General features: G+C 42.9%; 3 protein-coding genes across 6 annotated transcripts; 1 reads left to right on the forward strand and 2 right to left on the reverse strand.

Annotated features, from left to right (window-relative positions):
- The first annotated feature begins 1,769 nt into the window (after positions 1-1,769).
- LOC106572596 (nck-associated protein 5-like) lies at positions 1,770-19,500 on the forward strand. 4 transcript variants are annotated; one of them, XM_014146919.2, is made up of 13 exons: positions 1,770-2,095; positions 4,785-4,900; positions 9,840-9,996; positions 10,162-10,269; positions 10,403-10,522; positions 10,733-10,831; positions 11,146-13,815; positions 13,977-14,389; positions 14,763-14,877; positions 15,008-15,083; positions 15,254-15,547; positions 18,332-18,480; positions 18,635-19,500. In XM_014146919.2, the coding sequence occupies exons 3-13, from the start codon at positions 9,859-9,861 to the stop codon at positions 18,896-18,898; spliced, it is 4,446 nt and encodes a 1,481-aa protein (XP_014002394.2). In that variant the 5' UTR covers positions 1,770-2,095; positions 4,785-4,900; positions 9,840-9,858; the 3' UTR covers positions 18,899-19,500. The 4 variants fall into 4 exon arrangements, with proteins under 4 accessions (XP_014002394.2, XP_014002396.2, XP_014002397.2 ...); XM_014146921.2 differs by having other exon boundaries at positions 9,867-9,996; XM_014146922.2 differs by having other exon boundaries at positions 9,887-9,996.
- Positions 19,501-21,041: 1,541 nt separating this feature from the next.
- bi1 (Probable Bax inhibitor 1) lies at positions 21,042-25,947 on the reverse strand. The gene is given in 10 exon segments (NM_001140663.1): positions 21,042-21,324; positions 21,434-21,509; positions 21,628-21,728; positions 21,874-21,953; positions 22,169-22,266; positions 22,395-22,443; positions 22,723-22,843; positions 24,851-24,959; positions 25,560-25,646; positions 25,820-25,947. Coding segments are annotated over 9 exon segments (714 nt in total). The 5' UTR covers positions 25,616-25,646; positions 25,820-25,947; the 3' UTR covers positions 21,042-21,300.
- A 366-nt stretch (positions 25,948-26,313) lies between these two features.
- On the reverse strand, positions 26,314-43,164 carry LOC106572594 (carboxy-terminal domain RNA polymerase II polypeptide A small phosphatase 2). Its single transcript, XM_014146916.2, has 7 exons — positions 42,588-43,164; positions 31,923-32,077; positions 30,012-30,116; positions 29,692-29,748; positions 28,938-29,030; positions 28,384-28,569; positions 26,314-28,150 (listed from the first exon to the last, which is right to left on the reverse strand). The coding sequence occupies exons 1-7, from the start codon at positions 42,646-42,648 to the stop codon at positions 28,025-28,027; spliced, it is 783 nt and encodes a 260-aa protein (XP_014002391.1). The 5' UTR covers positions 42,649-43,164; the 3' UTR covers positions 26,314-28,024.
- Positions 43,165-50,958: the final 7,794 nt, after the last annotated feature.

Below are 50,958 nucleotides of genomic sequence, written 5' to 3' on the forward strand. Positions count from 1 at the left end.
TGATTTGAACGTTGGATGCAGTGTATTTTTGGGGCTTTTTAGTCATACAGGTGCAGGGCAGATAGAACCTTGAGGATTTAGTATTTTTATGGAGAAAGACAGTCTTATAGAATGGACTTGGTTTTCATACTGTTTGTATTGTGCTTAATAAGTCAAATGTCCTGCTATGTCTTCGCACATCTGTAAGCTGCCATGTTGAACAGTGCTCTGTGGTGGTCGGGTCTGTCAGCATGTCACTAGTGACTCAATCTGAACGTCACAATGTACTGTTACTGCAGTTTACGAGTAAGCACTGATAAATAAAACTATGTTTGAAATGTGAGATTTTTAGGTACTCTGATTTTACTCTACCTCGATCATAAATCCATTACCTATAGCTTACAGTCGCTAACTCCTATCAGTAACATAACATTAGTATTGTGGGTCATGATCCTTGAAAAAGGGGATATTTTAAGGGTGACTATGGGCCTTTTTATGTGGAAGATGTTGTCATTCCCTCCCAGGGTACCATGTGACCTGCTCTCAGTCATTCAGGCCATGGCAGCCTATCTGACCTTCTTTGAGGGGACTGGTTCTGTGAATGTTCCATTCATTACATCCATCCCATAGAGATAGATGCCCATGTGGATTAATGACTGACAGAGCAGAGGCATTGACTGAGTCCCAAATGGCATCCTATTCCCTATATAAGGAACTAAAGTAGTTCACAATATAGGGAATAGGGTGCCATTTGGGATGCATAAATGGTCTCCAGCCAGATTCATCCACAATTTAAATGACTTTGGATGGAGATGGAAACAGTTTATTCTCACTTCCAACCACTAGGTGGACAGACAGCAGTGTCTCTATTGTTGCCCTGCATTGATTCTGTCTCTTTGATAGCAGGAAGGATGATACACCTCAACCTAGTGCCATTTCAGATGTAGGTATGGCTGAATTGTTCTCAATACAATATGTGGCAATACAATGATTTTTATCCAATGCCACGGTTGAATCGGCATAGGTTTAAAAGCTTTTGTCGGAATGTGGCACCACTGGCAAGCTGCTTAGGTTAAATCTAAATTCCAAGAGTGAGAGAGCCTACAAACACTGACATTCAGGAAAGAACCAAAAGGCTTTTTATTTTGCGTTCTGGAAGTCTGAAGTACAGTACATTCAGCTCAGGCCTCTATGTCAAGTCAATTAGGGTCAATGAAGAAAGGATACACCCAACTTTCTATTAGTAATAATATGGGATATTTACTAGAAATACTAAACAATTAGGCCTACTGGTGTAAGGCATTTATTAAAGCTGTTATTCGAAAGAATCATTAGCTGCTTAATCAATTCACAAATGAATAATGCTATTACAAATCAAACAGAATATTCTAGCTATTAGCTTATGTATTGGTTGTTCATGTATGGTTATTAATTCACTCTTTGTCTTTCCCTCTGTTGCATATTAATAATAGTCATTAATGGTCTGATTCAGGATAAAGTCCTCTTAGCACAGAACTCATGTTCTTTATACAAGCAGTTGAATAGCCCTGGCTGGATAACTCCATTACTAAACAAACCAACTAGCCAGACTGTTGGATATCCTCTCTGGGTCCACGCTTTTGTCTGTTACATAGTGGGGTTTCTTTGGAAACATAACACCCTTTCTTTTCCTTCTTTCTCGCTCCTTTATGGCCTTGCCTGACCAGCAGCTGCAGGGTTAATGTTCAGCAGAAGCAGTAGTTGGAGGAGGGGAGAGGAGGAGGAGAGAAGTGGGGGCAAGTCTACAGTTATTGTAGTAGGCAGGGTCTATTGGGGCAGGAAGCCTGCCTCCTCACTCGCCCTGGAACAATGGGAGATATGGCAGCCACTGCAGGCAGACGGCACAGCACAGGGCAGCCAGAGAGAGATGCACACAATTCACATGCTCGAGGACGGGCCTTTTTCTATCAGTAGTTTAGAGGAAACAGTTCCTTATTAGAGGAGAGGGCATCACCTTGTGGATAAATCCTTTCGTCAACTGGAAAAGATTTACATTGTGGGGCTTTTTTAACGACTGATTTTCTTTAGACTGGGGCTCTCTTGGATGCTTTGAGCGGATGCTAGGATATGAAGCAAGGTGAGACTGGGTGTGCATTTTAGGACAAGCAGATCTGAACATATAGTGAACCGTTTTTATTGTTAGGACTGACAATGTAGTCTAGACTATTTGTCCCTTTTGTGCCGTTATGGCTGTGTTTAGATTTCATTGATTGTGTAGATATGAGATGTAGAGTTGATGTGACAGGTGAGGTGACAGAACCACACCATATGACGTATTAGCTGTGGAGACTGAGAGGACAGATGAACCTGGGAAGCAGAGATCAGATGCCCACAGGCATATGTAACCTCTATGTTATTATGAAACACATTTGACACTGTTGTTGTAGCATCAGTGGACAATTTTTGGAGCAACGCTAAGCACTCAGAACCATGTTTAGTAATTTCATTGTTCAACCCAACATGGATGCATTTGATTGGGGTTGATTTAGTTTGTTTTATAGATCATAGGAGAGGGGCATGTGCACGTTTGCTGTTTAATGTGCCCAATTATGACAAAGCCTCCCCAGTCTCGCTGTATCGGGACTGGCAGTCTGATAATGCAGTTCCTGTAGGGAGGACGGAGGGTGGGGTTGCCTGGCAAATATTTGGAAATATCCCCGCGAGGCCTGCACCACTCAGGTTGATTAGTCTCAGACATGGCATTGATCCAACCTCTGGGTTCTTTTGGGAATCGACCCTCCGCCCCTCCCCCGATCAGTTATTCCCTCTCTCTCCCCTGTACTTTCGGTCAAAATCTTGTTATTGGATGATTAGTCTCACTGTTATTTTGTCTGAACATCAGAAGCCACAGTAACAAATGAATCCAATAGTCTGAATATGTGACATACTGTAGTTTAGGCTACTGACGGTGTTGATAGTCATGTTTATTCTGATTTATTCCTACTGGTCGTGATTTCTCTTTTTAAGATCCTGTTCAATTTGTCTGTCTGAGTCTTCAATGTTGTTTACATCACCTGTTGACACACTTTGATTGTTCACACCGAGAGAACTTCAATCTGTGCCATCCCAGATTGGCAGATGGGGAAGGGTACTGTTTGATATAACCTGAGACAGCCTCCGCCCGGCAGCAGCCAAATCCCCAAGTGTGTGACTGACTGACAAGATTTAAGGAGCTTGAAGGATTTGGCTCTGCTGAGTTGTCTTTGATTTATACTGTAGCCTTGCCCTCATTCCATAAATATAGAGTGTAGTCTGCAAGTCAGCTCATTCCTTGTGGCATCACACCAGATCGAGCCACTTTGAACTCTGAGCTCCATTCAGATTACCTCACACACACAGCATGATATAAATATCAATGTTACCAACCTCCACAGGGAAAACACATTCTCAAGAAAATCATTGCTCAAGAAGTGCCATTTTTCACAGTTTCTTGGATGTGATCAGGTGTGTGTGCACCCAATAACACTATTTGTCTACGGCATGTGGATCGTAAGAATAATCTCTAACACCAGTTGTTGTTTTTGTCGCACAACAACAGATCACAGGTCAGGAGTTTCACAAATGGAGCAGGTGTGTTCTGACTGAGACAGGTATGCAGAATGCTCTGCTCTGTTTGATCTGCAGCTGGAAACCCAAAGTGAGAAAGGCTGATGCTAATCACATTGGAAGTTGACAAGATCTAAAGGATCAGCTCTGGTTTCCCTGTGGGCTGCTTGAGAGTGAAGAGCTAATACTGTAGCTCTTTATCTAAACTCATCTTGTCTGAAGGAACACAGCCAGACTAGACTGACACTGAATCTGAAGCCTATGGCAGTGACTAAGCATGCTCCTATTTAGCTAGCTACAGTATGAGGACAAGGTAACCTCCCAAATGACACCCTCTTCCCTATATAATGCCTATGGGCCCTGGTCAAAAGTAGTGCACTACATAGGGTGCCACATGGGACTCAACCTATGAATAGGGAATAGGATGCCACATGGGACTCAACCTATGACAGAGAGCATCGGAGTGTGTTCCCATTTAGCTATGAGGGTAAGTCTTGTGGAAACGGAACATAACTACCGATGACAGTACAGTGATGGGGAATCCCAGATTGCAGACTGGTTACATGGAGGTTCAATACAGTGATTTTAATACTGCATGTCTGCAGCCTGCATGACATGGCATTATCACTGGAACATGAAAGGGGATTTCTTAAAGGCTACTGGGTCTCTCTGCTAAATTACTCATCCATCTTTTTTTCATCACACTTTACAATGACTCAGATGAAAAGAAGGAAAAATGAGAGCGAGAGGCAGATTGTGGTCTTGGACTGTCTGGGAGGACAGGAAGTCCATACCAGGCCCAGTCCTGATGGTGACATGACATTGCTCTGGGTCCGTATTCACAAAGCGCCTTGAAGTGCTGATCTAGGATCTCGCTGACCATATAATCTTATTTTAATCCAAAAGGCTAAACTGATCCTAGATCAACAGTCTGAGACACTTTATGAATAATGACAGACATGCTATTTCTCTAAGGTCCACACATGCTAAAACCACTTTGAAGCCCCTCTCTGGAGATGTTTTTTCTGAGTGTGCATCTGGGAAATCAAGATGGAGCAAGATGGCCTTGATGTCATAGACTATATAAAAATAATGTTTGATGTCAGCAAATCTGACTGAATACTGTGAGTGGTGGAAAAGGAGGGATGAGAGAACAGTTGAGAGGATGACAGAAAGGAAGAATAGAGAGGATGATAACATGTAATTTTGTTTTTCCTCAGCTTTTTGGCTCTGACATTGGGAGAAGACTAGAGCGAGCGAGCGAGAGAGAGAGAGGTGGTTTACACACCAAGGAGTAGGACTGAGTGCTCTGCTCTAAGGAGAGCTGACATCACAGGTGACTGTCTGTTCCAGAAGACTCTATTCTAGTCGACAGTTCTTTTCTATGTTCTTTGTCTTGTATGTTTCACCCATGAAAACTGACCCCCCTTGCAATAGCTTCTGGCTGGATAATACCTTTGGGGAGACCCCCTGCTTGGCTATTTATTTCTGGTACATGACTCATTTGTTTTCTTATGGTGTAATGTTACAGATTTTTGTCTCCTTATAAAAGCACATCACATGTCCTCAAGCATACTTTTTTTTTATAGCAGGTATCCATTTTACAACCGTTTTAGAGAAAACAGGTGTTGTGTTCCAGCCCAGAGATTACGTGATATATCTTGTTCTCTACATTTAAACTGGGAAACTGTGTGTCATTGCACTTCATGACCTCTTTGTTTTCTGTGGAAGTATTATGGGGAAAGCGCAGTGGAGGTGGGAACATCATTGAAAACGAGCAGTGCTGCTGAAATAGCAATGTCTACCTTATGGTGTTCAGGGTTACCCTTTTGTTATCTGTGTATTTCACTCTCTGGGGGAAGGATGGGGGGAAGGGGATGAGGGTGGGGGGAATGTGGATGAGGGTGGGGGTGGATGAGGATGGAGGGTGGAGGAAAGAGGAGGGTGGGGTGATGGGTGGGGAAAGAGGAGGGTGGGGGGAGGGGATAAGGGTGGAGGTTGGGGAAAGAGGGAGGTGGGAGCGGATGAGGGTGGGGGTGGGGTGGAGGGTGGGGGTAGAGGATGAGGATGAGGGTGGGGTTGGAGGATGAGGGTGAGGGGAGAAGATGAGGGTGGGGAAAGAGGGTGTGGGTGGAGGATAGAGGGTGGGGGAATGAGGATGAGGGTGGGGGAATGAGGATGAGGGTGGAGGAATGAGGATGAGGGTGGAGGAGAGGATGGGGGAAAGAGGAGGGTGGGGAAAGAGGATGAGGGTGGAGGAGAGAGTGGGGAAAGAGGATGAGGGTGGGGAAAGATGAGGGTGGGGGGACAGGATGATAGAGGTGGGGGGAGTGGATGAGTGTGGGGGGATAGAGGATGAGGGTGGGGGATGCGGATGAGGATGGGGGAGAGGATGAGGGTGGGGGAGTGGTGGGGAAGGGAGGTTGAGAGGTGGGGGAGGGAGGATAAGGGTGGGGTGGGAGGTGTAAGGGAGGATGAGGTGAGAGGTGGGGTGAGAGGTGGGGAAGGGAGGATGAGAGAAGATGAGGGTGGAGAAGTGAGGTTGAGGGTGAGAGGATGAGGGTAGGGAGGGGAGGATGAGGGTGGAGGAGAGAGGTGGGGGAGGGGGAGGGTGGGGTGAGAGGATGAGGGTGGGGGAGGGTGGGGTGAGAGGATGCAGGTGGGGAAGGGGAAGGGAGGATGAGAGAGGATGAGGGTGGAGGAAAGAGGTGGGGGAGGGGTGAGAGGATGAGGGTGGGGAAGGGAAGGGAGGATGAGGGTGGAGGAGAAAGGATGAGGGTGGAGGATAGAGGATGAGGGTGGAAGAGAGAGGTGGGGAAGGGAGGATCAGGGTGAGGTGGAGGAGAGAGAATGAGGGTGGGGAGAGAGGGTGGAGGAAGGGAGGGAGGATGGAGGGTGGTGGGGTGAGAGGTGGGGTGGGGAAGGGAAGGGAGGATGAGGGTGGAAGAGAGAGGTGAGGGAGGGAGGGAGGGTGGGGTGAGAGGTGGGGGGTGAGAGGATGAGGGTGGGGAAGGGAGGATGAGGATGGAGGAGAGGGGTTGGGGGAGGGTGGGGTGAGAGGTTGAGGGTGGGGATGGGAGAATGATACAGGATGAGGGTGGAGGAGAGAGGTGGGGTGAAAGGATGAGGGTGGAGAAGGGAGAATGAGGGTGGAGGAGAGAGGTGGGGGGAGGGTGGGGAATATAGGTAGGTGGAGGAGAGGTGTGGAGGATGGGGTGAGAGCATGAGGGTGGGGAAAGAAGAATGAGAGAGGTTGAGGGTGGAGGACAGAGGTGGAGGAGGGAGGGAGGGTGGGGTGAGAGGATGAGGTTGGGGAAGGGAGAATGAGAGAGGATGAGGGTGGAGGAGAGAGGTGGGTGGGGGAGGGTGGGGTGAGAGTTGGGGGAAGGGAGGGGGATGGTGGGGTGAGAGGTGGGGGAAGGGAGGGTGAGAGGTGGGGGAAGGGAGGATGAGGGTGGGGTGAGAGGATGAGTGTGGGGAAGGGAGAATGAGGGTGGAGGAGAGAGGTGGGTGGGGAGGGAAAGTGGGGTGAGAGGATGAGGTTGGGGAAGGGAGAATGAGAGAGGATGAGGGTGGAGGAAAGAGGTTGTGGGTGGAGGAGAGAGGTGGGGGAGGGAGGGCGGGGTGAGAGGTGGGGGAAGGGAGGGTGAGAGGTGGCGGAAGGGAGGATGAGGGTGGGGTGAGAGGTGGGGGAAGGGTGAGAGGTGGGGAAGGGAGGATGAGGGTTGGGGAGGGCGGGTGAGAGGTGGGGAGGTAGGGTGAGAGGTGCGGGGGAGGATGAGGAAGGGAGGTTGAGAGGGGATGAGGGTGAGGAAGGGAGGATGAGAGAAGATGAGGGTGGAGAAGTGAGGTTGAGGGTGAGAGGATGATGGTGGGGAAGGGAGGATGAGGGTGGAGGAAAGAGGTGGGGGAGGGAGGGGGAGGGTGGGGTGAGGATGAGGGTGGGGAGGGTGGGGTGAGAGGATGCGGGTGGGGGAGGGAGGATAAGAGAGGATGAGGGTGAAGGAAAGAGGTGGGGGAGGGGTGAGAGGATGAGGGTGGGGAAGGGAGGATGAGGGTGGAGGAGAAAGGATGAGGGTGGAGGATAGAGGATGAGGGTGGAGGGAAGAGGTGGGGAAGGGAGGATCAGGGTGAGGTGGAGGAGAGAGGATGAGGGTGGGGCGAGAGGTGGGGGAGGGAGGGAGGGAGGGGGAAGGGAGGATGAGGATGGGGTGAGAGGTGGGGGAGGGTGGGGTGAGAGGTGGGGGAAGGGAGGATGAGGGTTGGGGAGGTGGGGTGAGAGGTGGGGGAGGATGAGGGTGAGAGGATGAGGAAGGGAGGATGAGGGTGGAGGATGAGGGTGGAGGAGAGAGGTGGGGAAGGGAGGATCAGGGTGAAGTGGAGGAGAGAGGATGAGGGTGAGGTGAGAGGTGGGGAAGGGAGGATGAGAGAAAGAATCTAGAATAGACTCATCCCGACAGCAGGTTCTAGAATGGACTCTTCCTGTGACAGCATGTTTGTTGTAGAATGGACTCATCCTGACAGTATGTTTGTAGTACAATGGACTCATCCCGACAGTATGTTCTAGAATGGAATAATTCCGACAGTATGTTTGTGTTTGTTACCTACTGTATGGTTTACTTTACGTGACCTGTCTAGCAGGTCTGTTTAGGTCTCGTTGGAGGGGGTGATTTCAGTACCTTCCCTCTACTTACAGCTGTCCCTGAACCCTAACACTAGCAGTGGCCATATGTTCTGCTCCTATAGGCTTTGACAAAAGAATCGCAGTGTGCTATAGATTACTATAGATTCCTCAGTTATCTAGCTAAAGCCAGCAAACAGATGGATACACCAGTTAAACATTTATCTGATCCAACACATCCAGTCTAACATGGCAGAATAGTGTTACATCTATATGCCTTTTTAAAGCTTGGTCGCAAATGGGTCTTCCAAATGGACAAGCATACTTCCAAAGTTGTGGCAAAATGGCTTAAGGACAACAAAGTCAAGGTATTGGAGTGGCCATCACAAAGCCCTGACCTCAATCCTATAGAATATTTGTGGGCAGAACTGAAAAAGCGTTGTCCATTTGGAAGACCCATTTGCGACCAAGCTTTAACTTCCTGACTGATGCATTGTCCATTTGGAAGACCCATTTGCGACCAAGCTTTAACTTCCTGACTGATGTCTTGAGATGTTGCTTCAATATATCCACATAATTTTCCTTCTCATGATGCCATCTATTTTGTGAAGTGCACCAGTCCCTGCTGCAGCAAACCACCCCCACAACATGATGCTGCCACCCCCGTGCTTCACGTGTGGGATGGTGTTCTTCGGCTTGCAAGCCTCCCCCTTTTTCCTCCAAACATAACGATGGTCATTATGGCCAAAGAGTTCTATTTTTGTTTCATCAGACCAGAGGACATTTCTCCAAAATGTACAATCTTTGTCCCCATGTGCAGTTGCAAACCGTAGTCTGGCTTTTTTTATGGCGGTTTTGGAGCAGTGGCTTCTTCCTTGCTGAGCGGCCTTTCAGGTTATGTCGATATAAGACTCATTTTACTGTGGATATAGATACTTTTATACCCATTTACTCCAGCATTTTCACAAGGTCCTTTGCTGCTGTTCTGGGATTGATTTGCACTTCTAGACCATTTCAACTGGGGGGCCAAGCTGGGGCCAGTTGTACTGTTAGAGGGGCCAGTTACATTAGACGTTATTGTTGTCATATAGTTTCCTTCACTGCATTGCAGGCATTAGCAGGCAAAAGACCATGTTCATAATCATCATCGTTGCGACTGTCTAATAACGGATGTAAAAAAAGAACGATAGCAAAAATTAGTTATGTAAAAATTATTTCATCCACATTTAGGGGGGCCACAAGGCCCCCCCCCACCCCCACCCCACAGTCAACTTAGTGTATGTAAACTTCTGACCCACTGGAATTGTTATACAGTGAATTATAAGTGAAATTAACTGTCTTTAAACAATTGTTGGAAAAATTACTTGTGTCATGCACAAAGTAGATATCCTAACCGACTTGCCAAAACTATAGTTACAAGAAATTTGTGGAGTGGTTGAAAAACAAGTTTTAATGACTCCAACCTAAGTGTATGTAAACTTCCGACTTCAACTGTAGATTATTGCCCTGAGAGGAGGCTGTTATGTCTCCTATGGTCTAGCTGTTAGATGCCATTGGAGTCTACAGCCATGTCTCAAGGCAAGGGTAGACTTATGCTTGTGGTTACGTAGTGCATTGTGGTTTTGTGAGTAAAGTGAGACGATTGTAACATTAGGAACCGCCTTCTTGTGTTCATGATGAGAACCATGTCTGATGAGACAGAACCGAGGATGTGTGATGAAAACCTGGAGTCAGACGAGGGAGACGTTGAGGACTACCTGGAGGAAGAGGAGAACAGCGGAGAACTGATGGACCGACTCAGAGAGCTAGAGGTGAGCCAACCACCATCACAATTAAATTAATACAAGACATCTCAAATTATATCATGTTTTAAATATTATATAATAATTTTACCACATTCAGCACTTTTATTTCTGTTTTAACATATAAAAAATATCTTAACATTTATGAATAATCTATTGTCTTCCTGTTGCCAGGCAGAAAACTCAGCTCTTTTGTTGGCCAATGAGAGTCAAAGAGAAGCATATGAGAGATGTCTGGATGAGGTGGCCAACCATGTGGTCCAAGCCCTCCTCAACCAAAAGGTAATTTGCAACAAACAACCCACCATTGACAAAACACAATTTTGAACCACAAGCAGTAAGGCATGGGTTGTCATCGTGGTTAACTTATAGTTGTGCTATACATTGTGTGTGTGTGTTCTGTGTGTCTTTGCAGGATTTGCGAGAGGAGTGCATCAAGCTGAAGATGCATGTGTTTGACCTGGAGAGACAGAACAGAGTGTTGTGTGAGCTCTTCCAACAGAAGCTACCCAACCAGTCAAGCTCTCACGACCAGGTATAAAGCAACGTCACAATTTGCCCTGAGACATGGCTGCAGACTCCTATGGCATTGGAGGCTCTACATCTACACCAATGTCTGCTGAGTATTTGAAATGAATCTCTCAGCTGTTATACCTCTTGCTTCATGTTGTTGTAATGTATAGATTCCCATAACAATGCTGTGCTTAAAGTGGTGTACATGATTGCATTGAATCTCATGTTACAGGTGCAGCCAGGACCCCTCCCAGTATACAATACACAGCTGCTGCACAATGTCTCTGACAAGCAGGTGGGGTCACAGACACAGAGCAACGCACAAGCCAAGGTGAGGACAGAGCACTGTTAGCACTTAATCCTAAAACATGGCTGTAGTCTCCAGCATTCCTCCAACATTAGCTGTCATGACATACTCTGTGGGTTCCAAGGTTTCTCAGATGAAATGGCATTTTCTTTCTATTTCACTATTGTATTCAAGAGACCTTGACTTTGTAATCTCTGTTAAACATTGAGGCTGCAGTCTGGGAAGTGTTATTGAAATCACTTAATTCAATCTTGTTTATTACCTTGTATTTTACCAGTAAGGTTATTGAGAACACACTCACTTCTATAATAACAACCTGACAATCTTTCTCTCCACAGGGAAATGGGTTTCACCACACACTGCCACAGGCCCCAGCAACTCCCCCCAGAGGCCCAGCCGCATCCATGGATGCCCTGTCCCCATTCTTCAAGAAGAAAGCACACATTCTGGAGGTCCTTCGAAAGATGGAGGAGACAGACCCCCTCAAGTTCCACCCCTCTGCAGGCAGCATCACCTTCTGTGACTACAGCCAGGTCCTGATGTCCACAGAGGCTGTCCTGGCTGCTGGAGACCTATGTAAGAAGCACCAGACACTCTGCTCCTGCTCAGACTCCGACATGCAACAACAGCAGCACATGAATGGTGAAGGGCAGTTATGTCCTACGCACCTCAAAAAGAGCACAGACAGTCCAGTCAAATGTAACTATGTTTGTGGTAGTACTGCAAAGCTCAACTCGACCCCGAACCATGTCAAAGGCACATCCACCACAGCTGCTATCAGTGAATGCCACATCAAGAGCACATCAGTGGAGAAACAACAGACAATGAATGACCACCAGCAACCAGCAGGTCCTAACTCTTACTTGTCAATCACAGTTGTAGATCAGACTAGTCCAGCCAATCAGGGCCCAGAGGCTGGATTAAAGACTGGGCAGGTCCAGGACACAGAGAAGGAGAGCTGTCTTAAAGGGAAGTCTGATGAGGATGGTAGTTTGTTTACCTCCCAGCTGCCTGTCCCTGGAGTGAAGAACAACCCTCAGCTAGCATACTGTGAGCTGGAAACCAATGGGTTTCTCTTCTCTTCCAATGACAGTGATAACGTGTTGAGTGATGTAGTTATTCCAGAGAAAGACGGTGGCCCAATAGAAGAGGGGGATTTCTCTGGGAGAGCCAACGTGGCCCTCAGCCCCATCCCTTCATCATGTCTCAGCGACGTCAAAGCCGCTGCCATCAATTCCCCGTCCAGGGTCCTCAAGTTCCTAAAGATCCCTACAATGGCAGAGAGGACCCAGGCAGGGGCCAGCCCTGTCCGTCTGAGCCCCCAGCTCACCCGCACGTCGAAGATCCCCTGTCGCACTAACAACTATGAGGTGTACCACTCCCCTGTCCCCTCACGCAGAGCCACCACCACAGAAAGGACCAGGCAGCCTCCTCCTCCACCCGCCAGGTCCGAGTCCTACCCAGCCACTACGCACTCAGCCTCAGCCCCCACCTCCCCGCCTCAGCCTGAGGACGCCTGCTCCCCTCCAGCCAAGGAGCTTTGCTACAGCAGCCTCTTGGCCCCCAAGACCAGCAATGGTGTCCCCGATCCACTGGCCCCTGGCACTTCGCACACACCCAGGGCCTCTTCGCAGAAGGTCCCGTACTACGAGAACATGTTGGAACTTTCCACCTCGGCTCAGGTAGAAGAATCCAAGGTCCCAGAGAACATAAACATATCATCTTTCTCTCATACCATAACAGAAAGTGACAGGAAGCCAATTAATTCACTACTACAGAAAGACAATGTCCTGAGTCTCCAGCAGCAGCATTTGTCCCCTGCTTCGGACTCCTCATCCTCTTCCTCATCCTCCTCATCTTCGTCCGATCAGGATGGCAACATAGAGAGCCCAGTCTGGCACGGCCACCACAGTCTGCCCAACCCCTCTGCCCTCAGAGCAGCTCAGTATCAGAGCAGCCCAGCTCACTACGCCAGCATGAAAGACAGAGGATCACAGGACCAGGATACTAGAGAGGCCACAATACAGAACTCTGATCTCTCCCAGTCCCAGCCTCCAGTTCTCCCAGCCAAGAGACATGATCCCTCGTCCATTCCCAAGAGGCCTTCTGGGGTAGCAGGGCCAGGGAGGCAGCCAGCCGAGTCTAGTCACACATTCAAAGACAGGCTGGCTGCACTTGGCAAGCTGAGGAGCTCAGAGGATTTACAAGTCAATGTGCTCCTGCCAGTAGACAAGCCAGAGCCTCAGAGTGAGGAGAGTATAGTCTATTTTAACGATGACAGGAATAAGACAGAGGAGAGCCCTGTGGATGGTAATTTAGATGAGCAAAGACACTCGAAATATACAGACTCTCTGGATGGTAAGCTTAAAGGTATTCCTGGTAGTGTTGCTTTGAAGTTCCCAGGTGGCTGTCAGTCTTACGATCCAGCAGCTAAGTCTCTCTTTGGCTCTTCAGTCGCCAAGGCAGAGCTGGAGACGCTCTCATCCAGAGTGGGTGTGGCTAAGACGGACAGCCCCAAAGGTAAACTGGGCCTCCCGTCGCCAAACACTGACACTCCCATAGTTTTACGCAACAACATGAAATGCCCGGCTTCTCTGAACCTGTCTTACCATGGTAAACAACCTGCACCCAGCATCCCTTACAGCACCAGCAGCCCCAGCAAGGCCCCTCCTAAGTCCCCGTCTAAAACGTGCCAGGGCCTGGCTCCCTCAGCTGGAACTGGGAAGCCCACCCTGGAGGCCCCAGCCCTGGTCCCCCGGTACTCCTCCAAGTCAGAGGACAGGAGCAAACTCAACGCAAACAAGAGAAACACCACAGTGTACGGTGACAGCCTTCCTCCCCCGCTCCCAATGCCAATGTCAGAACCGCAGCAGCAGGAGGAGGAGAAGAGACACCTTGTCCCTATTGTCTCCAGCCCCACACTTGGCCCCACGTCAGCCATTGAGGAGAAGGTGATGAAGGGTATCGAGGAGAACATGCTGAAGCTGGCAGAACAGGACAGAGGACAGGTATAAATGTTTGTTTTTTCTGTGATATATTGTTTTATGCGTTACTTATTAGTGACATGTCAAAATTTTTCTGGAGCTGGAATTTGTTTGTGTTAATATCAAGTATAAAGTATTTCACAGTGTTTGCTGTCAGCAATTTGATAAATAAAGACTTTTAACAGGTTACTGAGGTCAAACTGAAGGCCTCTAACGGGATCGCCAGCTGGTTTGGCCTGAAGAAGAGCAAACTCCCAGCTCTCAGCCGCAAACCAGACATACCACCTAAGGTCAAAGACGAGAAGAAAGGTGGAGAGTGGAGGCTGAATATCCCTTCCAAAATGGCGGGGTCTAAGTCTAAAGGAGAGGGGGTGGGGGTGGAGAGCCTAAATATCTCGATGCTGATGGAGAAGGCGGAGGGTCTGAGGAGAGCTCTGGAGGAGGAGAGGGCCTACGTGAACGGGGTTGGGGGGGTCGCGATGGACCGCTCTGGGAGGGGCCACTCCTGTGAGGTGGTGATGGACCAGTCACAGGGCCAGCTGGCTGTGATGTATAGGGGAGCGCGCTCAGACAACTTCATGCAGCAGCTACTGAACAGGTGAGGAATATATATAAGCTATGGGATTCTATGTTTAGTCAGTTAGGATTGTTTTCTATTGCTTTTGTTTGAAGTAAAACAACTTTTAAGTTGATATCTTTTTAATTAACTATCGCCAAGCACTATCTGAAGGGGGGGCTGTTCCTCTTTTGTTCTCTATTGTGCCTCAAGCAAGGGGGAGGCCGATGACATCAGAGGGCATCATCAGACTAACTCCTTGAATGGCTTACTCTGTGAAGTTTGCAGTTTTTGTATCGCTGGAGTATGTCTTTAATCAAGCTTAATCTAAAATGTGAATTTTGTGCAAAGATAAAGTCAAATGTTTGTTGCCTTTTCCTCTTTTGAACAACATCTTACCGCTGTGTGACTAAAGGGTGGATGGGAAGGACTTCAGTGGCATCAGTGTGGCTCAGAGACGCCTCTCCTTTGACTGTAAGACCTCCAGACCATTCAGCAGACACACCACCAGCGGGGAGGACATGCAGAAGGTAAACTACAGATTAATTGCGATTTAATCTTTTTCTTTATTCTGTGTGTGAATGGAGAAGGTGAGTATTTCCACTTTATTCTGTGTATGTGTAAATGTGTGTTTTGAGAAATGTTTTTTTATTTACTCAGGGTTCAGAACATCTGATCAGCAACGTCCCCTCAGATGAGAATTTAGCTGACCCAGTTCACTCTCATCACTTCGCAGGTAAGAAAACTGAGCAGATTAATCATTTTTCATGGAGGCGTTGAGTATCTCAGATTGTGTTAATCCTTACCAAATCTAATCAATAATCAAATTAGAGAAGGTTTTGAATTGAATCAGTCTGTGAGGCATGAAGGGACATACACTGATTGTCCCTGTTCTCTCTCTCCTAGCTTCTGGTGCCTCCACCTACACCCTGGACAGTGGCATTGGCACCTTCCCTCTGCCTAACTACTGTAGTGGTACACCTGGGAGAAGCCTGTCTAAGGTGAGGGGGGCTGGAGCTGAGCATGGCTCCTCTGGTTCTCCTGGCCGAGCAGGGAGGAGAGCTAGGACCCTGGACAGAGAGCCCTCATCCATGGAGCAGTGCTATCAATCTCACAGAGAGATGACGGCCCCGGTAATGTACGGGTCTGTACTGGAGGGGAAAGGCATGCCCAGGCAAACAGCTGGGGTCATTCATGAAGGTACAATACTGAGAAATACTGTATACATAAGTTCATAACATCAAATACTGTACATCACAATTCTCTAAATCAAACATATACCCGTAATACGTATAGCAATCCGATGATTTGGTATAATGAAGATAAACTGGAGCTTTTATACAACCAAATCTCTATTTTTGATGTAAATGGCATGTTTTAGAAGGGCCCAAAACCTTTTTTTTTATATGACTTCACTTGTTTTTGAGAAACACACTCCAAACAGCGATTCGCTTTCCTCATCCTCGTTGTGCAGTACGGGAGCTCTGAAAAAACATGAACGTAGGCTCCAAAAATACCCAAATACATCCTTTAAGAAACTGAAGAGCTCTCATTATAGTGATGCAGGTCTTTAGATGTTGTACACATCAAATTGTGTTATTCTGAATTTTATCCTCAACGTTATATTCAATTTTGTTGTGACTCGAGCAATACATCTCTGTCCATTCTAGCAGCAGGCTACACAAAGAATTAAAAATAAAAAGGAAAACGCTGCACACTGCTGTTCGTGCTCCCAGGTGATATTGTTCTGTTTCGACCCTTAGGTCTTCATCAGGCATCCATATCCCATGTGGAAGGTCCTATATATAGGGGCAGTGCTGAGTGACATCACTTCCTGAAACAGGAGGTAAAAATATATAATATCAGTTCAAACTATCAACATTCAATATATAAAAAAATGTACAGTACTAGTCAAAATTTGGACACACCTACTCATTCCAAGGTTTTTCTTTATTTTTACTATTTTCTACATTGTAGAATAATAGTGAAGACATCAACTATGAAATAACCCATATGGAATCATAGTAACCAAAAAAAGTGTTAAATCAAAAATATATTATATTTGAGATACTTCAAAGTAGCCACCCTTTGCCTTGATGACAGCTTTGCACACTTGGCATTCAGAGAACCTTCTAGAAGGACAACCATCTCTGCAGCACTCCACCAATCAGGCCTTTATGGTAGAATGGCCAGACGGAAGCCACTCTTCAGTAAAAGGCACCTACAGGACTCTCAGACCATGAGAAACAAGTCTCTGGTCTGATGAAGCCAAGATTGAACTCTTTGGCCTGAATGCCAAGAATCAAGTCTGGAGGAAACCCGGCACCATCCCTACGGTGAAGCATGGTGGTGGCAGAATCATGCTGTGGGGATGATTTTCAGCAGCAGGGACTGGGAGACTAGTCAGGATTGAGGGAAAGATGAATGTAGCAAAGTACAGAGAGATCCTTGATGAAAACCTGCTCCAGAGCACTCAGGACCTCAGACTGGGGCGAAGGTTCACCTTCTAACAGGACAACGACCCTTAGCACACAGCCAAGACAACGCAGGAGTGGCTTCGGGACAAGTTTCTGAATGTCCTTGAGACCTGAAAATAGCTGTGCAGTGACGCTCCCCATCCAACCTGACAGAGCTTGAGAGGATCTGCAGAGAATGGGGAAAACTATCCAAATACAGGTGTGCCAAGCTTGTAGCGTCATACCCAAGAAGACTCGAGGCTGTAATCGCTGCCAAAGGTGATTCAACAAAGTAGAGTAAAGGGTCTGAATACTTACATAAATGTGATATTTGTAAAATAATAATAATAATCTAAAAACCTGTTTTTGCTTTGTCATTATGGTTTATTGTGTGTAAATTGATGAGGGGAAAAAACTATTTAATTCGAATAAGGCTGTAACGTAACAAAATGTGGAAAAAGTCAAGGGGTCTGAATACTTTCGGAATGCATTGTAGGTTAGTATAATTAGGAGCCACAGTGCTCCCTATCGCTGTTACTTTGGTCTGTAAGAAAAAGTATCTTCTGAAGAGAAAATAGTTGGAGGTTAGTACCAGTTCAGCTAAGTCCACAATACAGTTGGTGCTGGGGAAGTTCACTGAGGTAGAACTTGAGGGCCTCTAGGCCGCCCTGGTGGGGGATGTTAGTATATAGACTGGTAACATCAAAAGTACACAGAATATAATTTTCTGGTATGTGGTCCAGAGATGTATAAAATCAATAGTCTCTGGTGTAGGTGGGGAGAGAGGTCACCCAGGGTTTCATGAAATGTTCTCTGTCAGAGATCTGTTACTACTCACAATGGACCAGCCTGGTATAGGTGGCGTCATGCTCTTGTGAATTTTGGGGAGAGTGTAGATGACAGGTGTGGTTTGGCAGTCAACTTGCATGTACTCATTCTGTCTTTGTAATTTCCCCTTCATTCAAAAACTTTGACAGTTTATCATGGATCAGAGACTTTAATTGATTAGTAGGATCCCTGGGGAGTCTTGTAAAATTCATAATCACGGAGTTCTTCGAATTTCATTTTCATAGTCTGCATCACTATTGCACCTCCCTTGTAGGCATGTTTTATAATAATAGTGGAGTCATTTTTGAGGTGGAACAGCTGGATAGGGGAAATGGCTTGAGTCGCACAAAATGGAATTTAATGTTGCGGATAAAGTTCGGAATGACACAATTTAATGTGTACAACATCTAAAGATCGGCATCACTATACTGAGAGCATTTCTGTTTCTAAAAGGACATATTTGGGTGATTTTGCAGCATTTGTTAATGGTTTTTTTCAGAGACCCATACTGCACAACGAGGATGAGGAAGTTAATCGCTGGTTGGGCTAAGTTTCTCAAAACATTTTTACATCAAAAATAGATTTGGTTTAAAAAAGCAAATTTCTCCTTGAAATTACTTTTATACATGAACAATGTATTTTATGTATGGACTTTCATTGAGAATAATCCTGAATAAAATATATTTTGTAACCTTTGCAGACACAGAAGCCTATGGAGCTCACATGCTGTCCCCCCGCTCCAAGACCTGGACCTTCCCCAACCTGAAGACCCCTGCAGGGCCCACTGAGATGTACCTGGCCGTGGAAGAAGAGGTGGAGACGGCCCCCTATGGATCCCCATTCAGAGGGGTGGGTTGAAAGCATGATCATTTCAGACTAACCATTTTGCATTTGTAATATGTAATTAATTTATAATAGGATTATAAAAATTGTATTGTGGATTTGTGACGTTTTACTATTGAGTCTCTCTTCTCCCTCCTCCTTCCCTCTCTCTACCTTATAGAAGGCCTGTGGTTCCTCTGGATCTCGTAACATAGACCCCAGCAGTCTGCCGGTGCCGGCCCAGACAGGGCTGAGCCGACGGGGGAAGATCCGCAGTACGCCCAGTGCCCCAGAGATGGGCCTTGGCCGGGAGGCGGGCCTGGAGCTGGTGAGGGAGAGGCCTGAGGAGACCCTCTCCCCCAGCCGCCCCCAGGTCCTAGTGACCCCCGAGTCACTCAGTGACTCTCTCTACGACAGCCTCTCTTCCTGTGGCAGCCAGGGATGACTTGCAGATCTTACTATGGTGCCGACTGACCCACCTTAGTGGAATATGGACTGTGCTAAGATATACCCATTTCACACTATCGTACCAACCTGAACCATATTGGGCTGGCTCCAATTCCAAAATGTTCTTTTAACATTGTTCTTTCCAGAATGGTTCTAGCTACTATGGCGGATGCGTAACCAGGCCAGCCGGATATAGCTTGGTCCGACCAAGCTTAGTTTGTCTCAGTAGTGTAAAAAGGGTACAAGTGATGCTGACCATCCTTAGAGGAATATGGACTGTGATAAGATGGTGTCCCCTTAAAACTTTCATGTTTGCTTTCTCACCAGCTACTGTATGTTTCAAGGTTAACTGGAAAGACAAACCTCTCCTCAGGATAACTGCAACCCAAAGGATAGACTATTCACATTAACACTGTTTTATGACAGGAGAGAATTGGACAAACTGAACACACTGCTAACCAAAATAGCTATTTATATAATTGTAGGATTATGGAAATAGTGTGCTGAGCGATTAGGGCTTTGAGGTCTTTTCGGTTCAATTTTGATTATTTATTTTGCTAATTAAATGCTGTAACACAGAATAAAACAATTAAAGTCCAATGATGTCAGTGACTGCCCATTACTGCACCATTTATTCACATTAATTTGATAAAATATTTCAGTTGTGTATATTACGTTTGATTACTTTATTATTCCATTCCAAGTCATCCCATCTCTATTGAGCTGCTGCCTATGCTCTGACAAAATCCCTATTTTAGAAGTTCTTCAAAATAAATAAGGCATATTTTTATGATAGCTGAATACCAACTATCAATCACTTAATGTATTGTTGTATTGATAATGTATTGTTGGGTACAGACACCTCACGAAGCAAGTGCTCTCTATCCCTATCGCGCATTCTTCTGTCTGCCTCACACTAACCTAAGGTAGCATGCCTAAAATAAGCCGACCGGACAAGTAGCTGCGCAATGGATTATGGTCATTACCACGGGTTCTCCGCGAAATGATGTCGTTTCCAACAGGTCAATATTCTACAACATCGCAGTTCGGGCTTGATCTGATGTATCGCATAGTACTAGGTAATACACATGATGACAATATCGAACATTCCCACCAAAAAATATATTTTATGTTGAAATTGAATATGTCTTGTTAAGTCTTACTCCAACCTTCACCTACAGAGCGCTGGAACACTGAACATGCAAAGACTCATTACCAATAATACAAATAAATCCTTCTCTTTATCAGTACGCCCAATGTACCGAATCCTTCATCTTGAGCTTAATTTTCCACTATTGAATACATGTAATTTTATGTAAAATTATTTGTTGATGGTGTTAAGATTTTCTCTAACTGCCAAGAAAGCATTTAGTTCATCTTGAACAGCTAAGATGTCAACATTCTTTTAAAAAGGTTTTTGATTATTTCTTGTTCATGTGTTCACACTGAAGCACAAATAAAATAAAATGACACCTTATACCTTGATCTTGAAATGTATATCTGCAATGAAAACTGCATTTAGTTAACCTAATTTGATAAATGTATTCAAAGTTATCACTGGTAAAGTATGTTTTTCACAGTAGGCCTTTACAGATAACAAAAATCTAACAAGAACGCATCGGTCCATCTATTCTACAGCCTTGACCAGTCCTTTTTGTGGCGCACAAGCTGACCATAAAGTGCAATTGTACATCTTCATCAAAGGTCAGCCGAATTACCAATACTATTTCACTACGTTGAAGAAGAACGTAAGTGAAATAGTAAATAAGAGGAAAATTATAAGTTGTGACTCGGGACCGGTACCCCCCTGTATATAGCCTCGTTATTGTTATTTTCTTGTTACTTTTTATTTTATTTAGTAAATATTTTCTTAACTATTTATTGAACTGCATTGTTGGTTAAGGGCTTGTAAGTAAGCATTTCACGGTAAGGTCTACACCTGTTGTATTCGGCGCATGTGACAAATAAAATGTCATTTGATAAAGACATAACAGGCCAGGATGTCTGTCACATCCCTTCCATAAACGAAACTAAAGATGTTGGAGGAATAGCATTAACAAATCAAAAAATTAGAACATAAAACTATGATTAATCTCCAAAAGCTCAAACAGCCTTCTGAAAATCTTTTTTTTTTTTTTAATGGCACAAAGAGTTCAGTTCTGTTATGTACACCTTCATAGAACAACCACTCCCCCTACAGGACAAGCATTCTCACTGCAGCAGTAGCCTAAAATACAACCGTATCATAACCACTTGCAAGCTCAAATCAAAGGACAAAAAGTAACCAAGAACGACAAATAGTAAAAGCACCAACAGCACTGCAGACAGAGGCTTTGTTGCTGGTTCTGTTCCTTGTCACAGATCGTTTTTCATTTGAAACTTCAACTGGATTTATTTAATCTACTTCTTTTCTTTCTTCTTGTCCTGAAAATATAAAATATTACCATTTGCATAGTGACATTTTCTAGTATGAGAAAAAGTAAACATTACATGAGATTAATATTCTGTCTTGGGGGAAAATAAAACAAATTACCTTCTCATTCATGGCAAGGAGAATCATGAGTTTTCTGAAAATGGTCACAAAGTCGAGGAACAGGTCCACGCAATGCCTTTCAAGAGAAAAACAATGACTTAATTGAATTGACTTTATATTATATTTCATTCTAATACATTAGCAAGTAAAACGTTTTACAACTGCTTATTTGGTGAAATGTTATAAAGCTTTACCAGATGTAGTCCTTGTCTCCGTTCTCTGCTTTCTCAATGATGAGCTGAGTGTCGAACAGAACAAAGCCACACATAATGACCAGCCCCAGGTACATGTGAGCCTGTTAGTGAAGAGAAGAGCCATGTTAAGTCTGAGTCACCTTGCTGAGACCTCCTCACACAATTATATTACACACTTCCAAATTTATGAGTGGAATCACTTCACCTCCAAGTCGTAAGAGATGGCTCTATAAATATTTAGGCTACCTTGAAGAGTATCGCTGATCCTAAGAACATGTTCACCACAGACACCAGGAACAAGACAGACAAGCCAGACATCAGAGTACCTGAGAAGACAACAAACATGTCAAAGAGGACAAATCACACATTGTTTCAAGATTTTGGGGGGGTTATATCTTGACTAAATTAACACAAATTCTGTGAAATGTGTGAATGACTTGTGCTTCTCAATGAGCAAAAGGGTTTTTTCAAGTAAGTTAAGATATTATGACCAGAACAGATAAATAACTATGCTACTGAATAGCGCATTACATCTTTGTACCTCCTAGGAAGAGGAAGCTCCTGCGCTTGGCATACAGGGCACTGAGAGTGAAGCAGACAAAGATGATTGAGGTTCCAAGGAAGGCTGTCACAATGATGCTAGAGAGAGACCAGATAGATAGACACGCAATTTAAGGACACAGTCTTCTTGACTCAATTGAATAACAAATATTCCTAAGAAATTATTTCCAACAATATTTAATAGCACATACGCTTAAATGTTCTACCTTGGGTTAATGATGATGACAAAGTCCATTGCTGGTCCAAGACCAACACCTGGTGAGAAAGAAAAAGTCAATTTGACTGCAGGGAAGACAAAGTTTATGAATTGCCTGGCTGTGCCATGGGACAGTGGATGCGCATTGATCATTTCAAATTGAACTGTTAACAGGCATTACCTGGGGATTGTGGTGAATAACTAACTCCCTGCTATCAACCAATCAGCATCCAGGATTCAAACAACCTGTTTTATAATGAGTTTTTTTTTTTCTCCAATGACTGACAAATGAACAGTCAATAAGAGCCAAAATTGGCTGTCTAAAGCCCTGAGTTTACCTGTGAAGAAAGCAAACCCTGCAAGGATAGCCAGTCTCTTCTTCTCGGTCTCTGGGCTGTGTGGTGTCATGGACAACCAAACCACCATGCCCAGGGAACCCAGAAGAGTCAGCAAACCACCCTAGAGGAATAGGATAAAGCCAGTAGTATTTTTAGTAGTTATAGCTTCACCATTGCCTAAAATCTATCTGAACGTTACTGTATTTACTAGGGGTGAAACGGTTCACAAAACTCACGGTTCGGTACGATACGGTACAGTGGTGTCACGGTTCGATACGGTTTTGATACATCGCCAAAATAAATGCCTGAGAAATATGTAATTTTATTTAGATTTTCCATTTATTATAATAGTAAACAGGGTAGCTTGAATTCCCAGGAGCATATGGAAACAAAGGGACAATAAAAAACAGCAGTGCCTGCCTTATAACATGAAATAATACAGTCATTTAAAATAGAACTTCAACAAGAGTGCATAGCCCAGCAGCATATATCAGCATTAAGTCACATAGCTGTGCCTTAAACAAAATAGGACCACTTGAGACATTACTTGAGAAAAAAAAACATTTTTATCAGATTTTCAAGTTTTTCTTTAAGATTAGTCTATCCACATTATCTGCAGTGAGCACAGATCGACTTACTGTGAAAATGTCAGCCACTGTGGAGAATACACTCTCGCTAGGGACAGAGGTCCAGGCACAGCCAGGTAGCGCCTTGCTAACATGGCAACATGAGGGTATATTAACTCATTGGTCTTCCACCATGTAAGTGGATCAGCATCCAGGGGAATACAGTCCACTTCCCTGTATGAGGTCACCTCCTCCTCTATGACCTTGACCTTTGACTTGGTTCCCTGCTCCTGGGTCGTGAACAACTCCCCAAAAAGCTCAGCCACGGCAGACTTCTTTTCTGGAGGAGAACCCCTGTCGTCTGACATCTCTGGAGAGGGGTTGGCTCCTGTGGTATCTGTGGCTTAGCCCTGCAGAATTAAATTAGATTAAAATTACTCTCTTTGAAGTGGCTTTAAAAATATGATTTGTTGTTCGAAATATATATATATATATATATATATATATATATATATATATATATATATATATATATATATATTTATATATCACTAATTAATAAAATAATAAATGTCACATTAACAAAATAAATACAATACCTGTTGTATATTGGTCACAATCTCTGCTGTGAGTTCATTGTAGACTCTCAGACGAGCAGCAGCATCCAGATGCAGCAGGGACTTGAACCAGGCTCCAAAGCGGTGCTCTTGTGTAAGAAGTCTTGGACATCAGGGTCAGCATATCTAGGCTCCAGGTTAACTCTGATAGAAGTCTTGACATCCCTTACTGCGGGTTCATCTTCATCAGATGCCACCATTGATTTCAGGATCATTGTTTTCATAGACCGGAAACTGATGGAATGCTCTCAGTGCATATAAGTGTTGTGACTGTTTTGAGAGGTTTGCACACTTTGATAACTTCCTCTGCTAGTCTTAGGTAATTTTCAGACAAAGTCACAATATCTTTGACATTCTTCCTCACAGCTTGATCAGTCAGTGTAGAATACACTGTGACTTTCTGCTCAAGGTATCTCTCAACCATGTCATGGCTTGAATTCCGTCAAGTAGTGACATCTTGGATTAGTTTGTAGTTTGGCAGCTCCAGCATCTCCTGTTTTGTCTTGAAAACAGGAGGTGACATTGCTTTTTGAGATGCTAGATTAATAATGTGAGGAAAGCATCCTATCTGTGGCCCCAATCCAGCTAGTGCAACTGCATTTACAATATTTCTAGCCTTGTCAGTGGTCACAGGAATCGTTACATTATCCCTCTCCAACGTCAACTTCAATAACTAATGAGCTGAGCTGCAGACAACTACAACTTTATTACTATGTGGATATTTTTCCCACATTAATTTATACACCATTGGTTTATGCAATAATATATTTTTTACAATTATATATATTTTCCTAGCTATAATATATGATTCATGTATTGTTCGGTTCGCAGTGCGTACCGAACCGTGCACTCTGTACCGAACGGTTCAATACGAATACACATACCGTTTCACCTCTAGTATTTACCTATGTGTGTCTATTATCGGGTAGTGTGCTTACTGTTTACCTGAAAGAGCCGTGTGACAACATGGACGTAGGAGCCTGCTGCAGCCACGAACATGCAAACTGCCAAACTGGAGTAGACATTCTTCAGGTGTAACTGGGTAGATTGGGAACTGGGAAAAACATTGTGTTAACCATGTCATGTTAGTCATTTAGCTAGCGACCATAAGTATGGACAGATAGAACAAAGTGTCAGATGTTTCACCAGATGTATAAATCTGAAGCATCCAGTTGGAATTTCCATTTCCCACCAAATTTGGTGAGGAGAGGAAGCCCAGTCAGTGTCTGGCAGTTTGAGAGTATGGAGCGAGATGGAACTGGGCCGGCATTCAGCTGATTTTCTCATGAAAGTAAAGCCAGACCTCAATATAGTTATTTTGCCAAAACTAAAAAGTGCCCTAAGTTTTGTAGACGTGACCCTTTGTCAAAGTTTCAAAAAATGTGCGTTCTTTAGGAGTGTATGGGCGAATTGAGTTATTACACACGCACTTCACAGAATGATTTTTTGCTAAAGGAAATATGAAAATACATGCTAGAACGCGCCAATACGACATCGCTAGCTCGTGCTTGGCTCTGCCCAGCTCCTTACTTGTTCTATCCACTATGTTTCATTTATTCCCATTGAAAACGACAGATTAATTTATTGGTATGGCTCTGCATTATACAGAGCATTATTATCTGCATTAGAAATTTGACAGAAGAGTTCTGCTTACATTTGGGAGAACTTGAGGAGAACATCCAATTTGATGCTGCGGTCAAACACGTTCATATTAAAACAGGTTTCTGAGATCTTGGCAGATCTAAAAACAAGGAAATTACAAAGATTAATTTTAACGTAACCAACGATTATTGACTGTCCGTTAGTTAACTAGCTACACTAGCTAACTAACGTTACTTAGCCAGAATTGTAACTCAAAGAGTTACGTTAGCTAAAACAGCATAAAACGTTAACAAAGAAAATAGTAATACATACCATAAACGTACTTGGCACAGTAGTTAGCCAGCTAGCTTTATCCCTTGTCTTTTATTTCCTTCGACAACAACTTTCTATCTATCCTTGTTTACTAACTGTACGTGTCATTCGATCGAGCGTCGCAACGTAGTGACATCATCACATTGCAAAAAAATGTGGAAATCTCATTTACATTTATTCATTCTATTGTCGGTGCCATCCGGAATCCTTGGGACGTCCATACCCACATCGAAGTTGACATTTAAAATGGTTAAAGTTAGGGTTTAGGGTATGGACGTCCTAAGGATGCCAGATAGCCCAAATTATGAAAATATTACAGGATCATTGTAATGGACGAATACAAAACAATTGACTATTCCACAAAAACACACACCGACAAGGAAATATAATCAAACTTTTATTTGGCAACGTTTGAATTTAAAAACATAGGATCATTGTATTGGACGAATACAAAACAATTGACTATTCCACAAAAACACACACCGACAAGGAAATATAATCAAACTTTTATTTGGCAACGTTTGGCTCCAAAATACATGTATTTCTTTAAAAATTGTCCAATATTATTGAAAGTAGCAACATTGTATCTCAAACTCGGTCCTGGGGACCCCAAGGGGTGCACGTTTTGGTTTTTACCCTAGCACTAAAAACAATGTATTGGCCTAATATGTGTTACTGATTTAAAACGTACATTTTGTACACTTTATTTTGTTTGATTATAACAATATCAACGAAGACAACTTAATCTACACAATATCAACAACTAGATAGCTTTGGCTATTCATTAGGATTGGACATTTCTTTAGTGGTCAACATGTAGCTACACATTAAAAACGAATATTTAACATTATAAAAACAAACTTGATTGTACCTACATAAAATAATCCAGATTTTGCTAGTTATTTGTCATTGATCTACACCCTGAACTTGGTTATTGCTTTTTGGATAAGCCAATGTCGTTGGTATCACCTATGATGATATGAGGAGGCATTGGAAGGTTAAGAGTTATGTTTGAAAGGCACTCTTGGGAGGAAAATAATCTGTGGTGTTTGATTAACTTGTTTACACAATCCAAAAACTCTAGGCACAAATTATAATTTGGCAGATGTTTTGAATATTGTTGTTTCTATACCCCATCTTGTAGTGGGCAAAAAAATACACAAACGAATGCACAAAATGTATAAGAAAAAAAGGCATATCATTTCAGAATTAAGAGTACCACAACTACATATCCTTTTTTTAATACAGTATTTGACCACATTCAGCATGGCATTAGGGTGCATATATCTGCACAGGCAGTGCATGATGTCTCTGACTGAATTTGAAAGGTAGTCTTACTTATAAAACAACAAGTGCAATTTTGTCATTTAGTATTCCAAGAAAAACAGAAAAACATGTTAGACTAGACCAAATATTCTAAGAGCGACAATATAATACACTTTTGCTGAGTAGCCATGCATCCAGTATGTCTGCATTCAAGTGACCATAAAGGAATTAATCTTTAAAAAATGTGGTCCCAAATGATCAACTCAAGAAGCTTTTTAAAGATTTATAACGTCACTGTATGCATGCCATTAATGGTATTCAGAAAAATACATTGATATAATGTATATAAAGTCTCCAAAACTTTATGAAGACATTATTTATTCTAATATATTCAGTACTTAAATGGAGTGGCATTTTGCTTTGTTGGCCATTTTACAGTAAATAATACAAATATTTACATACGTATCACTTAAACATCTAGTACGTGAGCATATACTAACTGGTCATATATCTAGGAACATGTAAGGTTACATTCTGTTGGCATTCTGGATTTGACTGTGTGAACCGTATAACAAGTAGCACTGTAGTTCATCATGATTACAGAAGAGGATTGCATAGCGAGATTGGAAGATTCTTTTTTTTCTCTTCTTTTTTTTTAACAAAATACTAATAAAAACAGTTTGAGCTGCTTGCTTTTTGTGTTTGTTTAGGAAAAAGGCACAAAGATACAAGTGTCCTGAGTCAGATCAGGCCATGCAGGCTTCTGGTTTGGAAAAAATAACCACTTTATTCATATTCATTTGGAATGACTGTAGTACTCTACAGTATTTTGGCAGTTCTCGCTCAGAACTATCAGACAGTGGTTGACAGAGAGAGATACTCAGAGCCAGAGAAAAGGCATTAGAATGTCATGAAGTGCTCATCAGCAGGGTCCCTCCATCATGGTGCTCGTAGCTCCCCCAGTCTGGTGTAGACATCCTCTGCCTGACTCAGGTCCTCAAACACAGGCAGCAGGTGGAGCAGCTCAGCATCCTCCACATCATCAAACCAGGACACCACAGGAACCTGAGGGAGCATCAGAGAAACCATTCACTCACTTACTAACGCTTTCTTTGCAGTATTGATAACTGTATATTCTTGTCATATATAACTACCAAATCCAACAGTTAAGTGGAATATCAGGTTAGAATAGAATCAGAATGCAGTAGAATCAGAACTAGTATCCTATTAGTAATCACTTTGAATCCTGAAAGAGGTCACATTTGAGTTGACAGAAGTTGAATGAAACTCAAACTCACAGCATTCTCTGGGTGGAAGATGTAGGAGGCAGGAGAGTTGTCTAGGATGAGGGTCTTATGGAGCTCTCGGCCCAGCAGGCTGAGATCTTTGACGTAGCATCCCTGGTGGAACACACAGGACTCCCGGAACAACCGTGCCCGGAATACCCCGCACTGATCCAACAGGTCAGTCACTGGATCTGCATACTGGGGGCAGGCAAAGAAGAGGGGGAAAAGGAGAAAGACCGGGATCAGGGAAGGGAGGAAATGGCAAGAGGAAGAAGGAAAGGGAGTTTGGTCAGGACTAACAAAGTGTCATCAAGGCACCAAAGCTACTAATAATGTAACTATGGGTTACATTATGGAATGTATGCTAGCTCATAATATGCAAATGTACAAAGCAGTCTTTGGTACTACAAAGGTCACCTAGTGCATGGGGAAAAGGCTATGGAGGATTGTGAAAGACAAAGTATTAAGACTTTCTAAACTAAAATACAACAGGTTTTTTCATGAAGAACAACAAATAGGGCAAATGTCAAGACAAGATAAGGTTTCGTTAGGTCTTTTCAGCTTACCTTGGCAAGACTGGCAGTGAACAGAATACACTCAAACAGCTCTCCCATTCGTTGTAGAAACTCATCCACATATGGCCTCTTCAGCACGTATACCTGAAAACAAACACCTGGCATGAAGCTTTGGTAGCTCTTTTACCTGTATAGTAACATACATTTCTGCTTGTTACAAAGTATTTTAGCAATTGCTTTATAATTGAACAGTAATAAAGTATCTGGAAGAAAATATTTGGAAGGTAACTTTAACTCTTCTTCCTCTGCTGTGTCCATTTTGTTCCCATCTCAGTTGCTGGTGGCCGGTTCCTGAAACAAGTAATCAAGAATAGGCCGTACAGGTGTTAACCAGCCTATCCTGGATTACTTGAACCAGGCAGAGGCCCATGGAGAAGAATCCCAAACACCACAACAGTTCTCATGTTAACCTGAAGTGCAAGTTTTGCATGTAGTTTTGCCTGTACAGCAGACTCCAGTACATTTCAATATATAGAGTTTAAATATTACCTCTGGTGCATTGCATTGGTGAGCAAAATCTTCTGAAAGGTGAACTGACTAAGCTGAATTGAACTGTTTACTTCCTTTCCCATTCAACTTTTGTCCAGTAGAGGGCTCATACAGCGCCCATAACAAACATCTGTCCCGAGACCCATCCTATTTTAACCTCGGCAAACACTGACCATAACACACACACACACACAATACCAACCCACCCACCCACCTCTACAAGCACACAGATAACATATTCAGATGAAGATTTTACCTGGTGTGTGGTCCCCTCAATCTCCACAGGCACTATGAAATCTGCATTACTGATAGGCTGAGGAGAGAAGGAACACCGTGGAAGATTGTTGTTATGATGCTCCTGGGCTTTACAGTTATACTGTATGTAATTACATAGGATCAAATCGCTAAATTAGATGCTAAACTATAAATCACATAAATCAAACAATTCACTTTTTTTTTATGTAATTCAAAATTCTAATTAATTTCATGAAATGTCCTCTTTTACCTTTGCATTGGATACAAACACCCCTTACAAAACCACATGTAACAGTGAGTGGGTGGAAAAGCGGTAGCTACCTTGAATGAGCTATGCACCAGTGTCTCATCCAGGTCTATGACCACACATATCTTCCCCTGGTCCTGGGGTGTCATCTCAGGCAGCAGGCTGGGCCCTGATGACAGCTGTGGTGGAGGAGAAAACAGGGGACATACAGGGTCACAATCTATAGCCAGTACTACAGAGTACAGTACAGGACTGTGCAGAGAACACCACATCTTACCCTTTTTACTAGGCTTTTCTTATGCTTAATAAACATATTGCCTCACTCTACAAGCACAGGGAATAACTGCAGTTGAAATTAAATCAAATGTTATGTCACATGCGCGGATTGCAACAGGTGTAGACTTTAATGTGAAACGCTTACTTACGAGCCCTTTACCAACAATGCAGAGTTAAAAAGTAAGAAAAATGTGCTAAATTAAAAAAGGAAATACTAACACTAAATTAACAACCGGTACCATGTTAATCTGCAGGGTTACGCGGTAGTTGAGGTAATATGTACATGTAGGTAGGGGTAAAAGAGCTCTAACTGTGTAATAATACTGTAATAATAGAATATCAGATTAAATTCAGAGACCCAAACAATACCCATGCTTCACAACAGCTACAGCTTCCTCATTGCTCCAGTGCTGCCTGGAGGACACTAGACAATGTGAAAAAAAAAAAAACGGCAATTGTACTGTTTGTCCCTCTTGAGATGCTGAAGCCATTTCTTCAATATAGTCCGAATTAAGATAACTCCAGATATATGTAATTCATTTTTACGTTTTTTTGCCGAGGCGGTCTTAGTCACGCAATTTTACATCTAACTAAGATGTTTGGTGCTGTATTTCTCAAGCGGAAATATTTGCATGAAAACCGAGTCGTTTCTCGTTGAATGACAACAAAACAATTCATTGAAGAATTCCTACTGTTGACCAATTCCCGACGAAGGGGTGTATACTTTGGCTACTGAGCTTCGGCTTGCGTCAGGAAAACTTTTTGTGTGCACGAACAGCCGAAAAACCCTTGCCGAAAACCAAAACATCACAAAATGTTGTTTTAATATATGCAGGAACTGTTTGGGATGGGAAGCATGCGGACGCCTTTACATGGCGCTAGCGCCCCTACACTGACAGCCTCACTAGTGGCTTGTGGGCAACACACACCTTGTCATTCTTCTGTACACTTCGGTTATGACGCACCAGGTACAAAATACTGTACATATCTAATGTCTCCAACATGAACTGACATGCACATCACATTATCCACTCTTTGTAGGCCCACTGCACCACTGTTTAGCCTTAGTGGATTGCAAGGCACTCAGCTGTCTTATCATCATAGGAGATCAATATGAACAGACCTAAACTACTCTCTATCCGCCAACAGTCATGGTTATAGTGTTCAACAAGTTCACAACAGGTGCAGCAGCCATTTTATATTGCATCATGCTGTTATAACATCAACGGGCAATAATCCCACAAATTCTCACAGGGTATTGCTCAAGATAGGAAAGCAATCACTTGTGTAGTTATTGTCTGCTTATATAAAATATATTATTTTCCTGTAATAACCATGGCAGAGTTGTTAAACTCTTGATGAGGAAGTTGACAGTTGTAAAATAAAAAGAAAGCTGAGCTAAGCCTGACAGTTGTTTGGGTTTAAAAATATGTAGCTAAACTGTACACACAAGATTCATGTCCTATAAAAAAGTCTAAGACTGGCCAAATTACAATGTGTGAAACTTTGTGGTTAAAACTATTCATTTGTAATCTGCTTTAGCGGTCCAAACAAGCTTTGCAAACATAACAAAATGCAAAAGGACACTTTTTAGGCTACATAATAGTGCCACACTTGGTTAAAATACAGTAAACTACAGCCCATACACTCTATATGGATAATTACAACAACAATTCTGCCGAGATGTTGAGAATAATATATTCTGTTACCTTGACAACGTCCCCATTGTCCTGTGGCTCCAGCAAGGCATCTTGTGAAGGTGATGGTGGATTTCGGGCATCCTGTGCTCCTCTGAGGCAACAGAAGAGTGCTTTGAAGATGTTACAGCTCCTAGGCTTCTTCAGAGAAGATCTGCTCACCTCGCCTGTCACAAGACCAAAAAGAAGAATGCTGTAGGTCTACGACACAAAAAGCTTTTGATCAAAACTCTTCAGTGATATATGGATTTGTCCCAAATGAAAATGCTATTCACCAACACATTATGGTGATTCCACCTGCAATGAAGGTTCTTTTAATCCAGGTACAGATGTAGGAGTTTTATTTGATCCCCCTGTTGCAGGAGAACTTTAAAACTTGGAGAATATTTGAGGTTTAAAAAGGCTTTTGAAGTTTGTAATTTCCACTTTGACATTTCAGACTTGATTTTCCCGTAGAAAAATGTATCAACCCTTCCATAAACGTCCATGAATTTCATCCACATTTCTTTTTGTTGCAGGATTATTTTCCTGCTGTAGCAAACTGGCTCAAGTTAAGACCCTACATCTGTAGATGTTAGGGAAATGTATGATGTGAATTTCTCAAGATTTTCCCATAAAGTAGTAAGGAGGATTTCCTCCATTTTGAGAAACATAGTTACTGCACACATGTAGAATGAACTCTGTGCTCCCTACACGAAAGGCTTCCCTCTACACTACAGAGATGCCAGCCAGCCTGCACACGCACGCACGGACACAAGCACAGTTGGACACACACACACACACACAAATAAAAATCTGCCTTTAATGAGGTTGCTGCTGCTGCTGGAAGAGGTTGGTACATGTTATATAATCATTGAGAGTGCGGGAAAACCCACACTCTTCACCAGGCAGTGACTGAGTCTCAAATGGCACCCTAATCCCCACAGGGCCCTTGTCAAAAGTAGTGCACTATATAGGGAGTAGTGTGTCATTTAGGATACCGTCAGTAACTTCTGCTGTATAAAAAAAAAGACAGACAGAAAACATTCCAACCATTTCACTGACTCTCCTGGAACAAGATCTCTGGTTGGAGTGGAGCAAGCTGAAGCCAGTCACACCTCAATGCTTCAAGCCCCTTTGATCAGTCAATGTAAAAATGTGTCATGGTTCACAAAGGTTACACCAGAGGAGGCAAATAGCATCTATTCTTTGGTTGGATATGCATAGCACCACTGGTAATAGTATGAGAGTTCATATAAAAATCGAATGTATGGATGGCTCTGATATACAGAACACAGATGGCTGTACTGACTAAAGCTATCGAAGGGATTAGTAAAAAACGGATTCAAAAAGAAAAAGTGTGATTCACACATCTGAACACTGTCATGACTCTCCTGTGAGGATCCAAAGATCCGGTTACACTGGATCAGCTCTACAGAGCAGAGGGGGGATTGATGTGTGGTTTTTATGACACCTCACCTCGATCGTAAATTGTAATGCAGCAGACCAACTGCTTTCTGGTCTCTAGTTTGGGAGAATGGAATGTCTTTGTGTTACAGAAGAGTGGCCACCCAAAACTTCAACATCAAACAATGAACACTGGGACAATATATTTCAACATCCGAATGATGGGAATGATGAGAGATGGAATATGGAAAATTAATGTCCATTTTGTGATGTCATTCAAATGGATAGAAAAACGTTATAAAGGAAACATTGTAACTTGAAGAGCTTGTACACTGTGTATATCAGGTTAACATCTAAACGTTGTAAAAAAATGATGATTAAATATGAGAATACTTTTGTGAAGAAAGCAATGTGATTTTAGCATTCTAAATGAGAATTGTTTTTCCATGCAAAATTATGCTGTCAGTAGCCACGCCCAAGTGAGCTCAGAGTTCGTGTCAGTGTGATGGAGCCGCCTTTCCGACCAGAGTGCTTAAAAGGACTCGCTAACGAAATTTACATCAGACCAGCGTGACAGACAGCGTGAGCTGAACATTTCGAAATGGTTGAAACCTATGAAAACTAGACTAGAGAACGTGAGGCTGCGGTCCACACGTTGAAATGGTTAGAAACTTTGGAAACCAGACCAAAACGTGCCGGGTCGCTGCTGGCGTGTAAAGTGGTCGAGAGCTGAACCCTTAATAATCAACTAGGGACCAAGCAGATGGACGGTGTAAACCGGGCGTCACGAATGGTTAAAACTACAAGACCAGACAGCGTGGAGCGTTGGCTACACATTACGAAATGGTTAGAAGCTCTGAAACCCTCAACGCGAGTGAAGAAGGTAAAGACTAGACCAGAACATTCACAGTCTGCAGCTGTACATGTAAAATTGGTTGTAGGACATTTAACTCTCAACACGAGGGGGAAGGACAGATCCCTCTGACCACCGTAGATACGTCTGAAGTATCTATCCTAACAAACACTCCAAGACCAAAGAAGCATAAGGAGATTGTTACCTCTGGTGGACAACCAGAGACTTACACCGAACCACACCCCATAGACGGACTGAGTGGTTTCAACAGAGACGACAAAGACATCTACGCGTAAATATATACATTGCCTTTCTTATCCGAATGAGCGGTCGTTCATGTGCAAAGTATTCATATTTCTGCGAGTGTAGTTTCCAAATGTATGTACGATATGTTCACTCTCTTTATCTTTCCCCACCCCCTTTCCATTGTGTAACAAGCAGTCATACCATGTCAATCCACTAGGGACTTTTATCTCATGTAAGTGTGTATGGTATTCTGTGTTATTATTTAGTTAGTTAACTTACATCTAGACGTTCCCTCACCAATATCCAATGGTATAGCGTGGCGCGAATTACAAATACCTCAAAAATGCAAAAACGTAAATTTTTCAAACATATGACTATTTTACATCATTTTAAAAGACAAGACTCTCCTTTATCTAACCACATTGTCTGATTTCAAAAAGGCTTTACAACGAAAGCAAAACATTAGATTATGTCAGGAGAGTACCCAGCCAGAAATAATCACACACCCATTTTTCAAGCTAGCATATATGTCACAAAAACCAAAACCACAGCTAAATGCAGCACTAACCTTTGATGATCTTCATCAGATGACACTCCTAGGACATTATGTTATACAATACATGCATGTTTTGTTCAATCAAGTTCATATTTATATCAAAAAACAGCTTTTTACATTAGCATGTTTTGTTCAGAACTAGCATACCCACCGAAAACTTCCGGTGAATTTACTAAATTACTCATGATAAACATTCACAAAAAACATAATTATTTTAAGAATTATAGATACAGAACTCCTTTATGCAATCGCGGTGTCCGATTTTAAAATAGCTTTTCGGTGAAAGCACATTTTGCAATATTCTGAGTAGATAGCCCGGCCATCACGGCTAGCTATTTTGACACCCACCAAGTTTGGCACTCACCAAACTCAGATTTACTATAAGAAAAATTGGATTACCTTTGCTGTTCTTCGTCAGAATGCACTCCCAGGACTTCTACTTCAACACCCAATGTTGTTTTGGTTCCAAATAATCCATAGTTATATCCAAATAGCTGCGTTTTGTTCTTGCGTTCAAGACACTATCCGAAGGGTGACGCGCCGGCTCGTATTGTGACAAAAAAAAATCAAAATATTCCATTACCGTACTTCGAAGCATGTCAAACGCTATTTAAAATCAATTTTTATGCGATTTTTCTCGTAAAATAGCAATAATATTCTAACCGGGAGACGTATCCGTTCAAACACTGAAATAAGAAAATGGAGTCTTCACATGCATGCACACCAGTGTCATTGTTCTCAGAAGGAGCACTCTCCAAAACCCTTGCTGTTTTTCGCCCAGAGACTGCAGAGTTATCATTCCACGTTCTGGCGCCTTCTGAGAGCCTATGGGAGCCTTAGAAAATGTCACGTTACAGCAGAGATCCTGTATTTTCGATAAAGAGGCTACAGAAGGCCAAGAAATGGTCAGACAGGGCACTTCCCATATAGAATCTTCTCAGGTTTTGGCCTGCCATATGAGTTCTGTTATACTCACAGACACCATTCAAACAGTTTTAGAAACTTTAGGGTGTTTTCTATCCAAATCTACTAATTATGTGCATATTCTAGTTTCTGGGCAGGAGTAATAACCAGATTAAATCGGGTACATTTTTTATCCGGCCGTGAAAATACTGCCCCCTATCCATAACAGGTTAACCTCTCTGGGCTAGGCGGGACGAATTCGTCCCACCTACGTAACAGCCACTTGCAGCCTGTGGCGCGATTTTCAAAACCTTAAAAATCCTATTACTTCAATGTCTCAAACATATGACTATTTTACAGCTATTTAAAGACAAGACTCTCGTTAATCTAACCACACTGTCCGATTTCAAAAAGGCTTTACAACGAAAGCAAAACATTAGATTATGTCAGCAGAGTACCAAGCCAGAAATAATCAGACACCCATTTTTCAAGCCAGCATATAATGTCACCAAAACCCAGAAGACAGCTAAATGCAGCACTCACCTTTGATGATCTTCATCAGATGACAACCCTAGGACATTATGTTATACAATACATGCATGTTTTGTTCAATCAAGTTCATATTTATATCAAAAACCAGCTTTTTACATTAGCATGTGACGTTCAGAACTAGCATACCCCCGCAAACTTCCGGGGAATTCGCTAACATTTTACTAAATTACTCACGATAAACGTTCACAAAAAGCATAACAATTATTTTAAGAATTATAGATACAGACCTCCTCTATGCACTCGATATGTCCGATTTTAAAATAGCTTTTTGGTGAAAGCACATTTTGCAATATTCTAAGTACATAGCCCAGGCATCACGGGCTCGCTATTTAGACACCCGGCAAGTTTAGCACTCACCATAATCATATTTACTATTATAAAAGTTTCATTACCTTTTGTTGTCTTCGTCAGAATGCACACCCAGGACTGCTACTTCAATAACAAATGTTGGTTTGGTCCAAAATAATCCATCGTTATATCCGAATAGCGGCGTTTTGTTCGTGCGTTCCAGACACTATCCGAAATGGTAAAGAAGTGTCGCGCGCATGGCGCAATTCGTGACAATAAAATTCTAAATATTCCATTACCGTACTTCGAAGCATGTCAACCGCTGTTTAAAATCCATTTTTACGCCATTTTTCTCGTAGAAAAGCGATAATATTCCGACAGGGAATCTCCTTTTCGGCAAACAGAGGAAAAAAAAAATCACAAAGGCGGGGGCGGTCGGGTCACGCGCATAAGCCCAGAGTCCCTTGATCGGCCACTTGAGAAAGGCGATAATGTGTTTCAGCCTGGGGCTGGAATGACGACATTCTGATTTTTCCCGGGCTCTGAGCGCCTATGGACGACGTGGGAAGTGTCACGTTAGAGCAGAGATCCTTAGTAAAAGATAGAGATGGAAAAGAAGTTCAAGAAATGGTCAGACAGGCCACTTCCCGTAAAGGAATCTCTCAGGTTTTGACCTGCCATTTGAGTTCTGTTATACTCACAGACACCATTCAAACAGTTTTAGAAACTTTAGGGTGTTTTCTATCCATATGTAATAAGTATATGCATATTCTAGTTACTGGGTAGGAGTGGTAACCAGATTAAATCGGGTATGTTTTTTATCCAGCCGTGTCAATACTGCCCCCTAGCCCTAACAGGTTAATAAATAAAATGATTAAATCAATTTGTGTAGTACTGAATATTCAAAGGGATAGGGTTCTTGCGGATCCAGGGATATTGCGACATTCAGAATGAGACTGATGAGGTAATAGAATAGTAACTCGTTAAATAACTTTTCCTGTGGTGCCCCAAATTCCTAATGAGTTAATTGTTACATGATTCATTTAATAGAATATCAATTAAACAGTTTGATAAAATAAATAACAGTCATCAGATTAATGATAGTCACATCACGACAACACTCAACATGCTTGTCATATTTTGTGAAATAGTGTTTGTTATGAGACTCTCTCCTGATTCTTAACCTCAAGCTTTGATACTAACTTTTAATTTCCCACCTTCTATCATTCTCTTCCTTTCATCTTTGGGGGGCGTTTGCAGCAATTGGAATGATGATACACTACAAAAGTATGTGGACACCTGCTCGTCAAACATCTCATTCCAAAATCATGGTCATCAAATATGGAGTGGGTCCCCCTTTGCTGCTATAACAGCCTCCACTCTTCTGGGAAGGCTTTCAACTAGATGTAGGAACATTGCTGAGGGGACTTGCTTTCATTCAGCCGCAAGAGCATTAGTGAGGTCAGGCACTGATGTTGGGCGATTAGGCCTGGCTCGCAGTCGGCGTTCCAATTCATCCCAAAGTTGTTCGATGGGGTTGAGGTCAGGGCCTGGCCTGTGCAGGCCAGTCAAGATCTCCCACACCGATCTCGACAAACCATTTCTGTATGGACCTTGGTTTGTGTACGGGGTCATTGTCATGCTGAAACAGGATAGGGCATTCCCCAAACCGATGCCACAAAGTTGGAAGCACAGAATTGTCTAGAATGGCATTGTATGCTGTAGGGTTAAGATTTCCCTTCACTGGAATTAAGGGGCCTAGCACGAACCATGAAAAACAGCCCCAGACCATTATTCCTCCACCATCAAACATTACAGTTGGCACTATGCATTTGGGCAGGTAGCCTTCTCCTGGCATCCGTCAAACCCAGATTTGTCCGTCGGACTGCCAGATGGTGAAGCATGATCCATCCCTCCAGAGAACACGTTTCCACTGCTCCAGAGTCCAATGTCGGCAAGCTTTACACCATTACAACTGACGCTAGGCATTGCGCATGGTGATCTTAGGCTTGTGTGCTGCTGCTCGGCCATGGAAACCCATTTCATGAAGCTCCCGACGAACAGTTCTTGTGCTGACGTTTGCTTCCAGAGGCAGTTTAGAACTCGGTAGCAAGTGTTGCAAACGAGGACAGTTGATTTTTACGCACGACACGCCTAAGCACTCTGTAATCCCGTTCTGTGAGCTTGTATGGCCTACCACTTCACGGCTGAGCCATTGTTGCTCCTAGACATTTCCACTTCACAATAACAAAACTTACAGTTGACTGGGGCAGCTCTAGCAGGGCAGAAATTTGATGAACTGACTTGTCAGAAAGGTGGCATCCTATGACGGTGCCATGTTGAAAGTCACTGAGCTCTTCAATAAGGCCATTCTACTGCCAATGTTTGTGAGATTGCATGGCGGTGTGCTTGATTTTATACACCTGTCAGCAACGGGTGTGGCTGAAATTGCCAAATACTTTTATACATTTAGTGTACATAACCAAGGAATTGAGGAAGAGTGTATGGGAACTCAAGATAAATAATTTTTAATATATTATGTAACTTAAAGCACTTGGGGTAACACTATTTGAAGGGTACCTACATAAGGACTTCACAAAGGCACTTACAGATGGGCCAATGTAAACGGAAATTGAACCGGGAGAAAATCTGCCTACAGTGTGTAGAGACCAGCGGTCCTGGTCAGCTCAAATGTTGTCATTAAAACAATGGTTGACAAGATGAACTCTGCTCATTGGTCAACCATGTGCATCGGCCGCTCAAGACTTCAGCTAATTTCATCTTTTGGTGCCTCAAGAGCAGGGCCAGCGGCGCCGCTCATGGGAGCGAGCACCAGGAACCACACTGCTTGCAAAACTGCTTGTGTTTTGCCACTCCGCCACGCCCTACTCCCATTGAAGTCTATGATGGCCCGTCTGTAAGCATCTTAACATATTCATAAAGAAGCTCTTTAGCATTTCAGTAATGTCATTGTCAACAACCACAAGTTGAAATCTGCAGTATTCATGTTAGAGATGACATAAGTACTTGAACGGACGTCAAAGCTTGATCTTTAACCAGAGATCAATTTTCTTCAAATAATATAAAACTATTTGGTGGACTGTGCTTTGTGGCTGCCCAAACAGGCAAGTAAAATTGTCCCGAAAAATGTTGACATTTTGTCTTGAAGCCAACGTTAATTTGCTTTGACTCTGGTGTTCCAATTGCACATCAGCATTTGCGGGGCACAACAAAAAAAGAAACCAACCCAAGCATCACACAGTTCTTCTCCCTAAATTCCCTTTCCCCTCCTTGTCTCAGTCCCTCGATTGCCTTCCGACCGCTCCCTACACACATGCGTGCTGAGTGTGCACACAAGCTCCTATAGAAATAACTGTCTATAAAATGGTATCTAACTGATGGGATACACAAGCTATATTCCTTGCCAAATGATGACAGTTTTATCACAAATTCAAAATGGACTGCTTGATTGATGTAGGAAAATATGCATTCCAACAATGAGCTGCAGATTAGGAATAATTGTGTCCCATCTAGTTTCCACTTAGGCTACTTTGCAAACTGCTAGTGCCATTTAGAATTAGTTAGTCTAGGCTATAACCCCCCTAAACATAGACAGGTTCCACACTGAAAATATGCAAAAACATTAGTTTGATAAAGACAAAGAGCATATTTTCACCAGAATCATTAAGCATTCATTACCATGCAGTGTTCAATCTGGAATTGATAAGCCATTTAGAAAATTACAAAGAAGCGGCAGAATAAACTAAATTGAACATCTGTCGAAAAGAAGACAGATTTTGATTTCTAACTGGCCAAATTGATCCCCGTTTCAAATGATCACGACTTGAGAATAACTTTCCCAGACTCGAGATGCGCATCACTTGCACTGGCAACTTTTTTCATTTGGAAAAATATTCGGATATATTTTATTCTGTTATATAACATCATGTTTTTTTACAATAAAATGTGTGTCTTTTTAAAAAGATTGTGTTCCACAATATAATATAACCAGTTGATAGTATGGTTTCAATAAATTAATCTTCAATGGCACTTGCTTTTTTATTGACTGAATATGGCAATTTAGCAATTAGGATTTGTTATCTGTAACTGTTATGATAAATGAAGCATTGTTGCACACTGTTGGCATAGACTTATAGATAAATGTGCACATATGTTTTTCCAGTGCAGGCCTTGTGTTCTAAAAATATACTTTTTTCCATTGGAGTACTCGGGAAAAAAATAATAATGCGAGTACTTGAACAGTCAAAAAAAGTAAAATGCCCATCCCTAATTCATGTGGTTGTTGGCATATGCATCTATGAAATGCGCATGTATTGTTTATGAAAGCATTATGAATGTGTTATGAAGTCTCCCTTATGTAGGTACCCTTCAAATAAAGTGTTACCAAAATCGTTTAGGGCTGACGTGTATAGGCATATTACCCAGCAGTTTACTTGTAAAAATGATTGTTTATAAAGGAAATCCACGACAACACAAACATAACATGCTAGTGCCAAAAAGCCATTTTAAAGTGTAGGATAGCCTATTCCTGAATATATCCAAAACAAATATGATAAATGAGAAAAAAAACTATCTATAATAATCAAATAATCTATTAGATTTGTATCTGTTGAGCATACATAGGATAACCCTGCTGCTCCCATCACACATAATCTGGTATTGTAAAACAACTATAACCATACAGCAGTACCCTACCCTCCAATTCAAACCGGACTGCCTGAAGCATGAAAACAAAGATTCTTTGAAACCGCGCTTTACAATGGGCGGCGGAGGGCGTGTGCTGAGGGGTGTGCTTGTGCATTCCACTGTCAATACCGACCGCGGCACCTGGCATTTTTACGGTTATGTTTCTCATCCGCAACCGTTGTTGGTTTAATTTCCAACAGCAAATTGTATATCATACACCTGACAATCTTTGTATTGTATAGGCCTGTGATGTGATATTTTTATAATAACATTAGGACAGCGTGCCACACTGGCGCGCATTGATCTGCCTTGATGTGTCTCCAGCCTGAGCCTGCGAACAAAAACAAGACATGGCTGTGCTGTGTGTATGGCTGCTTAGAGACATATGTGACAAAGTAATATATGGAACGGCGACATACAACAGCTGGAGAGATATATCCTAAATGAAAAACACAGGGTAGGCTAAATTTGTGGTGGTTTGGTTGAACATTTTACATGCAAAATTATTCGTCTGTCAATTAATGAAATTATAATTATTGGCTAATAATAATTTGATATTGGATGTTGTAGCCTTGTTTTGATCGATAGAAATACTGTAGCATCAACAACTGAATCATTTGATTGGTCTTGAAAGTCCAATCATGTAAAATGGGAAATAAATATTGATTTGAATTGTTTACAGTAAGCAACAAACAGTGACTGAATATTATTGGCAACCTTGAATTTGTGATGACAAAAGACATGTAATGCGATACAGTTTTTCAAATAGCCTTTGCTCTTACATTGTCAAAAATGTGTTTGTACCAGAGGGGTTTTCCCTTTCCAATTATGCAGGTGTTCCATAATACCTTTGAAAACCAATCCATGTTCAGCATCAGTTGAATGTGGCGGCTTGAATCATCATGAAATAATATTGATATTCAACGTAGTCTATTTATATGCAAAATGAATCCAATGTGTACATTTCCGACCGTTAAGAAAAACAGTGAGCTCTAGAATGTCGCGCGCAATATCCGCGACGTTGGAACTGTCAAATGGACGCGCTGGGAACATGTTTGCATCAACGTTAGAGTGCTTGTATTTGATTACTTAACGAAGCTCCTCCAAATCAAACTAACCTTTACCGTTCTAGTTAAACCCATGTTTAATCAGAACAAACAAAAACTGGAGCATATCATATTCTTACCTGTTTTCGGTGACAATTGAATGTCTTCTTTTTGCACTTGAGTGATGATAGAACTTTCCATCTGACAAGCACAGAGCCCTCAAAATCCAATCCGTTCCCCAAACAGAGATAAGCAGCCTTCATTAGGTTATATTGACAAGTTACTAAATGATTGCCCTGATAACTGTCATCCGTGGCTTTGTTGGATATGGAAGACGCTACAATTCATCACCAACAATGCTTCTTTATTTCTTGCTTCTTCTGGGAGGGGCAGGGCGCTTGGATATGTTTTCGTCTTTGCGTTTTCCTCGGCTGCGCGTCTCGGTTTACTTTATCGCTAGTATATTTCGGAACCGAACGGCCCCTTCCTGTCTCTGCGAAGACCTCACTTTTCGCTCCAACAACATGGAGAATACAGGCGAAAGAAGAAAAACAACCGAGGAAATGGGGCAAGGGGCGGTTTCAAGTTCCCCTTACTACAGATAAACAACACCGTCAAATTGATATTACCGAGAGGAGGAAAAGAAAGCAGATTACATCGGCGGACATATTTCTCAAAAAGAGAATTGGTTATGAATATAATTCGATTTTAAATGTGAGATGTATTTATTTTTTCGGGGCTTTGTTTTTCTTCGAATGGGACACCAAGGGCGCCTTGAAACCGTTGGTCGTTTCGGATTGGATCTTTGGAAAGTGGGAGTTGCAAAGGCATTCCTCTCCATTCTGCACACTCCACACCAAAATATGTTCCAGCGCTGGTTTTGTTCCGACTGAGTGTGCATTTATGATTGTAATAATTGTATTAGTAAATTAAGCAATTTTTTTCTTCAATCATTATAATAATATTGTTTTTATTGATATTGTCATTGATAATATTATACATCTTTAGTTAATTGAGACACAGGACTTCAGTAATTGCAGTAATGACTAAGAAAAAAACAGCACTTCGAACTTAAGCATTCAAGTTTATCCACCGTATATGATTGTTTCCTTACAATTAAATATACATTTTTTGCTAAATATAATGTTTATGTCCATCATAACTAATGGTAATCTGTTTACTTGATTTGTTGTAATTTTCCAGCACTCCAACATGACAACACTTCATCATATACAGATGAAGGAAGTGGTAGCTAGCTAAGTATTTTTTGTAAAATGCAGTGCTGCACACATCACATACAGTGCATTCAAAAAGTGTTCAGACCCCTTCACTTTTTCCACATTTACACCTGGATCTTGCAGCAAGCTAGCTGCAATCCGAGTGACTATTGGCTAACGTCGGTCCCGGGGGTTAACATCAACTATTCCGGAGCTAGCCAGCTGAAGAGTTCCATCAGCCACTCCTGGGCTACAATCACCTATCCGGACCCGTTTTACTGCCGATGCGGAGTCCCATTGGGCCTTCATGACTGGACCACCGACGTTATCTGCCCGAGGGAGTTATCCAACTGGCCCCTCCGTCGTGACGTAACCTGAACGCCCATCTGAGGCCAGCTAATCGTTAGCTGTCTTATCGGCTGCTATCTGAATTGGTCTATCGGCCAATTTTCTTGGGCCACTATAACTATAACTATTTTTGCCAATTGGATTGGTCCCCTCTACCACACGGAACCCCACTAATCTATCGACTGAAATGCACGAGGTGGCTAAAAACAGACCATCTTCTGCCAGCTTGCTACCCATGGCCCGGCTAGCTGTCTGAATCGACGTGACCGCAACCGACCTCACTACTCACTGGACCCTTTTGATCACTTGGCTAAGCATGCCTCTCCTTAATGTCAATATGCCTTGTCCATTGCTGTTCTGGTTAGTGTTTATTGGCTTATTTCACTGTAGAGCATCTAGCCTTGCTCATTATACCTTATCCAACCTCTCAGTTCCACCACCCACACATGCGATGACGTCACCTGGTTTCAATGATGTTTCTAGAGGCAATATCTCTCTCATCATCACTCAATGCCTAGGTTTACCTCCACTGTATTCACATCCCACCATACCTTTGTCTGTACATTATACCTTGAAGCTATTTTATCGCCCCCAGAAACCTGCTCCTTTTACTCTCTGTTCCGGACGTCCTAGACAACCAATTCTCATAGCTTTTAGCCGTACCCTTATCCTACTCCTCCTCTGTTCCTCTGGCGATATAGAGGTGAATCCAGGCCCTGCAGTGCCTAGCTCCACTCCTATTCCCCAGAAGCTCTCTTTTGATGACTTCTGTAACCGTAATAGCCTTGGTTTCATGCATGTTAACATTAGAAGCCTCCTCCCTAAGTTTGTTTTATTCACTGCTTTAGCACACTCTGCCAACCCGGATGTCCTAGCCGTGTCTGAATCCTGGCTTTGGAAGACCACCAAAAACTCTGAAATCTCCATCCCTAACTACAACATTTTCAGACAAGATAGAACTGCCAAAGGGGGCGGTGTTGCAATCTACTGCAGAGATAGCCTGCAGAGTTCTGTCCTACTATCCAGGTCTGTACCCAAACAATTTGAACTTCTACTTTTAAAAATCCACCTCTCTAAAAACAACCCTCTGCCCCCAGCTGTGCTCTGGACACCATATGTGAACTGATTGCCCCCCCCATCTGCCTTCCCTGTGGCTCAGTTGGTAGAGCATGGTGTGTGCAACGCCAGGGTTGTGGGTTCGATTCCCACGGGGGGCAAGTACAAAATAAATAAATAAATAACAAAATGCATGAAATGTATGCATTCACTACTGTAAGTCGCTCTGGATAAGAGCGTCTGCTAACTGACTAAAATGTAAATCTATCGTCAGAGCTGGTGCTGCTAGGTGACCTAAACTGGGACATGCTTATCACCCCAGCCATCCTACAATCTAAGCTTGATGCCCTCAATCTCACACAAATGATCAATGAACCTACCAGGTACCACCCCAAAGCCGAAAACACGGGCACCCTCATAGATATCATCCTAACCAACTTGCCCTCTAAATACACCTCCGCTGTTTTCAACCAAGATCTCAGCGATCACTGCCTCATTGCCTGCATCTGTAATGGGTCAGAGGTCAAACGACCTCCACTCATCACTGTCAAACACTCCCTGAAACACTTCAGCGAGCAGGCCTTTCTAATCGACCTGGCCTGGGTATCCTGGAAGGATATTAACCTCATCCCTTCAGTAGAGGATGCCTGGTTATTTTTTTTAAATGCCTTCCTCACCATCTTAAATAAGCATGCCCCATTCAAGAAATTTAGAACCAGGAACAGATATAGCCCTTGGTTCTCTCCAGACCTGACTGCCCTTAACCAACACAAAAACATCCTGTGGCGTTCTGCATTAGCATCGTACAGCCCCCGTGATATGCAACTTTTCAGGGAAGTTAGAAACCAATCTACACAGGCAGTTAGAAAAGCCAAGGCTAGCTTTTTCAAGCAGAAATTTACTTCCTGCAACACAAACTCAAAAATGTTCTGGGACACTGTAAACTCCTTGGAGAATAAGAGCACCTCCTCCCAGCTGCCCACTGCACTGAGGATAGGAAACTCTGTCACCACTGACAAATCCACTATTATCCACAATAAGCATTTTTCAACGGCTGGCCATGCTTTCCACCTGGCTACCTCTACCCCGGTCAACAGCACTGCACCCCCCACAGCAACTCGCCCAAGCCTTCCCCATTTCTCCTTCTCCCAAATCCAGTCAGCTGATGTTCTGAAAGAGCTGCAAAATCTGGACCCCTATAAATCAGCCGGGCTAGACAATCTGGACCCTTTTTTCTAAAATTATCTGCAGAAATTGTTGCAACCCCTATCACTAGCCTGTTCAACCTCTCTTTCGTGTCATCTGAGATTCCCAAAGATTGGAAAGCAGCTGCGGTCAACCCCCTCTTCAAAGGGGGGGACACTCTTGACCCAAACTGCTACAGACCTATATCTATCCTGCCCTGCCTTTCTAAAGTCTTCGAAAGCCAAGTCAACAAACAGATTTCGAATCCCACCGCACCTTCTCCGCAATGCAATCTGGTTTCAGAACTGGTCATGGATGCACCTCAGCCACGCTCAAGGTCCTAAACGATATCTTAACCGCCATCGATAAGAAACAATACTGTGCAGCTGTATTCATTGACCTGGCCAAGGCTTTTGACTCTGTCAATCACCACATCCTCATCGGCAGACTCAATAGCCTTGGTCTCTCAAATGATTGCCTCGCCTGGTTTACCAACTACTTCTCTGATAGAGTTCAGTGTGTCAAATCGGAGGGCCTGTTGTCCGGGCCTCTGGCAGTCTCTATGGGGGTGCCACAGGGTTCAATTCTTGGGCCGACTGTTTTCTCTGTATGAATCTGAATCTCTGATCCACCTCTACGCAGACGACACCATTCTGAATACTTCTGGCCCTTCTTTGGACACTGTGTTAACTGCCCTCCAGACGAGCTTCAATGCCATACAACTCTCCTTCCGTTGCCTCCAACAGCTCTTAAATACAAGTAAAACTAAATGCATGCTCTTCAACCGATCGCTGCCTACACCTGCCCGCCCGTCCAGCATCACTACTCTGGACGGTTCTGACTTAGAATATGTGGACAACTACAAATACCTAGGTGTCTGGTTAGACTGTAAACTCTCCTTCCAGACTCACATCAAACATCTCAAATCCAAAGTTAAATCTAGAATTGGCTTCCTTTTTCGCAACAAAGCATCTTTCACTCATGCTGCCAAACATACCCTCGTAAAACTGACCATCCTACCGATCCTCGACTTTGGCGATGTAATTTACAAAATATCCTCCAATACTCTACTCAATAAATTGGATGCAATCTATCACAGAGCCATCCGTTTTGTCACCAAAGCCCCATATACTATCCACCACTGCGACCTGTACGCTCTCGTTGGCTGGCCCTCGCTTCATACTCGTCGCCAAACCCACTGGCTCCAGGTCATCTACAAGACCCTGCTAGGTAAAGTTCCCCCTTACCTCAGCTCGCTGGTCACCATAGCAGCAACCACCTGTAGCACGCCCTCCAGCAGGTATAGCTCTCTGGTCACCCCCAAAGCCAATTCCTCCTTGGCCGCCTCTCCTTCCAGTTCTCTGCTGCCAATGACTGGAACGAACTACAAAAATCTCTAAAACTGGAAACACTTATCTCCCTCACTAGCTTTAAGCACCAGCTGTCAGAGCAGCTCACAGATTACTGCGCCTGTACTTGCTATATTGTATTTATTTGCCACCATGGCCTTTTTTGCCTTTACCTCCCTTATCTCACCTCATTTGCTCACTTTGTATTTAGACTTATTTTTCTACTATATCATTGACTGTATGTTTGCTTTACTCCATGTGTAACTCTGTGTTGTTGTATGTGTCAAACTGCTTTGCTTTATCTTGGCCAGGTCGCAATTGTAAATGAGAACTTGTTCTCAACTTGCCTACCTGGTTAAATAAAGGTGAAATAAAGAAATAAAGAAAATATTAAAAAAATTGTTACTTTACAACCTTATTCTAAAATGAATATAATGTTTGTTTTCCTCACCAATCTATACACAATACCCCATTATGACAAAGCAAAAACTGAAATATCACATTTACATAAGTATTCAGACCCTTTACTCAGTGCTTTGTTGAAGCTCCTTTGGCAGCGATTACAGCCTCAAGTCATGTTGGGTATGACGCTACAAGCTTGGCACACATGTATTTGGGGAGTTTCTCCCATTCTTCTCTGCAGATCCTCTCATGCTCTGTCAGGTTGGATGTGGAGCGTCGCTGCACAGCTATTTTCAGGTCTCTCCAGAGATGTTAGATCGGGTTCAAGTCTGGGCTCTGGCAGAGCAACTTAACGACATTCAGAGACTTGTCCCGAAGCCACTCCTGCGTTGTCTTGGCTGTGTGCTTAGGGTCGTTGTCCTGTTGGAAGGTGAACCTTCGCCCCAGTCTGAGGCCCTGAGTGCTCTGGAGCAAGTTTTCATCAAGGATCTCTATGTACTTTGCTTTGTTCATCTTTCCCTCGATCTTGAGTAGTCTCCCAGTCCCTACCGCTGAAAAAAATCCCTGCAGCATAATGCTTCACCTTAGAGATGGTATTAGCCAGATGATGAATGGTGCTTGGTATCCTCCAGATGTGACGCTTGGCATTCAGGCCATGTTGGTTTCATCGGAACAGAAAATCTTGTTTCTCATGGTCTGAGAGTCCTTTAGGTGGCAAACTCCAAGTGGGCTGTCATGTGCCTTTTACTGAGGAGTGGCTTCCGTGTGGCCACTCTACCATAATGGGCTGATTGGTGGAGTGCTGCAGAGATGGTTGTCCTTCTGGAAGGTTCTCCCATCTCCACAGAGGAACTCTGGAGCTCTGTCAGATTGACCATCGAGTTCTTGGTCACCTCCCTGACCAAGGCCCTTCTCCCCCGATTGCTCAGTTTGGCTGGGTGGCCAGCTCTAGGAAGAGTCTTGGTGGTACCAAACTTCTTCAATTTAAGAATGATGGAAGCCACTGTGTACTTGGGGACCTTCAATGCTGCAGACATTTGTTGGTAACCTTCCCCAGATCTGTGCCTCGACACAATCTTGTTTCAAAGCTCTATGGACAATTCCTTTGACTTCATGGCTTGGTTTTTGCTCTGACATGCACTGTCAGCTGTGGGACCTTATATAGACAGGTGTGTGCCTTTCCAAGTCATGTCCAATCAATTGAATTTACCACAGGTGGACTCCAATCAAGTTGTAGAAACATCTCAAGGATGATCAATGCAAACAGGATGCACCTGAGCTCATAGCAAAGTGTCTGAATATTTATGTAAATAAAGTATTTCTGTTTTTTTATTTTTAAAACATTTGCAAAAAACAAACTTTTTTCACTTTGTCATTATGGGGTATTGTGTGTGGATTGATGAGGGAATAAATAATTACATTCATTTTAAAATAAGACTGTAACGTAACAAAATGTGAAAAAAGGGAAGGGTCTGAATACTTTCCAAATGCACTGTACCTCCTGAGATGCAGTTTCTATTTTTGATTGTTGTCTAAAAATACATTTCACCAGCTCCACAGAACACACTGAAATGGATGAACAAATGTGTTTCTTATCATTTTTAAATGCTTTTGATGCTGAAATAATGTGTAACAATAACACCTTCAACAGCAACAGAGGTTGAATTTCAGAACACACCTGTAGTGCAGTAAGAACTGAGCGCTCTGACTGACTCTGTGTGATGTGAGGCAGGTGTATACTGTGACCGGAAATCAATGGAAATAAGATAACACATTGATGAAATGCTTATGGACATGCACATAGAGAGAGGGACATACATCAGGGAATTCTGCATTTCTTTTGGTTGGGAATTTGGAAATTCTGCATCTCTTTTGGGTGCGGCATGTTTTGGAAGCCTGTGTATTCTAACAGGAGCACTGAGCAGAGGACGCAAAAGACGGAAGATGTTGTTTCTTTATGACTAACCCAACTAACACTGGAGCAGAGAGAGAGAAACTTTGGGGCCCTACTGACAGAATCATGGATCCGGATCAAAATGCCAACCACAAAACTAAAGCATAAACAAGAATGGCACAGCTGTTTGCATTCCTGCTTTCAGACTGTTTTTACACAGCAACACAGATGCATTGTGAATGTATGTCAAATTAGCATCAACTGGATGACCTGGAAAATGTCATGAGGCTCAAAGTAAAAAATGAGGCCACTGATGACACAAATTAATCTTGAAATTGTTTCTCTGTGCTTGTTTTCTGGTGGTGCTTCTTGTCTGACTGTCTTTAAAGTGTCTCTCTCCTGGTCATGTTGTCTTTGCATTCCTCCGAGCTATAAGAGCTGAGAGAGAGAAAGGGACTGAGAAAGAGAGAGAGAGACAGAGAGGGAGTGAGTGAGAAAGAGAGAGACAGAGAGAGACATAGAAAGGGACTGAGAAAGAGAGAGACTCAGAGAGAGGGACTGAGAAAGAGAGTCAGAGAGGGGCTGAGAAAGAGAGAGACAGAGAGAGGGACTGAGAGAGAACTAGAAAGATGGAGAAAGAGAGAGAAGGGCAGCTGATGCTGAGGCCCTGTTTTGACTATGAATTGCAAAGTGACACACAAGGGCGCAACAGGTATAAGTTACTGTTCGGTGTCCAGTAATGGAAGAGCTCAGGTTCAAACACTCACATTACATGCTATCGTTTCCATTTTTAGCAGCAGTAGTGTATCTATCAATTTGGCATCTTCATTTCAAAAGATGAAATCCAATTGTTAACTAGTGAAAGAGAGTAGTGTTCTACCTGTGGGAAACAAACTACACAACTTGGTGAGACCTGACAAAAATTCACCAAACAAACATTAGAAGTGGAGTAGGGAGAGAGGATTAAGGACAATGAAAAAAAAGCGAAGAGTAATTCAAATCATCATGCGACATTGCTTTAAATCATGTGTTTTTATTATTAATATTAAGTCAAATTATG

Source organism: Salmo salar, chromosome ssa15 (genome assembly GCF_905237065.1).
Source record: "Salmo salar chromosome ssa15, Ssal_v3.1, whole genome shotgun sequence".
NCBI lineage: Eukaryota > Metazoa > Chordata > Actinopteri > Salmoniformes > Salmonidae > Salmo > Salmo salar.

Excerpts from the sequence above, each read along its gene's own strand:
- LOC106572596 (XM_014146919.2), top strand. The coding sequence starts at position 9,859 with ATGATGAGAACCATGTCTGATGAGACAGAACCGAGGATGTGTGATGAA. Across the intron at positions 14,878-15,007 it reads GCGGGGAGGACATGCAGAAG|GGTTCAGAACATCTGATCAG; the intron begins GTAAACTACAGA and ends TTATTTACTCAG. Across the intron at positions 15,084-15,253 it reads TCACTCTCATCACTTCGCAG|CTTCTGGTGCCTCCACCTAC; the intron begins GTAAGAAAACTG and ends TCTCTCTCCTAG.
- LOC106572594 (XM_014146916.2), bottom strand. The coding sequence starts at position 42,648 with ATGGAAAGTTCTATCATCACTCAAGTGCAAAAAGAAGACATTCAATTG. Across the intron at positions 30,117-31,922 it reads ACAATGGGGACGTTGTCAAG|CTGTCATCAGGGCCCAGCCT; the intron begins GTAACAGAATAT and ends CCTCCACCACAG. Across the intron at positions 29,031-29,691 it reads TTGAGGGGACCACACACCAG|GTATACGTGCTGAAGAGGCC; the intron begins GTAAAATCTTCA and ends GTTTGTTTTCAG.